This window comes from Vulpes lagopus, chromosome 20 (assembly GCF_018345385.1).
Source record: "Vulpes lagopus strain Blue_001 chromosome 20, ASM1834538v1, whole genome shotgun sequence".
Classification (NCBI taxonomy): Eukaryota; Metazoa; Chordata; class Mammalia; order Carnivora; family Canidae; genus Vulpes; species Vulpes lagopus.
Genome location: NC_054843.1, coordinates 34,371,862 through 34,443,950, shown reverse-complemented (window position 1 = coordinate 34,443,950; position 72,089 = coordinate 34,371,862).

The following is a 72,089-nucleotide window of genomic DNA, read 5'->3' as shown; positions in this document are numbered from 1 at the left end:
ACATATAATTATTAGTCACTAGAGATGTGCATCGGATGCCAGGAGTTAGCAGTTTCTGAAGAGGTATGCTGTGAGGAATTTACCCTTGTGATATATTATTACATTACCAAAGCATTGCAAAGCAAATATAATTTTGATTACAGTACTCATCCAGAAAATAAGGGATAAATGGTAGAAGCTAATGAGTTCAGTTTCCTTTCAGAATTTTAATACATAAAAAGAAACTTCTGGGACTGAGGGATTATTTTAAATGTTTCATGAAGGAAAATTTTGTTTTGGTGTTACGGAGCCATGTGGTTCTTTCACTGGGACTTTTAAAGTAAAAAATATGCTGAAAAACATACTTATAACAATATCACTTGCAACAGTTTCTTTTGTATTAAGTCTTTTAAAGTCCCAGGCTAATAAAAACAATTGCATTATTTTGCCACTCTTCGGCTTTTAAACCAGTGCATCACACAAGTAACTGTGGAACCAGAGGAAACATTTTAAGTTTAGTTAATTGGGTAAGATTTTTAGTGAAAACACAAAACTCATGAAGTTTCCCCAAGAAGGTACAATAGCATACAAATGAGAGTGTCATATAGAAACCATCAAATGATGGATTTTTTAAAACAGAAAAATTGTTAATGTTCTTCTTGATATCATTAGATTTTTTTTTCTTTCAGAATTACTAGTGCTAAATTTGCAAATCATGTTCCAAAGACTTTCCTTGATTATTTCAGCTTTTTCTCCTTTACAGGTGCCCTCTTTCTTCCTTTTTTTTTTTTTTAATTTTATTTATTTATTCATGAGAGACACAGAGAGTGAGAGAGGCAGAGACACAGGCAGAGAGAGAGAAGCAGGCTCCATGCCGGGTGCCGGACATGGGACTCAATCCCCAGACTCCAGGACCAGGACCTGGGAGTAAGGCGGTGCTAAACCACTGAGCCACCCAGGCTGCCCCGCCCTCCTTCTTCTTTAATGAATCTCCTGCACTTCTAAATCCGCTTCAGTTTCAGCTTCACTGGCTTTGTGCAGGACCCAACTAAATCAAGAGGAAAGTATACAGGCTTCATGTTTAGACATTCCACTGATGCATTTATAAACTTGAACAGATAGCTGTGACACTGCAACAGACATCAGAAAATAGAATTAGATTTAAAAGGAAATAAATAGGATGGGGGTAGGGTGGGCAGAATGGCCAAGGAGAGTCTCAAATCATGATATAGAAATGACAGTCTTAGCCAACCCAACAGAAATTCCAGAGCAAAGATATCTAACAGAAAATCCAGCATGGAGCAGACATAGATCAGCCCTAGGATTTCTATCACACAGGCCTATTGGCCAGGAGCTTCCCCCAAAGAGTGCAGCCTCTGCTTAAAAGCTAAAGTAGGTCCTGATGGTACCAACACATAAAGACCAACTGAGCTCCTTGCAGGTGAGCAGCAGGTACAACCTGCAGACACAAGTGGCACAACCCCATGGCTGCCATACCTCCAGCCTTAAGGAGTATGAGATTTTTATCCTTGGTTAAATTCCTTTCAATATCAATTCAGTCACTAATATGGAAGTGTACCAGATATGAAATAAGCAAGGATTTTTTAAATCTTGCTATATATATACTCTTCACTGTCCTAAATAAACATCCAGGGATCCCTGGGTGGCGCAGCGGTTTGGCGCCTGCCTTTGGCCCAGGGCGCGATCCTGGAGACCCGGGATCGAATCCCACGTCAGGCTCCCGGTGCATGGAGCCTGCTTCTCCCTCTGCCTGTGTCTCTGCCTCTCTCTCTCACTGTGTTCCTATCATAACTAAATAAAAATTAAAAAAAAAAAACATCCAAATTCTCTGTACTTGAGGGTTTCAAGATTTACGTTACAATCTGTAATTGAGGAACAAAGGCTAAGAAGGTATGAAAGCTGAAAGCGCCCCGCTGATAATGTTTCCTGAGCTGCGATGGATCCTCCCTCCTTCTTCATTCATATATCTCATGACCAAACACATCTCTGAACAATGAGTGCTTGGGATTCTGAGCTGTATCTGAGAACTGCAAAATTGTGATTGCACTGATGCTGTATATTATGCAATTCTTAACCAGTCTTTTCTTAAAGTTAAATGGACCACTGCTCTCAAATAAGATGGAGTAACTGGGCCAGGTTTACTCTCCAACATCAAACAAAAATCCAATAGGAGACTAGGGTAAACAATTATAGTGAACTCATAGAATGGAATGTTCTTTGAAAACAAAAAAAGAATAGTATGCTGATACACATAATAACATGGATGAATCTCCAAACATTTATTCTGAAGCTACACTCAAAACTGTACTTATTATATGATTGCAAGCATATGATGTTTTGGAAAAAGCAAATTTAACTCAGGATGATAGAACCAGAGGAGTGGTTGTTTCTGATGGAGACAAGAATTGCATGTAACGGGGCAAGAGGAAACATCTACATTTTGATAGGCATATGGGTTACTCAGATGCATGCCTTTGCCAAAATTCATACTGTACATTTCATATTATTAATGCATTTAACTGAACAAAAAGTTTACCACAATTAAAAAATTTTCCCCAAACCATCTATAGAACAGAAGTAGAATGGCATTTAAACATTTTGCTTTTAATAATAGTCATTTTGTGTAGTACCTCAAATGTTGAATTATTGAGATTATCTATAATTTTAATTTTGATGCATGATGATAGCCCTGATTATATCTCTGTATGAATAGCTTATATATTTTGTTTCAAATTAATATTTTATATAATCAACGTGTTCCCTCATTAGGAATAAAAACAATCCAAATAAGAGCACTAATATACATGCAGAATTGTTTCTTTGAGTCATTTATTCGAGGTAAATAACATTTTGATAATATTGTAAAGTTCCCTCATTGCTCTTTTTTTTTTTTAAGATTTAATTTATTCATTCATGAGAGACACACAGAGACAGGCAGAGACATAGCCAGAGGGAGAAGCGGGCTTCCCGCAGGGAGCCTGATGCAGGACCATGCCTTGAGCTTAAGGCAGATACTCAACTATGAGCCACCCAGGCATTCCCCATCATTGCTATTTATACCTTTCTTCTCCATATCATTTATCAGGAAAACATTTCAAAAAAATTCTGAAAATTAAAATAAAATAGATATATCTATAAAATGAAGCATCTCCCCAGAACACACTGATGTGAGGATGTAAAATGGATATAAAAGAGAACATAACTGTTGGCAGGTCTGGGAATGTACATAGCATCCATGAGCAGGTTGAAACTCTTGTGGATCAATGACAAAACTTCCAGAAAAATGGATAGCCCCTTCAAATGAATCATAGATTTCCTTCCTGCTAAACCAAAGGAAGCTCCCCATTTTCTTGATTAAGGTTTCTGAAATTCAATGGAGGTAAATCTTCCAACACTTGTCCAGCACACATTAAAACCTGGTTGGGAAAGGTGTATGATAATTCTATACAATAGGCAGAAAGGAAGGTATCATATTAGGTAGCACAGAAATAACTGGATACTTCCCTTATTTTGGTTTTGTCCAGAATACTTATTCTACTTTATGCAACACCTATCTTATCCAAACTTATAGCAGAGAATATCTTTAGGAGTTTGCAATAACAGATTATGGACAAATTCTACCACTCTTCAAGACCTCATTTAACTAGAAGAAATTATATTTCACCACTGACAGGAGAGAAAAGTGTATTAAGAAGCACATCAGTGGGAATTACCTCTTCTGCCATGGCATAGTAGCAATTTGGTTATTAAGTGGAAAACACCTGTTAACAAAAATGAATGGGTGAAACTTGAAAACAACCAAGATGTCCTTCAAAAGGTGAAATGCCAAACAAACCATGGTGTTTATATATACTAGAATATAATTCCTCAATAAAAATAAATTAGTTATCAAGCCATAAAAGCACATGGAGAAACCTTAAAGGTATATTGATTAGTGAAAGAAGCCATTCTAAAAAGGCTATATGCTGTCCAATTCCGATTATATGATATTCAGGGAAATACAAGACTATATAAAGGCAGTGAAAATATTAGTGGTTGTCTAGGGTTGAGGAGGGGAGATGAATAAGTTAGCACAGGGGATTTTTAGGGCAGTGAAACTATTATGTATGATACTATAATATTAACTACAGACATCATGCAATCATCAAAATTGTAGAATTGTACAATATGAATGGTACATCCTAATATAAACTCTGGAATTTAGTTAACAATAATGTGTCTATATCATCTCATCAATTGTGACAAGTGTATCACACAGACACAAGATATTAATAATAGGAGAAGTAAGAGGAGGGAGGAGATAAGTGAGAACACTGTACTAACTGCTCAATAATCTGAAACCTAAAACTGCTCTAAATATAATCAATTAATTAATAAAAAGATTCTCTGACATTCTTGGAATCAGTTGAACCTCAGCAGCCAAATGCAATATGAAGCAACATTTTACTGATGGGAAAAAGATGTCAGGAGCTTTTCCTCTATGTTCAGAGATATGAATAGTAGGTTCACATATAATTACATGTTTATAGATATGTTGTCATAAAAATGGGTGCCAAATGGTATCAAATAAGAAAAAAATTGGGGGCATATCATGAAGAGCTGAATATCTATGCTTTCTGAATCTGAAAGGATTATTCTTGGAAAGATTTCTGGGGTCTAGAGGTAGAAATGAAAGGATAGGAATGTAACATTACAAAGCCCTTTATCTTTTTAACTCCCAATATTTTTCTTTCATTTTTTTGGATGCACTGGCAGTGGAAATGGACAAACAAGGGAAGTCTTTTAAGTGTATTACAGCTACCTGCCTTCTGAGTGAGACTTTGCAAAAAGAAGCGGATGTGTGTGCATCTGTGTGTGTGTGTGTGTGTGTGTGTGCGTGCGCTCGCACATGCGTGTCTCTGTGTGTTGCAGGCTGAGTGTTCCAAGAGTTAGTTATTTCATAAAAGTGCTAAGGAATTATTATGGCCACAAGTAACATGCTTTTTAAAGAAAGGAAGTCCAAAGCCTCATTGGATGGTTCAACTTTTGGTTATTGTTATTAATGTTTTACTGTACTTGTTTTCATGCATCAAATACTGTAAAATTTGCTATTATAGAAATCATAAATATACATTAAGGATGTTATAAATATGCAAACAGTCATCTAATTAAACAGAGGGAAAGAAAAAATTAAGAGGAGTATTTCATTCCTTCTTTTTGTCTTAGAAACACCTGACAATTTGGCCATTGAATGATAACTGGTTACATCATTGAGTTAAAGAATATATAATATTGTGTGGAGTAAGATAAATGAGTGTCCTATGGAGGTTGTTACACTCTGTGAATTATTCCAACAATGAATCTAAGACACAAAACCTGGTTGTCAGTATTGTTTGTTATATAGTATGTATTTAATGAAATGCAAGTGCACCCCCTCCTCCCAAAAGAAGAAAGCTCATCACACACCCCCGAGGGAACAGAATGATTAAAAAGTTTTAAAAGCTAAAGGGAGAACTGTTATCTCCCTGAGCTGATGCAATGCATGCTCTAGTTAGCCCCATTTCTTAGGAGCTATACAAAGCTGTGTCTGAGAGTAATGAGAATTGAGTTGATTTTAAGGAATCTCCATGAGCTTGAGGGCAGCACGCTGGCAAGGAGATGAAGGTGCTGGTTGCTGGGAGTAGAAACATTTATTGGGGTAAAGTTATTCAAAGTATGTGAGGAGAGTATTGACACCATGGCATCAAATTCAGTGGACCTATAGCCAGGGTCCCAGAGGTTGACATTCCCCATTCCATCAGACTCATAGACAACAAGGTCTATGGATTTTACTTCTTCAGTATCCCCCCAGTCTATCTGCTTTCTCTCCTGCTGCTAACCAAGTTGTATGAGATATAACCTAAATAGACTCCTGCAATATATACATGATTAGTCTACTCATCCTTTTTGTCCTATCTTAATTTCTCAATTTTCAGCCAAAGAGAGATTTTAAAATTTCAAATATGATCATATCATCTCCCCCCTCCCACACTTTACCCCCTTCTCTTTCCTCTGTTTAAAATATTTCACTAGCTTTCTATTAATCATAGACAGGAACGTAACTCTGTGGTTGCCTGCAATGACTTGGCTCTGAACCGAACTACTTCAGCCCCATTCATTATCACAACGTTACCTTCTTTTTCTGAATCAGTCCCACCAGACTTCGTTTAGTCCCTCATACGGATAGTTAGGAATAGTAATCCTGGGCATGGGGACTTGACCTTAGGGAACAATTCTCTCTTAAAGAGAAAATCTGTCGTGTCACTTCTCCTGTTTCAGATGGAAATTCCTCAGCCTGTCATATCCTCAGTGAAACCTTTCCACTTCATTTCAATGTGTGTCTGTGTCTGTGTAAATGCAAGTGTATATGTATATGCATGCGTGTGTGTGTGTTTTAAATATTTTATTTATTTGAGAGAGAGAGAGTGCTAGAGAGCTGCACAAATGAGTCAAAGGGAGAGAGAGGGACAACTAGATTCCACACTCTGTGCAGACCTGACACGGGGCTCAATCTCATGACTGAGATCATGACCTGTGCTGAAACCAAGAGTCAGAAGCTTAACCAACTGAGCCAACCAGGCACCCCAAGTATGTATGTATTTTTTATTATTTTTCTTCACTCTGGACTTTAAGTTACATGATGTAATGTTAGGCAAAACTGAAGTTATTATTGCTCACAATAGAGTCCTCAGTGCCAAATATAGTATCTGTATTATACATTCTACATGTTCACAAATGTCAGTAAATAATTGACTTGAATAGATGAGTAGACATCATTTATTTATGTATTGTATTTCTATTTTTTTATTTTCTATAATTATCATATCCTTGATCACCATAATTATGAGAGTACCTCATGTGCAGATGATCTGCAATGCTGATAGTGTCCAAATTTTACTTTTTTAATGTTTCTGATATATTTCATAAAAGCTATCAAACTTATTTTCATAATTTCATAATCTTTAAATTGTTTTTGGCATAGTAAGTCATTTACCTTTCTTTCTCATTCTGTTATTGTATTATCTCTTCTCTAATGCACAACTCAGAATTTTCATTTTAATTTAGAATACACAATTATTGTCATCTAAAATTATTTCTTGCTTCTATAAGAATATGTTCATATTTTCAAATCATTTCTTGAGTTATATGTTTATGTTATGGAATCTTAATCTTTTTTCATTAATTTACCAGTTTTTCCTAGTTATTGGTTTCTTTTTTGTTTATTTTTTTTAAAGATTTTACTTATTTATTCATGAGAAATACAGAGAGAGAGAGGCAGAGACACAGGCAGATGGAGAAGGCATCCCCCTCCTATTTATTTGTTATTAAACAATGATAATTTTATCCAGATTTGAGTGCATTTCTCTCACTCACATTAGGATTTGTCCCTTCACTTTATCCTACAAGTTTTTTACTTTTTTTTTTCTAAAAATTGTTAACTATTCAGAAATTTAACTGAAATACAGAAAAGGGAAAATTTGTAGACGAGCATTTTAAAAGGAGAATTTCAAATCTTAGCACCTTTACCTTTGGTTTGAGTGAAAATACTATAAAAACTATATGCCAAATATGGTTTTCTTTATCATGTTGCCTTTTGTTAACAGCACACATTTGCTTTGAACTCAGTGGGATTTAGGGTAGCCTGGCCACAAATTATCTTGTAACCAGTCTTGCTGACAATATCCTCAAGTATTTTTTAAAAAGATTTATTTCAGAGAGAGAGAAAAAGAGAGTGACACACAGCACGGGGTAGGGGCAGAGGATGAGGCAGAGGAAGAGAATCCTTAAGCAGACTCCCTGCTGAGTTTGGAGCCTAGTATGCCACTCAATCCCAGGACCCTGAGATCATGATCAGAGCCAAAACCAAAAGCCAGAGCTCAACTGACTGAGCCTCCCAGGTGCCCTGATACCTTCAAATATCTTGACACACCTATCCTATCCCCTTATTTCTTGTTCCTGGTCTTGCTGCCTCTTTTTACCTGCTTTCATGGTAAATGTCAGCTCTTCAAATGCCATTACTACTTAAATGATGTTTCGGGTGATGTGTTAACAAAACATGCTATAACAAAACTCCACAGGCTGACTTGCTTAATTGACACAAATTTATTTTCTTACTGTTCTGGAGGCTAAAACTTCAAGATCAAAGTGCTGGTCAGTTTGGTTGCTCCTGAGGCCTCTCTCCTGGACTTGCAAACAACTGCCTTCTAGTTATGTCCTCATATGGCCTTTTTTTTTTTCGCACACACACTCCTAGTATCTCTTCTTCTTCTAAGAAGGACACTAATACCTTGGATTAGAGTCTTACCATTTAACCTTAATTACCTCCTTTAAGGCACTATTGCCAAATGCAGTCATGGTCAGGGTTAGGACATCAATCTACGAATTTTCAGTGGACACTGTTCAGTCATAACAAGTAAACTGCCCATATCTTATGTTTACTAGAACAGTGGTCAAACAGTGAGGACCTTTCTCCAGGTACATCAGTTCTTGAAATAGAGAACTTTATAGACTACTTTCCTAAATCATCAAAAACCTCTGGTTTGATATAGCTGTTTATGACTCTGAAATGACGTGCACAGTTCTCTTTATTATCACACTAAAGAAAAGCCATGTGGGGCATTCAAATTTTTATGACATACTGTCATCACCATCCTTCAATCTTCTAAAAAAGGCAATGCATGTTTAAGCCATTAGCTCCTCTATTTCCTTTAAAAGTTTTCATCTCATGTTCAGGAGGATAGATTCTAAGTTGAGTTTATAAACTTTTCTTTCTTTTTTATTAATAATAAATTTATTTTTTATTGGTGTTCAATTTGCCAACATACAGAATAACACCCAGTGCTCATCCCGTCAAGTGCCCCCCTCAGAGCTTGTCACCCATTCACCCCCAACCCCCGCCCTCCTCCCTTCCACCACCCCTAGTTCGTTTCCCAGGGTTAGGAGTCTTCATGTTCTGTCTCCCTTTCTGATATTTCCTACCCATTCTTCTCCCTTCCCTTCTATTCCCTTTCACTATTATTTATATTCCCCAAATGAATGAGATCATATAATGTTTGTCCTTCTCCGATTGACTTACTTCACTCAGCATAATACCCTCCAGCTCCATCCACATTGAAGCAAATGGTGGGTATTTGTCATTTCTAATGGCTGAGGAATATTCCATTGTATACATAAACCACATCTTCTTTATCCATTCATCTTTCGATGGACACCGAGGCTCCTTCCACAGTTTGGCTATTGTGGACATTGCTGCTAGAAACATCGGGGTGCAGATGTCCCGAAGTTTCATTGCATCTGTATCTTTGGGGTAAATACCTAACAGTGCAATTGCTGGGTCGTGGGGCAGGTCTATCTTTAACTGTTTGAGGAACCTCCACACAGTTTTCCAGAGTGGCTGCACCCGTTCACATTCCCACCAACAGTGTAAGAGGGTCCCCTTTTCTCCGCATCCTCTCCAACATTTGTGGTTTCCTGCCTTGTTAATTTTCCCCATTCTCACTGGTGTGAGGTGGTATCGCATTGTGGTTTTGATTTGTATTTCTCTGATGGCAAGTGATGCAGAGCATTTTCTCATGTGTGTGTTGGCCATGTCTATGTCTTCCTCGGTGAGATTTCTGTTCATGTCTTTTGCCCATTTCATGATTGGATTGTTTGTTTGTTTGATGTTGAGTTTAATAAGTTCTTTATAGATTTTGGAAACTAGCCCTTTATCTGATATGTCATTTGCAAATATCTTCTCCCATTCTGTAGGTTGTCTTTTACTTTGTTGACTGTATCCTTGCTGTGCAAAAGCTTCTTATCTGGATGAAGTCCCAATAGTTCAGTTTTGCTTTTGTTTCTTTTGCCTTCTTGGATGTATCTTGCAAGAAGTTACTGTGGCCAAGTTCAAAAAGGGTGTTGCCTGTGTTCTCCTCTAGGATTTTGATGGAATCTTGTCTCACATTTAGATCTTTCATCCATTTTGAGTTTATCTTTGTGTATGGTGCAAGAGAGTGGTCCAGTTTCATTCTTCTGCATGTGGCTGTCCAATTTTCCCAGCACCATTTATTGAAGAGACTGTCTTTCTTCCAGTGGATAGTCTTTCCTCCTTTATCAAATATTAGTTGACCATAAAGTTGAGGGTCCACTTCTGGATTCTCCATTCTGTTCCATTGATCCATGTGTCTGTTTTTGTGCCAGTACCACACTGTCTTGATGACCACAGCTTTGTAGTACAACCGGAATCTGGCATTGTGATGCCATTCATGTTCAGAGTTACTATTGGAAGATATGAGTTTAGTGTCATCATGATATCTATTCAGTCCCTGTTTTTGCGGATTGTTCCATTGGACTTCTTCTTAAAGGGGAATTTTGAGAGTCCCCCTTAAAATTTCTTGCAGGGCTGGTTTCACATATTCTTTCAATTCCTGCCTGTCTTGGAATCTCTTTATCTCTCCTTCCATTTTGAATGAGAGCCTTGCTGGATAAAGTATTCTTGGTTGCATGTTCTTCTCATTTAGGACCCTGAATATATCCTGCCAGCCCTTTCTGGCCTGCCAGGTCTCTGTGGAGAGGTCTGCTGTTATCCTAATGCTTCTCCCCATAAAAGTCAGGGATTTCTTGTCTCTTGCTGCTTTAAGGATCTTCTCTTTATCTTTGGAATTTGGAAGCTTAACTATTAAATGTTGAGGTATTGAACGTTTTTTATTGATTATATGGGGGGGGGGGTCTCTCTATTTCCTGGATCTGAATGCCTGTTTCCTTCCCTTCCCAGATTAGGAAAGTTTTCAGCTATGATTTGTTCAAATACATATTCTGGCCCTCTGACCTTTTCGGCGCCCTCGGGAACCCCAATTAAACATCGGTTTTTCTTCCTCAGGCTGTCGTTAATTTCCCTTAATCTATCCTCATGGTCTTTTAATTGTCTCTTTTTTCCTCAGTTTCCCTCTTTGCCATCAATTTGTCTTCTTTGTCACTCACCTGTTCTTCCACCTCATTAACCCTTGTCATTAGGACTTCTAGTTTGGATTGCATCTCATTCAATTGATTTTTAATTTCTGTCTGATTGGATCTAAATTCTGCAGTCATAAAGTCTCTAGAGTCCTTTATGCTTTTTTCGAGAGCCACCAGTAGCTGTATAATAGTGCTTCTGAATTGGCTTTCTGACATTGAATTGTAATCCAGATTTTGTAACTCTGTGGGAGAGAGGACTGTTTCTGATTCTTTCTCTTGAGGTGAGGTTTTCCTTCTAGTCATTTTGCTCAGTGCAGAGTGGCCAAAAACAAGTTGTATTGGGAAAAGGAGAAAAAGAGAGAGAGAGAAGGAAAGAAAAGAGAAAAAGAAAAAAGAAAAAAGGAAGAAAAAAGGGAAAAAGAGAAGAAAAGGAGAAAGAGAAAGGTGAAAAAAGGGGGTGGGGGAAGCAATCAGAAATCAAAAAGAGAAAAAAAAAGAAAAAAGAAAAAACAAAAAACAAAAAACAAAAAACAAAACAAAACAAAAAAAAACAAAAACCACAGGGGAGTACCCTCTGATTCTGTATACTTTAAGTCCCTTGGCTTCGCCTGGAACTTGTCCGTGTCGCTGGTCTTCTGGGGGAGGGGCCTGCTGTGCTGATTCTCAGGTGTTAGCACTTGGGGGAGCTGCTCAGCCCCTGCCTGGTGCAGGGCTCAGTGGGGGTTGTTCACCCCGTGAGGCCCCGGGAGGAAGCCCCAGTGGCGGGGGCAGCTCTGCAGCCCTGGAGTCAGCTCCCGCAGTAGCTCCGGGGCTCTCCGTCTGCAGGGCCTGGGGGCTCCGTTCGGGGCCGCTCATCTGCTCAGTTCCAGGCAGGAGCGTCCTCGCTGTCCTGGGCCCTCCCGGCCTCTGCCTGTCCCGGGGGAGGCCGGATCCTGGGCTGTGTCCCGGCGCCCTGTGCTCCGGGGCCTGCGCTGTTGGATTCGCTCCTGTCCCGCAGCCCCCTCCGCGGAGCCGCCGCCCGAGCCCCTCCGAGCTGCTCCGGGTCCCGCCGAGCGCTGCAGCCCTTAGGGAGCTCAGGGCAGCTCCCAGGGCGCAGGTACCTGTTAGTGTCCCCGGAGCTGAGGGCATCCCCGCCCTCCTGGGTCCTGCTCCACCTCCCTGCGGGCCCCTTTCCGCCCGGGAAGGTTGGTGCAGCTCCTGCTCCTCCGGGAAGGGGCTCTCCTGTCCTGGGGACACTCGCCCCGGCCTCAGCCCGGCTCCTCGCTGGCCCCTCCCCCCCGGAGGCCTTTTGTGTCTTTATTTCTTTTTCCCCGTCTTCCTACCTTGATAGAAGCGCGAACTCTTCTCACTGTAGCATTCCAGCTGGTCTCTCTTTAAACCTCAGGCCGAATTCGTAGATTTTCAGGATGATTTGAAGGTTCTCTAGGTAATTTGATGGGGACAGGTGACTTGGGGACCCTGCTCTTCGGGCATCTTGCCCCTCCTTATAAACTTTTCTTAATCATTTATTATATGTACAATGACAATCTGAAATTCCTCAAAATTTATGGAATTTGGATATACCAACCCTGAGATTCCAGCTCTGATTTTTTTTTTTTTGTATTTAAAATCTCTTTGTTGTTAGGATTTTAAAAATTATTTATTTGGTTGAGAAAATTCTGGATAGATAAATGACTGTTCTCACACTCTTCCTGAATTATCTAACCCACTTTTATTTCATTTTCACTTTTTTACAGAATAAATTTAAACTTTTTTTCCAGAAAAATCCATACCTTCTTTGATATTCCCAAACAGCACTTGGCAAAATTTTATGAAATGATACTAAAGACATTAGCAGAAATGTTTGTACAGAATTAGAGTCCTTGACTGTATTAAGTTTAATATTCCAACTATCCCATTTACAAATATAGTTGAATTGGATGCAAGAATTGAAGATTTCTTACATAATATTTCAAAGAAATGTTTTAGAACTTGGTTTGATAGAAAAAAAAAACCAAAAGCATAAATCTCTAGTGTTTATAAAGCAATTTCAAAGTTTTTTTCATCCTCTTGATACTGTGATGTGGCTTGAACAGGATTATTATTTCCAGTTTACAGAAGATGTAACTAAGGCTCTTGGGATGGTAAACAGACTCCCAATATAATACTGGAAGCAAGGGATAAAGCTCAGACTCAAACACAAGTTTTTCTGGCTCTAAATCTCCTACATTTGTCACCAGAATTTTAAACCCCAATGTTGCATAGAAGAAAAACAAAGGTTTCTTTAAACCTGGAGAAAGAGGAGAAATGAGTATTTTTAGTTGATTCATTAAATGACACTACAAATACAAATTCATAGAGTGATATTTGACTTAGAAAGTTAACATTTGAATGTATTTGGGGGAAGAGAAGTACTTAGATGGTAAATATAGTAACACAACTTTATAAACATATAAAACAAGATTTAAAATGTAAAACTAGGGATCCCTGGGTGGCGCAGTGGTTTGGCGCCTGCCTTTGGCCCAGGGCACGATCCAGGAGACCCAGGATCGAATCCCACGTTGGGCTCCCAGTGCATGGAGCCTGCTTCTCCCTCTGCCTGTGTCTCTGCCTCTCTCTCTCTCTCTCTGTGTGTGTGACTATCATAAATAAATAAAAATTTAAAAAAATTAAAAAATAAATAAATAAAATAAAATGTAAAACTAGAAGAAACACATTGGTATGAACTGTATGAAAATAACATTCTTCTTGAGCACCTAAACGTCTGAGCCCTATGGTTTTGTGCCTAGGAAGCATTTATTTGACATACAAAAGTATTAAATTTCTACTATGTCAGGTACTATGGTAGTTGTTGGGGCTAAAAAAGTGAACAACAAAAATCCCTGTTGTGTGTAAATTTACATTCCAGTAGAGCTGGCATAAATAATGATTTTTAGGTAATGGTAGGAAGTAAGGAAAATAAAATGGGAGGGGCAAAGAATGGAGGAGGCACGCTCATGGAAATTCTTGTTTTATTATTTGTTAACTACTTTAATAATTCCACTCTATTAAATAGATTACTAGTTCTACCAGCCTACAAGAAATTCTCAAAAACAGTCCCAATTTTGACATGAAACATTGAAGAGTCTTCTTAAAATGGAAACAAGCCCACTGGAAAAGGTAATTTAGAAACCTTACTTATGTTAGCCAGTCATCTTGCAAAGCCCAGTGACAATAATATAGAAAACTAGTAATTTTTGATGAGGAGGAAATGAATCAGTTAGTAATAGTCGATAAAACAGTACAAATGGAATTCAAAAGCAAAGGGTACTGTCCTTCATTCCAGCATTTCTGAACCTCCCAACTTGAGTAAATGCTTATGAAATCTAACCTGCATGATGACAATGTAGTTCTGCTATGATATCCTCAGATGTTCCTTTAATCTTGAGTTGCTGTTGTTTTTTTTTTTAAAGATTTTATTTATTTATTCATGAGAGACACAAAGAGAGGCAGAGACACAGGCAGAGGGAGAAGCAGGCTCCATCCAAGGAGCCTGACATGAAATTCGATCCCCCATCTCAAGGATCACACCCTGGGCTGAAGGTGGCGCTAAACTGCTGAGCCACCTGGGCTGCCCAGATGTTCTTTTAATCTAATTGTGACACAATTTATACCAAATGACATGCCTATTGATGCTTGTGTCTAAGCCTATCTTGTCATTGTCTGCAACATTCTATAATTTAGAAGAAAAAAATTCATAGTAATTTGTTAGGCCACTGCATATTTCATTATCAGGGAACTGTTCCTCTGAAGTTGTGCATAGCATATAGTGAAATATATAAGGGAAAAGTAAATTCTCTCTACGGATTATTATAAATCAGAATTATTTGTATTTTGCTCAGAAATCTCTAGTTTGAGGAAAATGTTTAAAGTCCTGAAGGAAATGGTGCATAAAATATTTTATGAATCTGGTCCTTACTGTGTAATTTAACTCATGGGGAATAATTAAGGCATTAAACAGCCTCCAAGTATTTGTTTGTCATTTTTATTGAAACAAAAGCAATTAAGACAATTTTAATGAAAGACTTAATTATATACACCTAATTATGAGTATTTTAGAGAAACAAAAGCTAAAAAAATGGATCCTTATAAAGCTAGTAATGATCCTTTTAAACCATAAGCAAAGAGTTTTAGAAGATTCAGAAAGGAACTTTTAAAAGGGATAGCTCTAATTTCTAATTTGGCAAGAAAGGAAAAAAAAAAAACAACTTACTCCTACAGACAGGTTCAGTGAATAAATAATTCAATAGAATGTAAATATAAATATATTTGAATAAACAACTAAATTTTCTCTAAGAAAAAAGGAAGCAAACAGGCAAACAAATTAATTTACCCACTTTAAAAATGGAAGATCATCTGAAATTGTCTGAAAAGTTTGTAATCAACTTTACATTTTTCAACATCATCAGATGTAATAATATAAAATTTAGGCAAAGTAGTTTTGTGATACAAATGTACTTAAAAGTCAAAGAACTTGCTAGACATTAGAAATTATGTATATATCATCAAATCTCATGGGACCAATATTTGTGAACAGTGGGAAAAGTATGCTAAATAAATCTGAGATGTAAAGTCTAAAAGTCAAAATAACATGACTGTGATAGCCTATAGTGTAACTGAACAAAAGATCACAAATGAAGACATACTTAATGTCGAAATCTTATCTTTTTATTTCCTAGTAATAATAGGAAAACATTGAAAAAAAAGAACTAAAGAACAATTACAATGTTGGCTATGAACCTAAGAAAAAAAATCAAATAAATGTATTTCTCTGTATTAAGTTTCTTATTTTCATTTCAGTGAAAACAAATCACTTTGGTGGGTAGCAACACAGTTCAAATAAATACTGAATGTAATTTGGATGAAAAATAATTTAGAAATTTAGAGATTTTGCATCCTCTCAATTTTGTAAGTGGAAGAATCACAGTACAATATATCTGGCTCTGGTCTTAAGAGAATTTGTTTTAGCCATGCTAGAAATAAATGCATCTTGTTTCCTATGAATGTTTGCAATGTCTTTGAGTTTTATAGGTATAAATATATTGTTAGGATATGGGTCGGGGAAATTATTGTAACAGGATTTACATTTTTAAGATATCGGTTTCAATATAATCTTATTTCAGGGCAGAACACACTAAGAATTTTAAAATTTGCATTTTTATATGTAATTTAAACAATATTTCTGAATATATATAACGGGAAAAAGAGTACAAACAAACCAATAAAAACGTTCAGAAACAGACTGGAAGTAAAAGCATGCTTTGAATATGTGGGGTTATACAATGTGTCTAGTTTGAGAAAATAACCAGTGATAGAAGAGTAAATAACTGAAGGTGGGGGTATCACTTAGAGAATTATCTGTTGGTCTTCAGAAAATTATGTTTATAGCTGATAAATGTGACAGAGAAAATAATAAGTAAGACAAAGTAGGCATGAAGTAAAAATTTTTGAAGAGATTGACACTTAAAAATGTAGACTAGAGAGAGACTCTATCTTTTTTTTTAATTTTTTACTTATTTATGATAGTCACACAGAGAGAGAGAGAGAGAGAGGCAGAGACACAGGCAGAGGGAGAAGCAGGCTCCATGCACCCGGAGCCTGACGTGGGATTCGATCCCGGGTCTCCAGGACCATGCCCTGGGCCAAAGGCAGGCGCTAAACCGCTGCGCCACCCAGGGATCCCGAGAGAGACTCTATTAATAGGACAAGACAAAGTGTTGGAAATATAGAGGTGTTAAAATTGTGGTCAAAAAGATAGATGATAGATAGATAGATAGATAGATAGATAGATAGATAGATAGATCTCCTTATTTATCATCATCATTCACCATCTTCATCATCTACCTCCTTCCACCTCAGCTTAACTTGTAGTTATACCCTTTATAGTGGGAAAAAAAAAAAAAAAAGATCACTCAAGATCACTCATTCATTCATATTAAGAATATAGGGAATAGCTTTATTCAGGTTATTTTGTAGTATGAAAAATTGTTATTTCCCATTTATAATTATAAAATCATATTATGGATATGTAAATATTGAATATATATTTTCAAATACCATATCCTCTTCTTGTGAATATTTTTGTAATTACCATTGTTGTACAGTAACTTTTTAGACGAGTGAACACAAATTTTTCTTATAAATAAAATGAACACCATTAAAAATGATAGCCTTACATACTTCGAACAATTTCCCATTTGAAGTGAAGTGATTAAGCAGCAGAAACACACGTAAAGTTTGAAATTGATGGATACAAGATAAGTTTCACTGTCCCATCTACTTGATTGAACAAAAGATAGCACATTAAAGAAAAGAGTAAGTGTATTACAAAGCAAATATCCCACTAGAAAAAAAAATGTGTGGAAGGAATAGAGCTCTCTGTTTAATCTCATGGTGGTAGTTGTATGGGTTTAGACAGGGATGAGATGTCATTGGCTGTGGTGTATGAACATTTGGCGTCATGAGCATCTGTTTGAAGATTCAGCATCACCTTCTCTAGTTTACCACTCAACTTCCTAGGCCTGTCTCAAAAGTCTATGTTTAGAAGAGATTATTCCCAATTCTCTGTATAGTTGAGACAGCTCTATAAGGAAATAATATTCTTTTAAAAAATTAATTTTTTTATTTATTCATGAGAGACATAAAGGCAGAGACATAGGCAAAGGGAGAAGCAGGCTCCATGCAGGGAGCCCAGTGCAGGACTCCATCCTAGGACCCTAGTATCATGACCTGAGCAGAAGGCAGATGCTCAATCACTGAGCCACCCAGGCACCCAACAGACCATATTCTAAGCCAGGTTGCTTGACCAGATCCTCCTTACGATTCTCTGAGCCACAAAGAAGAGAAACTAGGAAATGTAGGAAATATATTTTTCAGGGTTCAAAGAAAAACAAAATAACCTCCAGGCTTATGATACATGATATAACCTAAAGCTAAGTACCTGAAACTACTTAAGATATCCCTTTTTTGCTTGTTTTTATTTTATTTTATTTTTTATTTATTTATTTATGATAGTCACAGAGAGAGAGAGAGAGAGAGGCAGAGACACAGGCAGAGGGAGAAGCAGGCTCCATGCACCAGGAGCCTGACGTGGGATTCGATCCCGGGTCTCCAGGATCGCGCCCTGGGCCAAAGGCAGGCGCCAAACCGCTGCGCCACCCAGGGATCCCTGCTTGTTTTGATGATAGTCATGGTTATATATTCTATGAACATTTTACTATATAAATGGACTTGAAAATACAGCAGTAATTTAAATAAATCAAAAGAAAGAAAAAATAAACATTAAAACTTAATTAAAAGTAAGCATTAAAACATTAAAAGTTTACATGTTCGCTCAGAAGAGTGACATGAGGTGATAGAGAAATCAACAAAGTAAATAATTTCAGTGTATTGCAGTGATTCCACTAACATTGACAAAGAGATTCAGTGCACCTAAGGACTCCCTCTGAGTCTTGCTCTAATTTACTTTGTGACCTTGACCTTGACTAGCTTACTTGGGGTTTTTTGTTTCTCAGTTTTCTCAATAAATTAAAAAGAAAAGAATAAATGGAAAAAGGATTACTAAGCCTTATCACTATATAACATTATGGAGGGCATTAAGAAATAGTTAGAACTCATCATGCCTCCTACAAAAAACTTGTAAAGACTTAGTGGGTTTTTGTTTTGTTTTGTTTTGTTTTTAATCTGTGACATTTTCCCTGGTTGTTTTGGAATGCTTCTGAGTGTAGATCTCCATGATTGGTAATTTGTGTGTATATGGGTGATTTCTGGAACCACTATACTTCCCATTTGTAAGTCAATATAAGTAAATGTGACCTTCAGATCTTCAGAATGAAAAGAGACAGCCTTAACATTAATTCATTGTGTCACCTAACCTCTCTCCTCTTCAGGTAGAAAAATATATTGAGTCTTCTATTTTAGCGAATTTAAATAGGTTAGAAATAAAGGGCATTTTGCGTAACATATTAAATATATTTCCAGTTGAACTTTAATGGTGGTAAATTCTGTTTAACATCATATGCTTCAAAAACAAAGAAGCTTCTTCTGATAATATATTGAAGATACAAAATTGTTTATATATACACACAAACTTGAATAAATATATGTCATTATATACATGGTCTTTGGAATTAAAATCTTATCACATCAAGCCATAAGCAGGCATGACACCTAATCCTTATCTATTTAAAAGTGCCTCAAAGATGGAACAGTGGTGTTAACTTTGACAAAATCATATATAAGGGAAAAGGCAATGCTGAGTATAAGGGTTATTTATTTTCAGGTTCTTTCTCTCTTTTTCAATGTTTGTCATTGAAATTGCTATAGAATATGATCTTCATTAGATATGTCAGCATTAGCAATTTGGAAAAATACAATATGAAAGAATTAGTTAGGTACCATAGAAAATGTGGTGATAATGCAATAAGCACGTAGGGGAATACTATCAGACACTATCCTTATGCCAATATGTGTAGGTGATAACTGAAATAAAAATAAAAATAAAAAAAACCATAGAGGGATGCCTGGGTGACTTAGCGGTTGAGCGTCTGCCTTTGGCTCAGGTCATAATCCCGGAGCCCAGGCATCCAGTCCCACATCGGGCTCCCTGCAGGGAGCGTGCTTCTCCCTCTGCCTGTGTCTCTGCCTCTTCTGTGCGTCTCTTATGGATAAATAAATTATATCTTAAAAAAAAAAAAAAGAAAGAAAAAGCCTAGAATGATCATTGCCTAAATAATTACACATCAGTATTTTTAAGATAGACTTCCTAACTTGAATAATATACTACAAAGAAATAATATATATTTGAAGTATATAAGTAATATATACTGAAAAAGTTTATATTAGAGAAAAATATTTTAAAGGTATAATAATGAAAATGATTGTATACTGAGCACGATTGTCCTAAGGTCATTAAAATACATTATCTCCCTTCATAATTAACATAAATCAGTTGGCTAATTTTTACTTTCTCTTTTATCTGTATAAAAGCTGAGGTCAAAGAAGTGTTATTTTCCCAAGATCATACAGCAAATTAAAATTACGCCAGAATTTAAAATTATATCTACTTATTATAGACAGTCCCTTTCCAATAACTCACAATGTCTATAAACATATTTTTAATTTATATGAAATCTTTTCATTAAATTGGAAATACATATGGGTAATTATAAGCTTCAGTGGTTATCTTAAAAATAAAGTGCAGCCTGGTTGAAATTTTATAACTGCCTCAGTATGTTATTGGACATGTGTTCTGATTCCTGTTCAGATATGTACCTACCTGGTAGGTACAGATAGCCCAACTTCATGAGATGGTAGAAGCATTGTTTATGGGAGTCACAGCAGGGGGAATTGCCTATCTCTACACATAGTAATCATCTATCAAGTAATCATCTATCAAGTAATCATCTATTTTTTTTTTTTTATGAAGAGAGATCTTTTGCAAACTTTTATTTGTGCACATTCAATTGAAAAAGATAACTTTTACAGGTTCTTTGGTGCCCATATTCAGCATACAAAAATGTAAAAGACTATTCACAAATAAAACACATTAGCTCAAACTGGGAAAAAATAATGACACTAACGAAACAGTTTAAGGTAGTGCACACTGTGACAGCTCTGCTTACGGGGACATGAGAATTACTGCGAAAATAAATAGAATGTCCTTTTGTAAAAGCAGCAATGTCATGTCTTGTAAACTTCCTTTTTATATTACAGCAAGGTCTGAAATTCTCACTTTCCTGAGAATCCCAAAATCTGAAATATACATATTTTTCTCTTCTTGTGGTTCACTTAAAAATCCATAGATCTATGAATATATTCAAGCTATATTAAACACATTTGAATATATGCAGTATATAACTGCTCATAGAATAACTTAGAAATCAACATTTTCAAAATACAAAACAGTGCATCCAAAGTTTATTCATATATGAAAGTCAGTAATATAGATCTTTTCATTGAAAAAAAGCAAAAACAGGTTTAAAAGGCTTATTCATAGATGATCTATGGAAATGGGTCTTGCAGAATAGCTGACTTTTAAATATTTTTCCTGCATATTGCTTCTTTTTTTTTTTCAAATGAAATTTCCTTTAATCAAACCCTTTGACTTCTTTAAGACTTTTTTTTAGAGCAGTTTTAAGTCCATAGGAAAATGAAAGAAGGTATAGAGATTTCCATATGTCCCCTACCCCATAAATGCATATCTTCCTCCATTATTGACACCCCTCACCAGAGATGATGGTGATGAAGCTATATTGACACATTATAATCGCCCAAAGTCCATAGTTTATACTCATTACAGTTCACTTTTGATGTTGTATGTTTTATAGTTTTGTACAAATGTATAATGACATGTATCCATGATTATAATAGTACCTGGAGTATTTTTACTGCTTAAAAATCCTCTCTGTTCCATCTATGTATCCCTCCCCAAACGAAACTCTGGCAACCATTAATATTTTTACCATCTCCATAGTTTGCCTTTTCAGAATGTCATATGGTTGGAATCACAGAGTAAATAATGTTTTCAATTGATTGCTTTCACTTAATATTCATTAAAGTTTCTCCCATTCTTTTTTGATGGTTTATTCTTTTTAATGCTGACTAATATTCTGTTGTCTTGATATACCCAGTCTATTTATCCACTCACCTACTGAAGGACATATTCGCAGCTTTGGTGTTTTGTAATTATGAGTAAACCTGCTATAAACATCCATGTGCATTTTTTTGCATGCACATAACTTTTCAGATCTTTTGGGTAAAACCAGGGAGCACAATCACTGGAGCTTATATAGCAAGAGTATCATTATTTTTGTAAGAAATTGGCAAACTGTCTTCCATAGTGGCTGTGCCATTTTGCATTCCCACCAGCGATGAATAGGAATTTCTGTTGTACCATTCTCATCAGCATTTGGTATTGTTACTATTCCTAATTACGGACATTCCTATAGATGTTAATGGTATCCTATTTAAATTTACATTTTCCTAATGATATATGGTGTGGAGCATCCTTTTCTATGCTTGCTTGTCATCTATATATCTTCTTTGGTAAGGTCCCTGTTCACATCTTTGGCTCATTATTTTTTTAAAAGATTGTATTTATTTATTTATGAGAGATGCAGAGAGAGAGGCAGAGAGAGATACAGGCAGAGGGAGAAGCAGGCTCCCCTCAGGGAGCCTGATGCAGGACTTGATTCTGGACCCTGGGATCATGTCCTGAGTTGCAGGCAGACCCTCAACCGCTGAGCCACCCAGCATCCCTTTTGCTCATCATTTAAATTAAGTTGTTTTCTTATTGATGAATATTAAGAGTTCTTTGTGTATTTTGCAAAATATTCTTTTATCAGAAATGTCTTTTTCAAATATTTTTTCCCAGTGTGGCTTATCTTCTCATTCTCTTAAGTGCCTGTCACAGAGCAGAAATTTTTAATTTTAATGAAGTCCAGCTTATCGATTATTTCTGTTATGGATCGTGCCTTATGTATTGTATCTAAAAAGTTATTGCCATACCCAAGGCCATCTAGTTTTTTTCCTATGTTGCTATCTAGGAGGTTCACAATTTTGTATTTAGATTTGTGGCCCATTTATAAGTTTCCGTTTTTGTGAAAGGTATAAGGTCTGTGTCTAGACTCTTTATTGCATGTGATGTCCACATTTACCAGTACCGTTTGTTAAGGAGACTTTGCTTCATTATTGCCTTTGCTTCTTTGTCAAAGGTCAGTTGACTGTTTTATTCCATTAGTTATTTGCCCTTTTTTGTGGAATTACTAAACTATCCTTATTATTATAACTTTATAGAAGTCTTGAAGTTGAATCATGTCAGTCCTTCAACTTTGTTCTCTTTCAGTGTTGTTTGGCTATTCTGGGTCTATTTTCACTTCACATAAATTTGAGAATCAGTTTATGATATCCACAACCTTTTGCTTTTTTATATCCAAACCCAATAAACTGATGGGTCCATCAGTTAAATAAACTGTCCATATATCTCAATATAACACTTTCAGTTATTTAATAGGCTTATACAAAACAATGTGCTAGCAGACTCTTGTGCTATACTCCAGATATAATCGGTAAATCATCAAAATAGCATGTAAAACACCAGATGTCAACAAAGGGGAATGTTATTGGCTCTAAGAGAGGCTATATGACACACTATTACATTCAAATCAATGTTTGTTAATGGCCATCCTAATCAGTGATCAGGAAGAGATTAAATATGTTACTTCCTTACATCATGAGATTTTCCTGCCTCATGAGATCATTATCTTAAGTTCCTAAATCTAACGGTTTTCTATTATCCAATTAAATGGTCTCTTTGGAGCAAAACCAAAATCCAAAATTAGAATTTTGCTATACTTTTCATCAGATAGGAAAAAAAAAAAAACACAATTGGGAAACCTAGGGCAAAACACATTACCTTGAGTAGTACCTGCATTAGCACTAGATATGCCAAGGATATTTGGCAAATCCTGTTAAAAGAGACTTAAGGGACCTTTGGCTATTTACCATGTGGCAATATTTTATTTAGCTCTGAACATATGGAGCTTGCTGACTCTTATGAGGAAAATATGGTCTAGGCTATTCAGTCACCATGATATATAAAAGTTATAGAGGAAGGGAATATAAATCTTCTGTATATTTTAGCTGTGTTATGAAAATGTTTACAAGCTTGCTATTTTGTAATAATTCAATCAGAGAATAGGCTTACCTTTTTGTATTCAAATGATAAAAGAAACATTGTTATTAAATCTCTTAGGTATAAATAAGAGAAGAGAGTAGTCCTAAACATAGGGAAACACTGAAGAGTTACTGTTTACAGACCTTGACCACAGATGAACATATTTTATCTACACATTATTTTAAAGGGGTATGGAATGAGGAGGAGGGTCTGCAGTATTTCTCAGACTTATGAAGCAGTTCATGAAGACAAAGATTCCTAGCAAAGAGTTAAATTTGTTATCCTCATGAGTAGAAAATAAGATAGCATTGAAGAAAAGACCTTCTAAATAATGTCTGTCACTTAAGACATGATAATTTGTTTATTGCCTTACAAAGTGAATCTACTAATTACTTTATGAATTGAAAAATAAAAATAATTCTCCCTTGACATTTGGCCCAAATTCCCTAATTATTTGGGTAAGTACATTCAATGGCTCCTTTTAATACATTTAAACAAATCTAGAGGCTTCAGGAAATAGGAAAATAGTCAGCATATCAATTAATTTATTCTGAAGACATGTTGAATGCCTCTAGTATAAATGGTAAAATGAGCATAAGTGCTGTGAAAGTCAAATTCCTGCCTTTCATAGAGCTTACATTCTGGTGGAGTATATTCTGCTATGGAAGGTACCACATTTTCCCTCAATGGAAGCTTTACCATGTACTTGCTATATCTTCTGCTTAAAAAAAATAAAATAAAAGGTACAATATTTTCCACTAAGGCAAAATAGGAAGCTAACCAAGCAAGCAGGAAATCAAGAAGATGGTCATATGAGTTAATTTGTAGGGGAAATTGTGTGTTGGGGTGTGTGTGAGTGGGTGTGTGGGTGTGTGTGAATTTGGATACATATATATATTTATCATGGAAATAGTTGGGTGCAAAAACAAGTATTTTAAGGAAAGATAAGGTAATAGAAAATTGGAAAATAAATAATAGAAGAAAATAGAAGAGAAATGTTACTGTTGCTTCAGTATTTCTGCTAAAAAGCCCCCAAGAATTCTGTAGCACATTTTTTTTAGTTTATACTACTTTAGAATATTTAGTTCAGAAATTTCAATTCTCAAAAAGAAATGAAATTTAATAAGCTTTGTGTCTTTTGCAAGTGCTTTGATAAATTCTTCCATATGATGTCCCAGTGTTTCTATATTTAGAATTTTAAAGAATATTTTTTGAGAAGGGCAAAAAAACATATTGAAATTGCATAAAAGCTTCCCAAAATGATAGTCCAGGGTTAAATTAAAGATTGACTCATTCTGATTCAAGGAAACCATCTATATTGCTAGACTACAATAAAATTCACCTGCAGATCAGAAATATATACAACAAGCTTCTGTATTGGTTTAAAATTGTGTCTTAATAAAATTGTGTTATGTTGCCAAAATGCTAACCACTGAATCCTCTCATATTTCTATTAATTTTATCTGCTATTATCTATTCTATTTACTTACGTAGTTCTACAATGCAGTGTCATTTAAAACTTAACGTGACTAAAATAAATTATATTCTAAAATTCAACAAAGACTTCTATTGGAAGATGTTGTTTCATTAATTATACTAGACAGAGTGTAAATTAGAAGCTAAAATATTATTTTCCTTATAGTTACAGATTGTGAATGTATTTCAAAAAAGTTATAGACCTTTCCGAGCTTGAATCTATATTTGTCTCATTAAGTGGATTGATTCAATTTCTGGTTAGGAAAGATTTCAGCAGGTTAAATATGACATGAGTATTGTTGAAAAGATGGAACTATTGAAAAGTGCCTACCCCAGCTAAAGTCTATCAGTTTTCAATAATTTATGTCAGTAATGCAATAGACATATTAAGATTATGTTTCAGATTGAGAAAGAGACAGAGACAACAAAGAATATTTTTTTATTTGCACTTTTGCCCCAAAAGCAACCCTTGTAGTGTATCATGTACAGAAGAGTTATGTGAAAATTTGGATTTTTCACATGTAGGTAGAATGATTCAAATTACACACATGCAGCTGGCTAGCTGAGAAGTTCTACCAAATTCAAAATTTTGTTCAAGTATATTACTTTCTAAATTCAATGAACCACAAAGTGAAGACTTGAAATGGAATACCTGAAATCTTTTATTTTTGTGAGGAACTGTTGTCATTGAAATAGGGAAAGATGAAGTAGCTAATTAACCTTTAAAAGGCTTTTCAATCCATGCCTAGTGAAAAATGTTTACAGTATTCTGATTTATTATGTTCTCTTATTCTTTGAAAAATGATACAGAAAGTTTAACTGTGATATTGAGTTTGAGTTTGTCTGACTTTGATATTGAGCCTGTGTATTTCTTTGTGACATTTCATCATACATTGGACGATAGCTTTTTATCAGCAGTTCTTCTCAAGTCAACTCAACCCATCACTTCACTTCATTTTTATTTGAAACTCTATCTCAGCTAAATAGAATGAAAACACTGTCATGCTAGCTCCTCTCTGTTTTCTTCTTTCTATGTTTAAAGAAGTAGACTTGTTTTGTTTTGCTTTAATTTATTTTGACAATCTTCTTGTAATTGTTGAAATTCGAAAACTCCTATAACTAAATGATGTCATACAAAGTTGTGTGGATTTCTTATGATTTGTAGAACTTTCTTTGTTTCTCTTTTTATTTGATGTCATGCCACAGGATTTTTTAAAGCAAAAATTAACACCAGTAGATGCCTTGGAGATCTTCTGTTTAAATGTCTTCTTTATTTCCCACAAAGGAATTGAAAGCTTTGGGATGTGCATGCACAAGAGCACCAAGAGTTTAATGACTGAAACTTGACCTCAGTATTCCAAGTATAATGCTCCCTTCACCTTCAGTCAATCATAGTACTGGACACTAATAAAGTGGCAAGGACATCTCTCTTTCCTAAAACATTCCTTTTAACTGAATAGTCTCAACATCAAAATATATGTGGGTGCCTAAAATATGCTGACACATTCTACTAAATAAGTATATAAAATTCCCCCTTAACACAACAGTAAATTGCATTTTTACCTCCTTCCCATTTTAAAACTTTGTTGTGATTATTGCTATCTCACCATTCTATAACACTGACTATTTCACTTGGCTGACTCCTTTGTTGTATTAACTGCATTTATTTTTAATATTTTTAAACCCATAGGGGAAAATATTATTGTCCTCAATCAGTTCATCAGAATGACTACAAATAAAGAAATCTTTAAAGAGAATTTATTTCCACAGATTTCTCTTAGCTTTAATGTCGAATATAGTAAATGAAGATTTTTCTTTTCAGTGAAACATATTTTCCTTGTGTATTTTTGAAAACTACTTTAGCTCACCTTTAAGAAGAAAAAAAGTTTTCATGTTTCAATAGAATTCTCTTGTCTTCATTTATTCATCATTAGGCCAAGTGCTGGAAGGAAATCCTTTGTGATTTATTCATTTTGAAATCATCTTTTATTAATTAAGGTGGAAGTACATTTACAACAATCACTGGTAAATGATGTGAAAAAATATTTAGCCTACTCTCTTGATTGTAATATATTTGTTGAAGACTTTTCATGGTTTTCAAATTGGCATTTAGAAACTCACTTGGTTTAAGTGCTGAATATTTTGCTTGATATAATAATACAAAAGGTAACCTTGTGTCTTCCTTCATCTCTTTTTTTCAATATAAGTTTTCTAAGTGCTGCTTGCATACTCCTTGAGTATGACAAAGGAGAGAACATGCATTTCCCTGATACAAGACAGAACATTAGGAAACCTTGAGCTTCAATTTAGGTAATTAGTAACCCAAGTAAACAACCTTTCTAAATACCCAGTGTATTTTTGTATTGTTTTGTTGATATGAGTCCAGTCTAATCTCATTTATTTTGCTACCCCTAAATTCATATTTGCTAGCATTCAAGGGTAGCAAGCAACCTACTTGATTTAAGCCTTTTATCATCCTAATGTGTCATGTCAATGGAAAGAGAATAGACCATGAGCAGAGATCCAACAGAATGCTTACTTGAAATGTCAAGCAGAATTTGCTTGGTTGTTAGACTTCTGCCTAATAAACAAGTAACTTATTTTTATAACTATTCAGTTAGAGTGGCTAGAGGTTTAAAAGCAGTGTATTTACCTATATAGTAAGATCATTATCTTTAAACATCCATATAGAGTAACTGGGAGATTGCTGTTACTATTGCAAAAATTGCTGCTCATATATGTATTGTCTTAAAATCTTAAAATCTTCCTGCTATCCATAATACTGAGATTTCTTCACCTTACTGAAAGGTTACACATACTGTGAAACTGACCAATACAGTTCCTATAGAAATTATGTGGAACTAAAATCCTGTGTGAATTTTTGAAAATGGTAAATTTTAGGGGCACCTGGGTGGCTCAGCGGTTGAGCATCTGCCTTTGGCTCAGGTCATGATCTTGGGGTTCCAGGATCAAGTCCCACAACAGGCTTCCTGCATGGAGCCTGCTTCTCCCTCTGCCTATGTCTCTGCCTCTATGTGCCTCTCACAAATAAATAAATAAAATCTGAAAGAAAGAAGAAAGAAAGAAGAAGGAAAGAAGAAAGAAAGAAAGAAAGAAAGAAAGAAAGAAAGAAGAAAGAAAGAAAGAAAGAAGAAAGAAAGAGACAAAGAAAAGAAAAGAAAAGAAAAGAAAAGAAAAGAAAGAAAAAGAAATTCTCTTCTTGAAGGTTGGAGAAGTTGGAGGCAATATTTGAAACCCAAAATGTGAGACCAAAAAAAGGTAGAAGTTGCCTACCTGTCATTCTTTATCATCAAAATGAGACATGAAAGACTTAAAGGAATAATTATCGCACACTGCTTTTAAACTAATCATTTTAATAATATTTATAATTATTCCATAGGATCCAAATAATTCTTTGTAAATATGCATTTCAAAAAAGGAATGGCACGACCTGTATATTGTAAAATCGTAATTGATTCTATCATTTTATCCCACTTGCTAACTCTCTGCTAAAATTATTTAATCATTATTTAAACCTCTCATAATATTCATGAAAGTATTTATTTTTCCTTTCTTTTTCTTCTCTTACTAGTCATGAAACTATTCAAGAATTAAAGATGATTTTTTAAAAATATATCTTTCTTCAGAAAATATTTAATATATGGAAGATGCATAATTTTTTCTTTAAATCAAATAAATATTTATTATTGTTATTAATGAATCATTGGAGCTTTTGTGACAGTATAGTTATGTTTCTGTGTTTTGTAAGAAAGTAAAAAGATACTACAAACCCATTTTCTTGGCTCTGCTATATATTACTCAGTTGCATTCAGGTAACTTCCCAATAGTTTACATTAGCAACCTGGGCCAAGCTGTTGTGTATACAAGTGATTTTTTTTTTTCTTATCACATCATTTTGTTTCATGTAGAGATAAGTACAGAGCCTTTTTCACTTTGAAATAAAAATAAATTGCTTACTGAGTTCAGGAAATCATTTTGCAACTTCCTCTGTTTTTTTATTCTCCTCTGTTTTTATTTATTTTTTTAAAATTCAGATTCTATACTCTGAAGCTTTTATAACAAAATGTGCCTTAGACAGGATTATGAGAAATAAAAATATACTGGGTAATTAAATGATTTTATTTAGGCGTTTGCAGTAGAGAGACTATTTATTAATGAGAAACATTTCCATAAAGAAGAATAGGGTCTAGGCTTTAATAGAGGCAAATAAAATAAAGAAGTATGGACAGAGGTCTTATGAGAGCCATAAGGAAGAGTGAAGACAAGGTTCAGGTAGTATGTTCTTAGAGTATGTGGGAAGTCCTTTGCAAAAAGCAGTTTGTCACAACAAAAGTCTAAGATACTTCTCAGCCATTCCTGAAATCAAGGTGACAACAAAGGACATGCTGTCTCTGAAGTCTTCTAGAGAGGAGTCCTTTTGTCTTTTCATAGCTTCTGATGGCTCCTCACAGTTCATGGCCTTCCTTAGCTTGTAGAAAATCACTCCAATCTCTGCTTCATTCTTCACATGGCCTTCTTCTCTGTGTCCTCTCATCTTTTCTAAGGACACTGGTAATTGTATTTAAGACACACTCCAATACATTATTACCTCTAACTAATTACATTTGTGAAGACCTTATTTCCAAAAAAAGTCACATTCTAAAGTTTCATTTAGACATGAACTTTTGGGAGTCACTTATTTAACCCACTACAGATAGGATTATAGGTTATGTATGAAGAAATAGCACTTGGCTACGCATTTATTCACAATGCCAACAAAAGATTTTAAAAGTAATCATAGGAGGTTACAAGATTGTAAATAACCTTATCCTTTTCAAAAATGAGAACTTTGTTTTCATAAATAATAGAAGACACCATAAAATTAGCATACAGCTCAGATAACCATTCTGATAAGACACAGGATCTCTCTCCCATCCTATTGTTCAAATTGTGTAAGTAACCTATTCTTGTTAAATAATACTCTTTCAAACTTTCCTGGTTCAAACAGTTTTCCTTCTATTTTAATTTTAACTATTCAGTTGAACAGTTCTGGTACCCTATTAAATGATGTCTTTCCATGACTGCTCAGCTTCATGATTAGTCACTACTCTGTGTCCTCTCCATGATTCCTGCCATTTCCACTGGTCTCAATCCTCTGTCTCTTCTTTCTAACCCCACATCTATGGTAGTTCATTATAGTCTGATCATCCCCATGTTCTTTTACTGGGAAAATCCAGGACTTCTGGGTCCCCCATACTCTGTGCATGTTATGGAAAGGAGTGTTGACTCAGGCCCATCTATCAGTTTCTTACTGCTATCTTCAAACATGATGGATAAATATCTATATCCCAATCTATAAATATAGATTGAATGAGATAAAGCCTTTTTCAAAGACAGATCCATCTATTTATCACTCAGGTTCCTCTAAAGTAAAGCAAAGACAATCATTCTAGAATACAAGAAAGGATAAAATATCTTTCTCTTCTCTCTTTTATTCTGAACTTCTCTAGTTACACCCTCAGAATGACAGGTGCTTTTCACAAGTTTGCCATTTTACTTGTAATTTTTCTCCCCAGAAAAGGGTTAGGCATCTTTTTCTGCTTCTCTGTAACAACTCTTATCTCCTTTCTTTCTATCTAAAAGTCATCTATTATATTTTTTTCACGTTAAACATATCACTTCTCCTTTTTATCTCACTTTCTCCAATTTCTTCATATACTCTCCTTCGCGAAATAACTGTCTTTTCTATTCTGGGTCTTCAATGTCCTCCCACTCTGTTTTTTGTCTTTCTCAATAACATGTATGTTATTCAGATTTCCCAAGGATAAGGAAAGATATCTACCTCATACCCTATAACATACACTTTGTGTAAGGTACTTATCTTTTAATTGAACTGGGAAAATACTATGCTTCTCTCTGGGGACATTTGGAAGCCTACTACTGACTGTGGCCAGTATAAAAATCATAGAGTTAGGTAATAATCTATAATCTGCTGTTTAGCTTAGCTACCTAATCAGTGGGACGTAAAAGACACTAATGGAAACTTTTGCACAGCATCTGCTTAAACCAAGATGCCCTGTATATATCTTGGTGGTACATAATTTAGAGATGGAATACTTTCTGTCCAACAAAAAAGGGTCCTAGTTAGTTACCCAGAAATCTTCAGACCCATGATTCTTATCTGTGCTTTCTTTCCTCTAACATACCATACCCTTGTCTTGATTAAAACTTGATCTAAATATGCCTTGTAGTCTTGTGAGTCCTTTTAGTTATCTGGAAAGGTATAATCATTTCATTCTTTAACAAAAACGTCATCTTCTAACTGTAGACATAATATCCCATAAAAAACAGCAGAGATAAGCCAGTCCAGTCAAGATTTTTCTTTTTTTCAGTCAGATTTTTAAGCACATGCTAAGAGAGAGAAAAGCTCCTTCTTTCTCTGGGATTATAAATCAAAATGATGTATTTCCAGAATTTTTGCAACAATGTTGTCACCTTTACCATCCTGATGGAATTCATTTGCATCGAGGCAAAGGGTGACTAGGACAATACACAAAGAAATTATAAATTTAACAGAAACAGAGAAAGGTATGTAAAAGAACCCTGAAGTCCTAAGTAAGCTCTACTACTTGACTCCAGTTATTTAAGCAATAAATTCTCATTTATGTTTAAGCAGTATGAGTGGTGTTTCTCTCACACTTAACCAAAACAACTTTGACTAATATATTATTTAAGGACAAAAGCCATGTTTTATTCATATATTTGTTTCCAGTTTTAGTATAATGCCTGGCATTTTTTAGGTAAGTTACTTAATAAATTTTGAATCAAAGAATTATACTAACAAATATCCTTAAGTCGACCTTAGGAAAACACTTTTAGATGTCCCCAAATTCATGAAATGGCAGGCTGAATTCAGCCTACAAGTCTCCACTGAAGCATATAAACAAATTGTGTTAAATTTATAGCAATTTGAAATATGTGTAGTAGAAATATCTTAATTTTGTAAAAAAATATATAAGCACCACCCTTGAAATATAATATGTAAGGACTATTTCTCTCCTTTTCCATTTATATTAATTAGTGGAGCTAATTTTTTCATACTTCTAGAAGAAATTTTGGTGAAGACTCTTGAGTTTCTAGTCACTCCCTTGTGATACATCTTCTGATCAGTAATAAATATGTCTCCAAAATCATTGACAATACCAAAGGCTGACAAGGACATGAAGCAGTAGGAGCTCTCAGTCATTGCTAGTGAGAATGTAAAATGGCATAGCCATTCTGAAAATGTTTGACAGGTTCTTACAAAATTAAATATGCTCTTACCATATAATCCAGCAATTGTGCTCCTTGGTATTTACCCAGATGAACTGAAGTTTATATCCTTATATTCATATAGAAACCAGTACTTCAGTATGTATAGCAGATTTAATATAAATTTCCAAAATTTGAAAGTAACCAAGATGTCTTAAGTAGATGAATAGATAAACTGTGGTACCTGCAAACAATGGAATGTTATTCAGCACTAAAATGAAAGGAGGTATCAAGCCATGAAAGACATAAAAGAAACTTCAATGCATATTACTAAGGGAAAGAAGCCTATCAAAAAGTTATATTCTATATGATTCTAACTATGTGGCATTCTGGAGAAGGAAAAGCTATACAATAAAAGGATCAGTGATTGCCCAGAGTTGGGAGGATTAAGGGATAAATAGGCAGGGCATAGAACATTTTCGAGGGCAACAAAACTACCCGGTACGATACTATAATCGTGGCCACATGTCATTTTACATTTGTCAAAACTTACACAATGTACAAAACTGAGAACACTAATGTAAATTATGGACTTTTGGTGATAATGAAGTATTAAACAGGTCCAGTGATGTGATAGATGTACCACTCTAGTGTGGGATGATGATATTGGGGGAGGTTGTGTGTTTGTGGAAGTGGGGCATTTATGGGAACTGTCCATGCCCCCCCCTTTTTTGCTGTAAACCTAGAATTGTTGTAACAACAAAAAATCTATTAAAATTATTTTAAAATAATGATTCTACCAATTCCTATAAAATTCTGAACAACTTAAAACTTCATTTCAAGCCAAAGTTTTCCCATTCTCCTAGACCAGACTTGTTAAGTCTTACTGTGTAAGTGGGGTGGTATTGGGTGGGGGTTGAGTTTTTTTCTTTCCACTTTTCCTATCTATGCTCATTTTTCAATTTGTCAAACTCTGTTTCATATCCCTCCAGGATAAAAAGGATCTCAACAGAATAAAAGTTTCATGAGAAGTGGGGACAGAGAAACAGAAAAAAAAAGCTCCAACTCATTTAAAATTGTAGTGGTACAATGCCTTAATTGCTGGATGTGAGTGTTTTTGAAAGCTAGCTGAATTATGAAACTTGTTTGTGATTTTTTTCTATCACTGGGAGATATCTCATTTAGAGTTCCATTGTCTATTGTGACTGGTCAATTATTCATGCATTAAGCTTCTCAAGTCCAATGAAGCCTCTTTTTTGCTGAGGTCCATTTGCCTATGAAGCTGAACTCTTGGAAAAGAACTAACAGACCCCTACACGCTCTCTGTATTATGTGCAATCCACAACTTCTCCTCAAGAGAGGGTCATGCATTTTGGGCCCAAAAACTCTGAGCATGAAGATTTCTCTGCACTGCTATGTTGTCAGGCATGAATCCAACACCAGTCTTAATTGCAGAAGGCAATTTTGAAACATCCTGATTTTTCCATATGGCTTCTTGCTCTTGATTTGAATATAAGAAAAGCAAACTCATGACTACAGCAAAATTTAGCTCTTGCTAAAACGCCACTTAAAAAATAAAATAAAACAAAGCAACTCTTCCCAAGGTCCCCACAATTTATATACTTGGTGTTGGCAAGTTGTCATAACTTTAGGGTTTTATCATTTCTTTTTTTTTTTTTTTTTTTTTGCATGTGCTGCTAGCACCATCAAAATTTACTTTGTCCTTGGTTTTAGTGGAAAATTCTACCTGAGTATGATGTTACGTGTGCTAGAAAAAATAAGTACATAAAAACCTATTTCATGAAGTGTTTAGAAGCCTAGGTTTTAGGGAAAAGATGGCATGGATTTAAATCCCAGCTCTGCCACTTTTATCAGTTTTATGACCTTCACAAATAGTTTTAAAATTCTAGTTTTCAGTTTTTTGTCCCTAAAGATGAAGATAGAACAGTACATAACCTCACAGGATATTGGTAAAATGAGTAATTCAATACACTTAAAGAACCAGGGTATCTTTAACATGGTAAATTCTCAATATTAACTAAATAATCACCATATTTTTGTCACTAAAACTCTCCTTCTGTTTCAGCATATAATGTCATCAAATGTCATCAATTTGAATATTATATTACTGAAAGAAAACATGATGAAGGAAAAACTAAAAGAACCTGCTCAAACCAATATTTTGATGCAATAATATATTTCCCATTTTCTGCTATTTTTTTCTATCCTATTATTTCTTAACTATCTTTTTTCATCCATTTTCCTTATTTTCATCTTTCCTCTTTCCCTCCTCTTCTTTAAATATAAACTTTATGTTGATGTAAAAATCAATAAATATCCAGCTATTAAAACTTATCAACAGTACTTATATTTTAAATATTTTGTGAAAATTTCAAAGAATTGAAAATGTTAATGAACTTTGTATTTTGCCTGAGAACCCAACAATTTACAATGCAGATTAATCAAGCTACAGATAAAAAGGAAAAACTATCAAAATTTAATCTCTATTAGAAGATCCATAAATGTAGATCCTTATATAACAAAGATTTTCCATTTATTTCATTAAGAATCTAACATCCAATGTTTATCTCTGAAAGCCCTCTGAATTGATCACAATAAACAGAAAAGAGCTTAGCAGACTGTCTTTCATAATCAGGTATCACATGGGTGTTGGAAGAGGGTGATAACTTCCTGTTCTATTCTATTTTATAAGAAAAGGAGAAATTACATGGATGAAAGAAGATAAGGCAGCTTATTCCCTTTAGTTCTCCTAAATTTCTTATATTTAAGTATGGAATAAGACAAGGAGATGAAGAAAAATCAAGTTAGACACAACATTGAAAGCATGCCATACTAAAGAGTTCTTTATAATCAAAGCTGAGAAAAATTTTGCAGATAAGAAATTATGGAAATAAATGACCAAGTCATTTAACAAAGCTTCAAAATTTATATTGCCCAGACATAAGTGAGGAAAAGGCTGTAGAACTCTTTTCCTTCAAGCAAGGAAGAGAATAAAAAACTATTTTTTCCTTAATCTCTGGCTCACTTTTTAAATCACAAAAGTTTTCCTTTAGCTACTTCCATTCAACTTGTCCCCAATATTTTTCCTCGTTAGTAAAATATTTAGCAGTTCAGACAAATGGATATAGGTTCAGGGGATAGCAATGCAAAGGGGCTCTGATGTCATCAATAATTTGTGAGAATTAATTTACAAATAAAGATGAGTTTATATACACATTTTCCTCCTCTCCTTCTGAAGGAGGATGAAAAACAATCTCCCTGATAGAGAACAAATTCTCTTTCAGAAAAGATGGGTAAGGATCTCGGCTTTTTATTCTCTAGAATGTAAATAAATGTTTCTAGGGAAAGATAAGACAAGTGTTGGAATATTTCAATCCTTGGAATGTTTCCATGGTCTGGATTTTATCTCTTAGTGATGTTTAAAAACATACCTCCACTGGCTCTCTTCCTCTTCGGAGGCGGAGAGCCCGTTTGCGCAAACGTCCAATAAACCCTCTTGCTAATTGCATCTGCCTGTCTGGGGTCTGAGTCTCTGGGGCGTCCGCCGGGACACGTTGGCACCCGTGAGCCAGGGTCCAACATTTGGGGGCTCGTCCGGGATCCGAGACGCCCCAGGCTTAATCCTAAGACCGGTAGGAGGTAAGACCGAGCTCGCTAAATGTCATATCTGTGTCGTCCGTTTGTCTGACTGGCCGGGTCTGTGCCGGGTCTGTATTGTGCCTGCAGGACGCTGTACTCTGTATTTGGACCAGCGGGGGAGGCAGACGTGCCCTGAGACCCCTGGTCCCCCTCCGGAGTCGGACTCCGGAGTGGCCTGGAAGAGGGAGGGAGCCCGGCACTCCCTCCTCTTCTGGGAGGGTCGTTGTTGGCGACCCCTCCCGTCTGAATCCGCCGAGCCGGTCCTGTCATCTGTGTGCATCTGTCTGTTCTGTGTCTTTCTCTCTGTCCTCCTCCTCCCCGCTCACCTCTTCTCTACACCCGCGGGGCAGACTGTAACCACCCCTTTAAGCCTCGCTCTAGATCACTGGAAAGAAGTCGCCGGCCTGGCACACAACCTTTCGGTCGAAGTCAGAAGACGAAGATGGGTCACCTTCTGCTCCTCAGAGTGGCCGACTCTCAACGTCGGGTGGCCCAGGAATGGAACTTTTAATATTGATGTTATCTTGCAGGTGAAGGCCCCGGTCTCTCAGCCAGGACCCCATGGGCACCCTGATCAGCTCCTGCAGACTCTCCTCACCACGGAGGAGAGACCGCGCGTCTACAGAAAAACGTCCCCGGGGCGGATGGGAGGCCGACCCAGCTGCCTAATGAAATTGAGGACGTTTTCCCCTTGGTTGGCCCGACCTGGGACTACGACACTGCTGCTGGGAGGGAGCGGCTCCGTCTCTATTGCCAGGTACTCCTAGCGGGTCTCAGAGGGGCAGGGCGTCGCCCCACCAATTTGGCAAAGGTACGTGCTATAGTGCAGGGAAAAGATGAGACGCCGGCAGGTTTTCTAGAAAGATTAATGGAGGGCTACCGTATGTATACTTAGAGAGAGAGAGAGAGAGAGAGAGAGAGAGAGAGAGAGACAAAATAAAAGAGATAAAGGAAACGCAATAAAGAACTGACTGGGATACTGGCCACCATAGTACAGGGCTCAGGGCAGAGTAAGTCAGGACAGAGTAAGGACCTGGGAGACAAGAAGACCACGGGTTGAACGAGACCAGCGTGCCTACTGCAAGGAAAAAGGAATTGGGTTAAAGATTGTCCAAAGAAGGGCCAAACGCAGGGACCTAAGAAGCCCATTCCCGTACTGTCCCTAGAGGATGAAGATTAGGGATGTCAGGGCCAGGAGCCCCCCCCCCCAGCCTCGGATAACCCTTAAAGTGGGGGGGTCAACCAGTGACCTTCCTGGTTGCTACGGGAGCTCAACATTCAGTTTTAACTGAGGCAGAAGGACCCTTGAGCTCTATCTAGAAGATGCATTCTTTTGCCTAAAGTTAAGCTCTCAAAGCCAGCCTATTTTTGCCTTTAAATGGAAAGATCCTGAGACGGGATTCTCAGGACAACTCACTTGGACAAAGCTACCACAGGGATTCAAAAACTCCCCCACCTTGTTCAACGAAGCCTTGCATCAGGACTTGGCAGAATTCGGAGTTGGCCATCCGGACCTCGTTCTCCTGCAGTACGTGGATGATTTGCTCATAGCGGCTAAGACAGAACAGGATTGTGTAAAAGGTACGGGGGCCCTGCTCGAGAGACTGGGAGGACTGGGGTATAGGGCCTCCGCCAAAAAGGCCCAAATAGGCCAAAGACAAGTGACCTATCTGGGATATCTCCTGGAAGGAGGCCAGAGGTGGCTGACGGAGGGCCGCAAAAAGGCTGTAGCCCTGATCCCAGCACCCACTAGTGCCAAAGGACTACGAGAGTTCCTCGGCAGTGCCGGGTTCTGCCGCCTCTGGGTACCCGGGTTTGCAGAGCTGGCAGCTCCCCTATATCCTCTCACGAAATCCAACACCCCCTACCACTGGGGAAAGGAGCAACAATTGGCTTTTGACAAAATAAAAAGGGCCTTATTGACCGCCCCTGCCCTGAGCCTCCCAGATGTAACCAAGCCATTTGCGCTATATGCTGATGAACACCAAGGAATACCCAAAGGGGTCCTAACTCAGAAACTGGGACCCTGGAAAAGGCCCGTGGCATACTTTTCAAAAGAAAATTAGACAGAGTGGCTGCAGGATGGCCCCCATGTCTCCGAAAAATAGTGGCTGTGGCAGTCCTGGTAAAAGACTCAGATAAGTTGGCCTTCAGCCAACCCCTCACTGTGGTGGCCCCCCCCACGCCGTAGAGACAGTCATCCGCCAGCCCCCTGATCGATGGCTCTCAAACGCCCGGGTCACCCATTATCAGGCCATGTTACTGAATTCCGAGCGGATACGGTTCGGAACGGCTACATCTCTAAACCCGGCCACCTTGCTTCCAGAAGCCGAGTCCCCCTCCCTAGTAATGCATGATTGCCACCAGATCCTAGCTGAGGTCCATGGCACCAGAGGGGACTTGACGGACCAGCCTTTGCCAGATGCTGAAGCAACCTGGTACACCGAGGGGAGTAGCTTTCTACGAAATGGTGAACGTAAAGCCGGGGCGGCCGTGGTAGATAATTCACTGTCCGGGGCATCAGCGAGGCAACGACCCAGTAGCAGAGGGGAACAGGATGGCCGATGAAGCAGCACGAGCCGCTGCACTAGGCCCACAGGAGGATGGACAGAAGCATCCCCCACCAAACGAGAAACTGCCCAGGTGGTTGTCAAGAAAATCCTAGAAGAAATTATCCCCTGGTTTGGACTGCCCAAGGTAATAGGGTCGGACAACGGCCCCGCCTTCGTCTCCCAGGTAAATCAGTTGGTGGCCAGATTACTGGGGATAAATTAAAAATTACATTGTGCATACAGACCCCAGAGCTCAGGGCAGGTAGAAAGAATGAATAGAACAATTAAAGAGACCCTAACCAAATTGACATTGGAGACTGGCACTAGAGACTGGGTCCAACTCCTCCCTATGGTTCTGTTCCGAGTCGGGAACACTCCTGCTCGCTATGGGCTAACTCCTTACGAGATTCTCTATGGAGGTCCCCCACCAGTAACGGGCTTACTAGATTCTGCTATTGACCCTCTTGCTAACACTCCCGGTTTACAGGACAGGCTAAAGGCGCTCCAGATTATCCAGCGCCAGATCTGGAAACCCCTTGCGGCTGCTTACGGCCCCGGAGACACAACCGGCCCACACCTGTTCCAGATCGGTGACTCCGTGTACATCAGGAAACATCAGTCCAGGACGCTTGAGCCCCGCTGGAAGGGCCCATACACTGTACTACTGACCACCCCAACCGCCTTAAAGGTAGACGGCATTGCTGCTTGGGTCCACGCCTCACACGTGAAGCGCGCCCCATCACCGAGCACCGCTGACGCCAGCCAGGACGAGCACCGCTGACGCCAGCCAGGACGGACCTGACGAGCCACTCCAATGGAAGCTCCACTGCACCCAAAACCCGCTCAAGATAAGACTTTCAAAAAATTGTTCAATGACAGTTATATTCCTACCTCTCCTAGCGCTCTTTACCTCTGCCAAAGGTGACCCTCATGCCCTCAAAAGGTTAACCTGGCAGGTACTAACGTCTGGGGGTGACGAGGTCTGGTCTATAACTAAGACCGCCCCTGTGGGAACCTGGTGGCCTAACCTATATCCTGACCTATGCAAGCTAACCATAGGGGCCCCTAGCCCATGGGACCTAGAGGGATACTTGGACACCTAGAGCCCCTAACCGAGAAAGCCCTCCAGGGCGACTGGGATTAGACCCATGGGGAGGATGTGGCACGCCTGACAGAAGGGCCATGCTCAGCACTCTTCCCTTTTATGTCTGTCCCGGGTGCCACAGAGATCGCAGGCTAAATCCCACCCGTGGAGGAGGGGAATACTTCTATTGTAAAAATTGGGGGTGCGAGACTAGGGAGACACAGGATGGGAGGCCCTCCTCCTCCTGGGATTACATCACTGTCAAGGCTAACTATACTCACCCAGGGCTACCAGGACCTCTGCAATACTACCGCCCCGATTTTAGGGACTGACTCTTACCTGGAGCCCCAGCCGGGAACTTGGTGGGCATGCAACAAAGGCCTCACCCCCTGTGTGTCAGCTAAGGTTCTAAATAGCTCAAACGACTTCTGTGTCATGGTGCAGATCATACCCAGGGTGTTCTATCACCCTGCTGAAACTCTAGAAAATCAGTATAATGAACATCCCACCCGTTTTTGGCGCGAACCTGTCTCCCTAACCCTAGCCGTTATGTTGGGACTAGGGGTCGCCACTGGAGTGGGTACTGGCGCAGCTGCTCTGATCCAGGGCTCACGACGTTATATAGAACTCCAGGCAGCTGTAGAGGAGGATCTACGGGCACTAGAGCAGTCCGTTTCTAAGTTAGAACAGTCCCTCACCTCACTTTCAGAAGTAGGACTTCAAAACAGGAGAGGCTTGGATTTACTACTCCTGAAAGAGGGAGGCCTGTGTGCGGCCCTGGGAGAGGAATGCTGTTTCTATGCAGGCCATTCTGGAGTCATCAGGGACTCCGTGGCCAAACTCAGGGAAAGGTTAAATAAAAGACAAAGGGACCGGGAGGCCCAGCAGGGCTGGTTTGAAAGCTGGTTTAATCAGTCTCCCTGGTTAACCACCCTAATCTCTACCATTATGGGCCCTCTAGTTATCCTGCTCCTGCTGCTAACTTTCGGCCCCTGAGTCCTCAACTGGCCGCTCCAGTTAATCCGAGAAAGATTGTTTATTACCCAAGCTCTGGTATTAACTCAGCAATGTCGGGCCCTCCTAACTGAAGAAATAAATGTTCCCTAAGATTTTAAGGTTAAAATCAGCCCAAACAAGAGGAGGGAATGAAGAAACCTCCCCCCTTGTAAGTAGGGCCAGCCCTAATCCAGAGGCAGCCCATCCAGGCGTCTTCCTGAAATTTTAGCAACTAAAAGCATTCTGTTTACAATAAGAAAACCATTTCCCCCCACACCCTGATTGGAATGTCCCTGAATAGGTTCATGTTGACCCTCTGTGAAATCAATAACCTGAATGCTATGCGACTCCCGAGGTTCTTTTGTCTTTAAGTGGTTTTTTTTTCCCTTTTGCCTTTAAAAGATGCCTGTAATTGCTAATCGGGGCTCTCTTCCTCTTCGGAGGCGGAGAGCCCGTTTGCGCAAACGTCCAATAAACCCTCTTGCTAATTGCAAAAAAAAAAAAAACAAAAAAAAAACAAAAAACAAACAAAAAAAAAAAAAAAAAAAAAAAAAAAAAAACATACCTCCACTAATGTAAACCCCTTGCTATTTATTCAGTCATCTCTCAGTTCTTTAATTTAAATCTAATTCTTTCTTTAATTCAGTTCCACATTTCTTTTTTAGTTTTATTCAGAAAGCACTAACTGCAGAAACATGAAAATATTTTCTCTACAGTCTCACAAATATTGTACTTCATATTCCACTTTTTTTTTTATACATTTGTGTTACAAAGCTTTTTAAAAAAAATCTGACTTTTCCCCCCTCTCATAGCAACATTCACTTTTTGTTCATCAAAAAGTTAACTTTTCATTGTAGATGTCTCTCGTCTTAGCAAAAGCTCTTATTTAGCCACATGTATAAAGCTCTAGGGCTTAGGGTGTTTTTTTCATTCTAATAATATCAGAGAGGAAAGGGATTGAAGATATCAAGTTACACAGAAAATGATGGAAGTAAAAGTGGACCACAGGCCACACAATGGAGATGACAATGATCTCAACACTTCATCTGGAAAAAAGATAACAGTGGAGGTGCAGGGATGAAGTACTTTGCCCAATGTTGTTGTTTGGGGGGCAAAGCTAATATCAATTTGTATTGTGAGGTTTTGGTGTCATCCTTACTCTCAAGGTCTTTAATCTTACAGGTTCAGAATGAGAAAAACCTTGTTACTTCAGTAGAATACCATTAAGTTCAAAACAGTACAACTGGGATCCCTGGGTGGCACAGCGGTTTGGCGCCTGCCTTTGGCCCAGGGCGCGATCCTGGAGACCCGGGATCGAATCCCACGTCGGGCTCCCGGTGAATGGAGCCTGCTTCTCCCTCTGCCTGTGTCTCTGCCTCTCTCTCTCTCTCTCTCTGTGACTATCATAAATTAAAAAAAAAAAAAAAAAAAAAAAAAACAAACAAAAACTAACAAAACAGTACAACTTTCAGTTCTAAAACTCAGAAGTTATGCCAATTTAAAAAATTACCCCAAAGTATTGAAAGATGACTAAGAAACTATGTCATCAGCTAATGGAACGGCATGGGCACTACTTTTAAAAGTGACCTAAAAGACTGATACACTCTTCCACTGCATAGAAAAAGAAAACAGCACCATGAGCTCTAATAGGCACTATGATGTCAATGTCTCTGGTAGTCTCTCTTAGACACTTTTCTCCTAGTAGTTGTCTCCTGGACATCAGACATTGTATTATTGTAATATCTCCCTCCACACACTAATTCTCTTCACACCAATATTCTCCATATAGTTTCTTAATATACTAATAAATTATAGTGTTGGTGAGTATTTCTCAAGTGCTGAGCATGGTTCTGGACTCTGTGCATTATTTTATTTTAATATTCACAACTTCATTATTATTATCCCTATTTACAGATGAGGCTCAGAGAGACTAAATAAGTTGCTGGCAGTCAGCTAGCTGAGAATTGGCTTGAGTAAGGGACATGGGTTGAGCCTCTGCCTTTGGCTCAGGGCATGATCCCAGAGTTCCAGGATCAAGTCTCACATGGGATTCCCCTCAGGGAGCCTGCTTCTCCCTCTGTCTATGTGTCTGCCTCTCTCTCTGTGTCTCTCAGGAGTAAATAAATCTTAAAACAACAACAACAACAACAACAACAACAACCCATGACCCTCAAGTAATGTTATTAAATATACTAATTCAGACCCAGTGGTATAAAACAGCTATTTCAGATGAGTTCTGATGTCAGAGATCTTTATAAGAAAATAATTTCAAAATTTAATATGTCTATAGCCCCCAAACTGGCCATTGCCTTTATTTTTAGCTGTGAAATCATTTAGGGAAAAGAGTCATGAATTTCAATCCATGAGGGTCACATTTAATAACCTTTAAAACAAAAAATGTTTTTGTACTTTCCTTGCTCCCTCTACCACTATCTATGCTCCATTAATATTTTACTTAAATGTGTATATATCATTCCATAATGTTAATATCCCTTGCATCATTTAATTCTATAAGCATATTTTTAAAAATGTCCAACATTCTAAGTTGTACTGTATAAAATGTTTATAAAAGAAGATAACCCTTGCATGATAACTAAATAACTCTAACTTTCACAATAAACCTAAAGATTTTTTTTTGTTCCTACAGATGTTTTTTGATAAATTTTAATGCAAAATTAGCAGTTATTTGCAAAAAGTCCATCCATCCATCCATCCATCCATCCACCCATTTACTTTATTAAAAATATTTAATATCATTGGTCCTAGGAATACTATGCTAAACATAGTAGACAAAAATCTGTGCATCTTGGTGCCCACATAGTGAGCGAATGTGTGAAGAAGTGAAAAGTAGTTGCTTAAGGAAAATAAAAATTGAAAAAGTATAATGAAAATCGGAGTATAGTATTACATTTAGAGCGAACTACATAAATTTTGCTACCATAGTAACGAAGTAAAAATATAAATGACAAATATTCTCTATAGGAGGACAAATTTGACTGCTTATAATGCCAGAACAGGTACACCATCATATATATTGTCTAACATACACTTTTATCCTTAAGGACTGGTTATTCTTTTTTATTTTTTTATTTTTTTTTTAATTTTTAGGACTGATTATTGTTAAATATTTATGAATTGGCTCCAGCATGCATGGCTCTGGCTACATATTATTACCATATTATAGGCCTCAATTTATGAACTCATTTAGCTAAGATATTAAGAAATAATTTATTGCTATGGAGGTAAAAACACAAAGGAAAATGTTACAAAATTATCTGAACCAAGAACTACTATTAAACCAAAATGAAGCCCAGTATCTCTTGTGCTGGCCGCTATCTCTCTCCACTTACTTCAAGCTAGAAAGAGGGTCCCTTGAAAAGATAAAGGGTTCCAAAGTGCCAGACTAAACCTATTCTTTTATGTTTCACATTTGTATAAATTTTTTTAAAAAATATTTTATTTATTTATTCATGAGAGACACAGAGAGAGAGAGAGAAAGAGAGAGAGAGAGAGAAAGAGAGAGAGAGAGAGGCAGAGACATAGGCGAAGGGAGAAGCAGGCTCCATGCAGGAGTACAATCTGGGAATAGATCCTGGCACCCAAGGATCACGCCCTGGGCCAAAGGCATGTGCCAAACCACTGAACAACCCCGGCATCCCCCATTTGTGTAAAATTTTCAGAGGCAAAGCAATTTGTATACAGGAGAAGAGGACTAAGAAAGAAGGGTGGGGGAGGCAATGTATGAATGGAAATTTTTTCTTTCCTTGTCTTCCAAGCTTGAGAAAAACTTGTGTGGCTGCCCTAAACCTAAATTAAATATTCCCTATTGCAGCTGATCCTAGGGGTGTCTGGGCAACTGAGGAACTTCAGTGTATCTTTTTGCCTCTCTTCTTTCTATCTAATGTTGATGTATTTTTCTCTACTCTTATCCAAATTAGGGTTCTCTATGGGCTCTCTTCCCCAGAAACATGCCCTTTATGTGCAACTGGCTTTTTTGTATAGGAAGTGACCCTTTACTTTTGATGGCAGAGTCTATGGGGGTATTGTTTTCCATATGACTTGCATTTGTGAGCAAAATTATTGAGGGACAAACCTGATTTTCTGGTTTAGTATCCCAGGGAAAACTAAAAGGGCCCTGTAATGATACAAGAAATTTTTTACTACAGAGGAAAAGAAGAGAGAGAAGAGGAGGGGAGAGGAGAGGAGTGGGATGGAAAGAGAAGAAGGTAAAAAAAGAAAGGGATGGGAAGGGAAGAACTTACTTTATTGGACTTGAAAAAAAAAAGAGGAATGGTAGGCACATACTGTCTTTATAGAAAAAAAGCCACACTTTCTCAATATTTTCTGGGCGCCACTGATATTTTTTCAAGAAATTTAAGTAAAAATAAATTCATAATAAGTAAAACTTTCTTAGAAATAACCATTTTTATAGCAAATTTTAATTAGAGTGGATATGCACCAAGCATACCCACAATTCAATATCAAGTTTTTGGTGTCATTATAAATGTGTTCACAGTTTGTTCTGTTTCATTATGATATTTTATGAACCCTTTTATGGATTACAATCCATTAGGTGATCTAGATCTACCTAATAATTATTACACTAGAATTATTTCAGTAGAAATGTATTAATTTTCAGATCCTATTTATGAAAATATCCTAATAGTAAATTATAATAGGCGAGAAGAGATGGAATCGTATTTGTGGTTACTTATGTTTAAGATTAAACATAGAAATAGTTATAATATACATTAGGAATATATCCATATTTCTAAGAACTCGATTTATACTCATAGGGGGGAAATGGCTTTCAGATTAAAATATTAACGGATGAAATAACGTAATATATATCTTTGTAAATTTATATAACTGTTAAATACCAAATATGGCAAAGTTAAGGAAGGACTATGTTAGACAAAGTGCTATTAATAACTCTTCTTTCTAATCATAAACTCCTAAACAAGTTAGAATCTCATTCTCTGGCTCCAAAAGAGGAACATGTCCTGTGTGTGCTTATATAAATAAAGCACAATAATGAACTGCTATTTATTTCAATCCCTCCTACAGCTTTCTAAAAAGTCAGAACATTGGATATGTTCCCCCACTTCTAGGGCAAGCCACAAGTTGAGCGCTTCCTTCAGTCATGCTGGACTGTGCCAACCTCCACTGCAGACCCTCTGGTGCTACAAACTGCCCATGGTCTCCTCTGCTTTCAGCAGCTGCCAAGTGAGCAGACTGTGCATTAGCACTTCAAGTCAGGTGAGGCACCAATGGTTCCCTTGGAAAGCCTTCCAAAGAGCTGAAATAAAGGCCTATAAGCATTTCAGTATTGCCATCCACAGCTTGTATTTCCCAGTGGTATTGTAACTTCTGGTTGCTGGAGTCCCCATAAGAGTCTCATCATGTCTTCACCCAAACCCTCTCTTGAGCTGACTCACAATCCTACCAAACCAATGTTCCGTAACTCCTGCATGGTCCAGATCTCCTTCCTCCCTAACTTCTATCCTGATTTTTTTCCTCTTCCTGTTCCTTGATCATACCAGCACCCATTAATGCTCAGATCTTTCATGTTCTATCTGCTGACATGTTATCCTTCCTCCATATAACCCCTTGGTTAACTCTCTTATCTCTTCCAAAACTGCACAGATATTATCTTCTCAAGAAGGCTAACACATAATTTCCAACTCAGGATCCCAATCTGGTTTAGCCAGATCTATATTTTCTTTATTTCATAGTCAAAAAATAACTTCTATTATTAGCACTAATGGAAGTAGAGAGTGGCACAATTTACATGTAATCCTACCATGAATTTTTAATTATTTTAAAATCAATTGTAACTGTTATTACTATTTTATTTTGATTGACAATAAATCTTTATCATTGTGTATGCCACATCTGATAATAAGCAAACATGTGTTCATGGCTGCTGCTGTAGAGTACACATGAATCAATCGGAAAACATAGTGTCTGTAAACAATCATTAAAGATATACCAGTCTACAGGCAAAACAGCCTCTTGTGATAGGAAAATACCAGTAGACAGTTTATTCTGTTATTATACCATCCATACAGGAATATTTAAGCTTTTAAGTATTGGATACAATGTTTTAACCAATTCCCCATCCTGAATACCTATACTTTTCAGATACTTCTATTCTGATTCCTGTGACAGTAAATCAATGTGTTTCAATTACTAAAGGAAAGAAAAGAGGCATGCAGCAAACATCCACAACATCTATTATTTTAATAATTCATTCAACAAACCCATTGAGCATCTTGCATGTGATAGCTTTTGGGATTAGAACTTGAACTATTGAAAAAAATAGGACATTGGCTCAATTAGGGAGCTCATGAAATAGCAGGGAGACAGTCTTATACAAAACTGGTTCTAAAGTACCAAAAGGTTCTGCACTAACAATGTGAAAAAAGTGGTAAGAAATCACAAAGCAGACAAATGCTAGAATAATGTTATAGATTCATAAACATTTCAAATTTCCCTACAAGATCCCTGAATCAATATTGATAATCAACATCAATGTTTGTCCTTTATCATAATTACCTTTTCCCCTCTTAGGTTAGTGTTTGATTATATACTACTTTATTTTTACTATCTCGTAACTATTAAAGAGAATGCACATCAAAGGAAGTATTGTTCCCAGGAGAAGAAAGTACTAAATCCTACCGAGGAAGAAAATGCAGGCATTCCAGTAGTGTTCTAACTAAAAAATCAATAGATCTCTCATCTCCTGGTATTGTGGACCTTGGCTATGTATATAACCGCATGGGTTTCTATAGCCTGAATACTCTGCTGTATCCTGAGTGCACACATATTTAGGACGACAGTCCTGTATTTACCCTGTCAAAAATTTTAGGTCCAATATCTGGTTCACTTAGTAACTTCATATTATTGCTACTGTGATATGATAAAACAATTCAAAATGGCATATAGAACAATCATGCTTCTTGGGGTACCTGGAAAATAGGATTTATAAAAGTATATTCTTTCTAGAAAGTATGGAAAGGAGATGTTGTTTAATATATTATTTTATTTTACTAAATGTATTTTTTAAAGATTTTATTTATTTATTCATGAGAGACACACAGAGAGGCAGAGACACAGGCAGAGGGAGAAGCAGGCCCCATGCAGGGTGTCTGATGTGGGACTCAATCCCAGGACTCCAGGATCATGCCTTGGGCCAAAGGTTGCTCAACCACTGAGCCACCCAGGCGTCCCTAATATATTATTTTAAATGAGTTACTTGAATTAATTTCCTGAACACTATCTTTTGTTGATACATTCTCATAACTGAGTTTAACAACAAAAGCAAAATATATTACTGACTAGTAAAGAAAAATAAATGAAACAAATAATTTAAAAAAACAGGTTTCCAGTAGCTTCAAACATGTATTCTTATAAAACAATAGAGACAATAAAACTCTCTCTGTCCTCCAATTTTTGGAGCTAAACAGTGTAATATCTACTTTAAATTTTATTCTTAGTGTTTTCTAATTGCACATGAACGTTTTATAGACAAAAAAAGCATGTCACCATTTCTTTCTTATATCACCCTTAGACTAAGAATAAGAGTAAAATTTTACAGGCAACCCTTTGCTTATAATCAGAATATGGATTCTAATTCCACTGAAAATTTACCCATAATCTAAATCATTAAAAAAAAAAGAATTATCGAAGTACTAATTATTTAAAAAGGGCTGCATAAATCATTTATTACAAAACAAACAGATCCTCCCATGTCATGTTTCCCATGGTTTCTGATTATGGTAAAAAATCAATGTATTAAATGGTGCCTAGGTGGCTCAGTCAATTAAGCCTATGACTCTTGATTTAGGCTCAGGCCATGATCCAGCCCCACAGGGACCTCTGCACTGAGTTGGCTCCTGTCTCTCCCTCTGTTCCTCCCCCATTTGCACATGCATGTACTCTCTGTCTCCAAATAAATAAATAAATAAAATCTTAAAAAAAAATCCTCCTCAATTAGATCATCAACATTTAGTCCACCTGTACAGTCAGAACATTTTCCATCCTAGATGTGACAAGGGGCTATAGTAAAAGAAACTTCAAATCAAAAGGGTCAGAAGAGCTTAAATGGAGGCTACTTATAGCATATTAAGTCTTCTCCTTAACAAAGGCATGTTCTGCATTCAAAGGTGATTTCTTCTAGCTTGAGTCTGACATTAAAATATCTATAGAGTTCTCTACAAAAAAAAATAGTGCCTTTTAATTACTGAAAACACTTTTTTAGGCAAAAAGTCTAGGATTTTAGATAAAAAAATATTTTTCTTAGTTTATCTTCCTTTTTTAAAAAAGATTTTATTTATTTATTCATGAGAGACACAGAGAGAGGCAGAGACATATGCAGAGGGAGAAATAGGCTCCATGCAGGGAGCAAGATGTGGGACTTGATCCCGGGACTCCAGGGTCACACCCTGGGCTAAAGGCAGATGCTCAACTGCTGAGCGACCCAGACATCCCTCCTGTTCTTCTTTTTTCCCCTATGAAAATTGTATCAATTTTGATTAGATTATAACCTTGTATTACTATAACCACACTACATACCTAAAAGCAATTAATTTGTTTCACAATAGTTATATCCATAATAGTTCCTAACAAAATTTCTTACTAATGTATATGTGCATATATGTAATATATAATAACATATATTAAAATAATTGAAAGTGAATGTTTTACTCCATACTAATATGTATAGTTAAAAGTAAACACTTTACTTCTTAAACTTACATTTGCTACTTACTCCATGCAAGGAGCCCGATGTGGGACTTGATCCTGGGATCACGCCCTGAGCCAAAGGCAGACGCTCAACTGCTGAGCCACCCAGGCATTCCAGAAACTGAATTCTAATTACACTATTATTGGTGCAAAATGAGAGAAATGACATAAAACATCCTTACTCAGGAATGTTTGTTTTATTTGTAGTCCTTGTTCTCTATAACTTTTTTAAATGATTGGAGGCAGCTTAGAAATAAAATATTGGACAACAGATTTTAAAAACAGAATGGACTATGAGAAGATGCACAAAAGAAAGTTTTCTTACATACGGCTTTTGAACATGTTGCTTTTTGTTGCACACTAAAGCAGCTTTCCATTTCCTGTATCTAAGGAAGCATACTGGGTAGTGTGATTTTATGGCTTTTTACCTGTTTTTTTGGTTTGTTTCTTAATAAAAGTATGGAATTCTCTTTCACACACACACACAAAAAGGGAAGTCTTAAAAAGTATAAGAGATTTTAATATTTCTTTAATGATTTCATCTATACATGTATGTATCTGTATTCATTCATTTTTTATCAAATCCATCATTTTATTTAATTTTATCTGAAAATATATTTCTTTTTTTTTTAAGATTTTGTTTATTTTTTCATGAGAGACACAGAGAGAGACAGAAACACAGGCAGAGAGAAGCAGGCTCCTTGAAGGGAGCCTGACGTGGGACTCGATCCCGGGATTCCAGGATCATGCCCTGGGCTGAAGGCAGATGCTCAACCGCTGAGCCACCCAGGTGTCCCTGAAAATATATTTCAATTAGGTTCTGCAACACAAGTAAATTATCACAGCTTAAAGTAAAAAATATCATGCTCTCTGCTCCAGTTTCTTCAAAGAACCAGTCAGCATAAAATCACTTGCTAAAATCCAATAAAAATTGGTATAATAGAAAGTTTGTTTGTAAAATTTAGCAAAATCAATAAAGAAAAAGGTAATTTCTGAGACTAATTTGGAGGATATTTTGTTTGAATTCCTGAGATAACTATTTTCTTACCGGTGACATGGGGGCTAGCACTGGGAGGGGACTCTGGGGACAAGAGGGACAGGAGGGCGCTGAGCACACCCCTAACAATGAAAGATGATGTGCAATGGGGCAGACATGCCATCAAAGGAGACAGTCCAAGCAACATCAGATGTCAGGATGCTACAATTAAGATTTTTTTTCTTACCGAAGACATTTTAGCTAGTTATGATAGTTTTACCTGAACAACAGAAAAAAAAAAGGGGGGGGGGTCATAAATATGATAACCTAAATACAGGCATTTGTATAGGTACCTTTTATAATTGCTAATTGTCAAGTAAGATAATCCTCTTCATTAAATAAGTAAATAGTAATATACTTTAGAAAGCTTCATACTTGAATATTTCTTCAATAGTTAGTAAATATGAAAGAATTTTTAGTTCATGGAATTTTAACATACATGTAAATATTCTCTAGAGCACTACTCCAAATCAGCAACTACTATGGGAAGGGTGTCATGCCACATCCTATCAAATATCTAAATAATTCTACTACAACTTTAGATGTTGTTAGTCTAGCTTTACCTCCTTTAATTTTGAAATAGCTTCCTTTTAAAATTTATTAATTTACTTTCCATGTATATTTTGATCATGAAAACAATACAGCACTAAGATTTCCTTAAAAAAATTTACTTATTTATTCATGAAAGAGAGAGAGAGAGAGGAAGAGACACAGGCAGAGGGAGAAGCTGACTCCATGCAGGAAGCCCAACGTGGGACTCGATCCAGGGTCTCCAGGACCACAACCTGGGGAAGGTGGCGTTAAACTGCTGAGCCACCCGGACTGCCCTAAGATTTCCAATCTGCTATTTTAGTCATATATTCAGCAGTTACATAATATATGATTAATAAATGAGCTAGACACACTCCTAGGCACCGAAGATAGGACTCTATTTTCTAAGACCTTAAATTTGAGTGAGAGACAAATAGACAAGTAAACAAATAAAGGATACTGTTTTGGTTAAGATATACTGACAAGAAGGGTAACAAATTAGGAAAAGTGGAGAACGTGATGGGAGTGGGAAGATTTGAACTATTTTAAAAGATCAGGGAAGATTTATTTTAGGAAGTAGCAGTAGACAATTGAATGAAATGAACAGAGCACTGAAAAAAATTGGAAAGAAAAAGAATTTTGAGCAAAAGTAAGGACAGAAGTTTTGAACTTACTGTGTTTGAGAAGCAAAAAAGGAGATTAGATTGGTGAGAGATGAGGGAGCAAGAGAAGCAGGAAATGATGACTCTGAGAGGTACACAAGGTTGGAATCAAACAGGGAAGTGGGAGCAGATGTATTCAGGTGTTAACATTTTCGTGTATTTGAGGTAATGGAATTTGAACAGGGGAGTGACATGATTTTTTTTTTTTTAAGTTCTAATCAGGTGAAAGTTTAATTGCCTATACATTATCCAAATGAAATATTGGGTAGCTAATCTGAAAATCTGAATCTTGGGGTAGTTTCATAAAACCTCATCTAAATAGTTTGAATAAAATTAAACTTCAGTTTCAAAAGAAAGAGAATGAAAGAAAGAGAGAGAGAGAGAAAAGAAAAGAGCACCATATTGGATTAGAACTATGTGTTTTACAAATTTGAAACCGGTTTTAGTTTGCTCTACTCCTGAATGTTCCTAAAGGTCCTAGAAATTCTGACTCTTTTCATTTAGATTACAATCATGAGTGGGCTTTCAACATTGTGATTGCATTATTGCATTTTGCAGCCTTTTAAAGTAATTAATTGTATGTTATTTTCTGAAATAACTCTCTTCTTTCTGTCCAACAAGGTAGAATTAATTCTATTTATCTGAAAGTGATCTACTTAGAATTATTTTATTTTTCTGCTAAGTGAATGTGAAGGACATATGCTTTCAGAGTCCACATTTTTCATTTAGGAATATGATAATGTGTTATTTATTTTCCACAAAAAGAGAAAAACAAAGAAGAAACAATTTTTCTTAATTATAATGAAGAAAAATCTGTGATTTATATTACATCTTATTGGGCATTTTCATCCTTTTTCTTTTCAAAATTAATAGCAAGTAAAATTTTGTTAAAATTAAATAAATACATGATGAAATTCTTTATTATAGATCATATCTTAATGTGCTAAATTAGTGCATGGGCATTGTGCTGATGAAGAAAACTTTGTGATCCAGAAATAAGAGTGTGACCTTTATGTAGTAAATCTTTATTTATACGGTCAACACACACACACACATACACACACACTTTTCCTAAGGAAGAATATTTAGTGAGGAAAACACTGAAAATCAAGTCCAGATTGATTCTTTGGGTTCTTACAAGATAAATGCCTTTGGCATGTCATATAACCTCTGTAACCTCTGTGAGGTTTCTTTCCATAATGAAGGGATGAGATACAATGAATGCCTGTTCTATTGTAACACACTTAAGAATTAAATGACTGGAAAGTCTAAAATATTGCTAAGATTAGGTATGAAGACTATAAGAGGTAATTCATTAAGTTATTCAAAGTTATTCATTAAGTTATTCAATTACCTACAAATAGTCTAGTACATATTTTAGGCATATAATTCTAGAAATTAATAAATGAGACAAAATTTCTGTCCTCATGGTCTTTGTGTTTAGTGGGAGGAAACAAACAAAAAAAGAAATAAGAAATATGTCAGATGGTAATTATGTATGAGAAGAGGGAGAGGCACTATAGGGCAGTTGGCTGATACTTCAAATTTAATAGGGTACTCTGGGAAGCCCTCATAGATATGAAAATATTTGAACAGAGAACTATTGTTAAGTGAAGAACCACATGGAGAGCCCTGAGGCAGGAACATGCTTCCAATTCAAAGGACACAGCAGAAACCAGAGAGTAGTTATAGTAAACTGAGAGGATAGAGTGGCAGATGATGAACCCAGAGTGAAAGTGAGCCTCCAGAGAACAAAGGCTGTTAGGGCATTCTGAAAACTTATAGTTCTGGATTAATCAATAATTAGTAAGAGGATTAGAAAGGGAGTGAACTGGTCACTTTCATTTTATTTATCTATTTGTTTATTTATTAAAGATTTTATTTATTTATTCATGAGAGACACAGAGATAGAGGCAGAGACACAGTCAGAGGGAGAAGTAGGCTCCTTGCAGGGAGGGGAGCCCGATGTAGGACTAGATCCCAGGAACCCAGGATCACACTCTGAGCCAAAGGCAGATGCTCAACCACTGAGCCACCCTGGTGTCCCAAGGTCACTTTCATTTTAAATGGCTCAATCTAGCATTTATATGGAAAATAAAATACAGGGAGATAAGCAGGTAGGAGAATAGATGATTCAAGTAATAGATAGCAGAATCCTATTTTTTTTTTCTGTAGAGGTTTATTTTATTTTATTTTTATTTAAATTCAATTTGCCAATATATAGTATAACACCCAGCGCTCATCATATTACATGTTCTCTTTAGTGCCTACCCATCATCCAGTTACCCCATCACCCCCAGCCAGCTGCCCTTCAGCAACCTTCCAGTGAAAGTCAATTCTGTTTGCCAAAACTACTGAATTAAAACAATATCTTTTTCTACAGTTAACTAAAGTCATGTAAGGATAGATAAATCCAGAATAGAGAGGATAGAAATAGGCCCGAATATATATATTTGGTTAAATTTAGAATAAGGTATCAAATCAATCCAATGAGGAGAAAAAAGTATTTGTTTATACACTTTTCTGAAACAAATATCTATGTTAAAAAACAAAAACATGATACTTTTCTCACTCCATACACAAAATTAATTTGAGATGAGTCATAAACCTAAACTCAGAACCCACAAAACCCACAATCTTAAAGCTTTTAGAAAGAAATGTAATAGAACTATAACACAATTCCCTGTCAGGACTACCCTTTGTCTTGAACTGCCTTTCAAAGGATATTTATATAGTCATCAGTCTTAGAATATAAAGGTAGTGTCTCCCTCCAGAACAAAAGGCAAGCTTGCTGATAATCTTGGAAGATAAAGATAAAGTCTCTTCCAGAAAAAAGTTATGCTTACTGATGAGTATAATTAAGATAATGTCTCCTTCTAGAGCAAGGAGCTCACAAACTTACTGCCTATTATAAAAGACTCAGATTTACTAAGCTCAGAGTTTCCCTTCTGTAACTCTACCCTCTGAACAAGGACACACCAAGTTTGGTCCACTCATATCACTTCATGGAATTTGGGAGTCAAAGGAATTTGATAAAAATATTTGAATATTAATGCTATGTATATTGTTTCCTGACTAATAAGATCCTTTGTGTTGGAGACCTGAGCATTAGATATTCTAATAACATCCATCGTCCTGTAGTTATTTAATTTATTAGCTTGGAAGTATAAGACATCAGACCCTCCACAGTTCTTGAAAAGAATGTCATTGTAGCTTCAGATTAGGCAAAAAATTATTTTTTCCCTGTCAAACACACACACACACACACACACACACACACACACACACACATAAAAGGAATCATAAAAGGAATTGATAAATTGGACATGCTCATAATTAAATATTTCTCATCAAAATATATGTTTAAGAAAATTATTAGACAAAGACAGACTGAGAGGAAAAAAAAGACCTCACAGATAATATATATCTCACAAGGGACCAGTATTCAGAGTATTTAAGGAAATATTAAGAATCATCAATTAAAAAAATAACCTAGTTTTTTAAGGCAAACAATTGAATAGCCATTTTACAAAATTAAATAAAGATACAAAATATCAGTAAGTACATGAAAAGCAGCTAATTATCATTAACTATTCAAGAAAAGTTAATTAAACTGCAATGAGACTGCATTTTATAATCACCATAATGGAAAAAAAAAAAAACGATAATACCAAGTGTTGGAGAGGATATGTAGTAACCACAAGTCTCATACTTTGCTGATAACAGCGTAAAACAGTGCAACCAACTTGAATAAATATTTTGGAACTCCTTATATATAATCATTCCAATCCCATTTATTCCAGATAAACATGAGAATATAGCCACAAAAAGATATGTTTACAGCATCTATATTCAAAATAGCCCAAAAATGGAAAAACAAGATCATCAATAGAAAAATGAATAAAACATTTTAATATATACACGCAATAGAATACTACTTAATGATAAAAAGAATAAACTATTGATACATTATCTTATCAAGTTGAATAGTTACAATCTGTGTATTTTGTGTTCATTGTATTTCAATTAAATACCCATTTATGAAAAAATGAGATTACAAAAGAATATTTCTATAGGACAAATGTGAACACATTGCATAACCTTACTGATGCTTGGTTTTTTCAATTGTAAAAAAAAAAAAAAACCACAGCTGAGCCTTGAACAATATAGGTTTGAAAGTCCACTTATACAGTGTTTCCAATAAATAAAGCACAGTATGTAGATGTTATTTTTTCTTCCTTTTGATTTCCTTAACATTTTCTTTTCTCTTGCTCACTCTATTCTAAGAATACAGTGTATAAGACATGTAACAGACAAAATGTGTGATAACTGGTTGTTATCAGTTAGGCTTCCAGTCAATAGTAGGCTATTAGCACTTAAGTTTTAGAATCAAAAGTTATATATGCATTTTCTATTTTGAAGGGAGTTGGGGCCCCAAACTGCTGCATTGTTTGATAATCAACTGGAATATTAAAATAATGCAGGGCTTCTTTTATTTGTGTAATTTGCCAGGGATTATTTATTTTTCAGAAGCAGGAACATGTTCAAACTAAATTTGGGATGAAAATAATTAGGAAATGTATAAGGCAGGGAATAGTGTAAACATTCACAAGGAACTAAATAAGTAAAATTCAACTGGTATAAAGATTATTTTTCTATCTCTCACTCTGTCTCTCTCACTCTTTGTTTCTCTGTCTCAATCTCTCTGTCTCTTGTCTCTCTCCTTCCACTCTCATTTTAGGGTTTCTCTCTCTCTCTCTCTGTTTTTCCCTCTATAATCTGGCCCTCATGATTTACCTTTTAATAGACCATAACAGGGATCCCTGGGTGGCGCAGCGGTTTGGCGCCTGCCTTTGGCCCAGGGCGCGATCCTGGAGACCCGGGATCGAATCCCACATCAGGCTCCCGGTGCATGGAGCCTGCTTCTCCCTCTGCCTGTGTCTCTGCCTCTCTCTCTCTCTGTGTGACTATCATAGATAAATAAAAATTAAAAAAAAAAAATAGACCATAACGGCTGCCCCAAATTGATTGATACCATCAGATACTAAGTTGAAATAATGTTTCAAATTCTATCTTACATTTAAGTAACCCAGTTTCTTCAAGTACTAACACCCAGCAGAGAGAAACTTATTGGACCAGTTTACACTCTAGGATATCATATGCTCACTTCATTTGAATTCAGAGAAAGCAAAGCTAAATGCATTGGTCTGGTAAATAATTATAGCTCTAGAGCAATAAAGGAAGCGGTAGGCTTTTCAGAGACCGCAAATTAATAATAACAGCAACAATAATACAAATAAAGTAATAGTGATAAACTTATTTTAATTACATAAATATTTTTGATTATATGTAAAATTATTATATATATATATAATCCTATTTTTATACTTAGTGATATATACCTCCTTGATGCTTATAGACACACCAAAATAGTAATAATAATAATAATAATAATAATAATAGAAGAAAAAGAAAAAGACATTTTATTTTACATATATGTAATACTATTACTTCCTGAATTTAAGCTTTGGGCTCATATGTTTGTTAGACTGCTTTTACAAATAAAATGAATATAATAAATATATGACTTCTGAGGAGGCCAGATTCAAGGGGACCATTCTTTGTCATGCAAATGTAATTTCAAACACCTAGTTCCTAGTGTTTTGGTTAGAAAATTATTTTAAAAATTAATAAAGCGGGATCCATGGGTGGATCAGCAGTTTAGTGCCTGCCTTTGGCCCAGGGCATGATCTTGGAGTTCTGGAATTGAGTCCCACATCGGGCTCCTGCGTGGAGCCTGCTTCTCCTTCTGCCTGTGTCTCTGTCTCTGTCTCTGTCTCTGTCTCTCTCTCTCTCCATGTCGCTCATGACATGGAGATAAATAAAATCTTTAAAAAAATAAAAAATAAAAATTTAATAAAGCTAGGGACACCTGGGTGGCTCAGCAGTTGAGCATCTGCCTTTGGCTTAGGGCATGATCCCAGGTAGGGATGGAGTCCCACACTGGGCTCCCTGAGAGGAGCCTGCTTCTCCCTCTGCCTATGTCTCTGCCTCTCTCTCTGTGTGTCTCATGAATAAATACATAAAATATTTTCTAAAAATTAATAAAGCTAAACCCAATCTTTTTTTCTATGGCATGCAGCAAAATGGCTAAGTGAGAATAAGAATCAGGACACATCTCTTCTTAAGTCCAAACTTAATCACCCAAGATATAGGGGAAGGGGGATATTAACTTTTAAACTTATATGGGAGATTTCTCTATTGTTTCTGAAGCAAATGATTTCTAAAATAGGATCTAAAAAAAACTGATATTTTTTTGAGCTTATATCTTCTCCCCAAGAATAAAAGAAACCAAACAAATCCACAGCTCTTGTTCCTTTTGAAACTAGATATAGTTAAGTCACTCTAAATGAATTAAAGTCTATTTTTTGTGTGCACGAGAAACAGACGAAAATGGAGAGAAAAATGTATCTCTGTATTCAAATGGTAAATTTGTACCTCCACTTCGCATGATGTACCAATAATCTTTATAAACAGCCTATGAGTTGCCAATCAATACCACAAAGGCTGTGACAAGGTTAATACAGGATAGAAAAAGTGACTTTATAACTTTATAACTTCCAGTTAAATACACAGGTTAACATATATTAACCTAATTTGTCTCTGTTTTACTTCATTGAAAGTTACTATGTTAATAGATTTAATTTATATATAAATGTGAAATAATAGGAAAGAAATTATTATTTAGAACGGACTGCTTGATTTGGAAGAAACTTTGGCAGTCTTCTGGTTCTGTATTTTGAATACTTAAATACTGAATATATTATCTTCAGAGTCTGAATACCTCCAGTATTTGGAAACTCTGGACCTCTTAGGCAGTCCACTGTCATCTCCAGAATGCTCTGCAGTACATGCATAGGGCATCAGCAAAACAGGTCCAAGCAATGTAATCATGTTTTCTGAAATAACTCAGAGTGCCAATGTGTCAAACACATTATGAATAGTAAGAGAAAAAAATAGAATTATTTTAGACTTCCATTCACATCTTTCATGTATCAGGGCTATTATATTTTGAATTACTTATGAGAGATTTGGTTCCATAAAGTGCTTGGGGCCTCATGAAGTTCATAGTGTGGGCCTATTTGCTGCCCCATAATTTTCCATTTTTCATATTAAATATTTTTGTCTCCTCTAATCATTCCTCATATGCCACTGCTACAAATCCATTGAAAGCACTGGCGACTTGCCTCTGAGTGTGCTTCATGTTTTTGTCTTAAACTGTCATAGGACAAAACTGAATACAGAGTCCCATTTGTGGTCTGACAACAGATTGTGGAGTAAGACTACCACTCCCCACCAATTAGTACTAATAATTAAGCCTAAGACAGTATCAATTTGGCAAGGGGATCTCGTGGTTGGCTCACATTTACTTCACAGTCAGAAAGCTTCCAAATATATTTATATGTATATACACTGGTTCTCACATACTGTACTGTACAGATGGATTTTTTGGACACAAGTCCAATACCAAATTTATTTCTATTAAACTTCATTTTGCTACATTTAATCTTTTAGCATTTCTTTGACATTTTTTTGATTGCTGAGTTTGTTACGACTTTTAACCAAAAAACAACAACAACAAAATCCACATTCTGTTACAATATTCTACTATGACTTGATTCTGCTATGAATCACAAAAATCCAACAATCCACATTTTTCTATACTTATAACCAGAAATCCACTTTATATGTAGGCTTTATATAAACTTATCCAATATTTAATCAATGGTCTTTTGGAGAGAAATTTCTATGCTTATAAAATTTAAAGTTCTCTATCAACTGTTTTGTCTTTTTTTAACTAGAATACAAAACTCCCTATCCATAGGATAAATGTTAGGACAAAACATACATCCCCAGTTCTATGCCCTTCTGCTAGGTAATCCAAGATGTCAAATAAGCCTCTTGAACTAGAAAATTAAAACATTGTAAAGAAAAACAAAAGAATGGGATGGAGAACATTATCTTTATAATATAATGAAAACAATTTGGTTGGAATAAAAAATACATAAATTAACTTAATTTCAGCTGTATTTTGGGTCAAATAGGACTTTGTGGATTAACCTACAGATAAAATATCACTTAATGCATTTTGAAGCAAAACAAGTTTTAATTTTTAAATCACTTTTAAGGTAGAACCCTTTTGTTTGAAGATTATATTTAAGTACACAATAATACATATTCTAGCATATTTACAAGTCACTACTAGTTTTTAATTATAGAACTCTTGACAGGTTTTAGAGGTTTTTAGCTTCCTGATAAATTCTTCATATCAAGAGTATTTTCTTGATCTTATGTTCTCTTCTCACACCTGTAGCTTTACAGTTTATTTTTTTCTCCTAAGAATGTACTTTCAAAAACTGTACCTCCTTCTGAAGCAATGCTGGATCATTTTTGCATTAACAATCAGTTGGGTGCTCAAAGTGACCTTCTACCATTAGAATATATATATATATATATATATATATATATATATATATATATATATATTTTTTTTTTTTTTTACCATTAGAATATATTTTATGTTCCACATACATTGTTATGATCTTTTCAGTTTCAGGAATATACTCATGATTTTTATTTTACCACCAGACTTCATTTGTTGGCATTTAAAAAAATATTTATAATGACTCTAATTTCCCTCCCCAGAGAAAGAAATCCTCCCTAGGACACTGGGCTAAGATGCTTCCTCTGGACACTGGGCTAAGATGCTTCCTCCATGTAGAACCCCTTGAATTGACTGATATTGAAGTCAAGCTCTGTTAAATGGAGCATTTCCTTTCTATGAAAATATTTCTCTTTCAGATCTTCTGCTTCCTCTTCTGGGGAAGCTCATTCTCTGATCTGCACTTGAATATGTGTTGACCTCTAGGTCTCATAGGTGGATCTACCTCCATTCGCTGTTAGTTGTCTCCTGGTATGATGTTGCTTTTATCACATTTTCAGAAAAAGATCAGTTTTTCATCTTCCTTTTCTCTACTGATTGTGTTAGATCCTAGAAATATTTCCCTGAAGCAGTGTTACTGAGACCTCTGGTGCCACCATCTCATCCTGAATGGCCATAGAAAGGATTTTTTTTTTTTTTTTTGTCTACAAGAGTTGAATTAAGTTTCTTTAAAAGTAACACCTGAACTTGTTGAAAAATATTATGTCAATTCAAGAACAAGTAAACAGAGAACATTCCATAAATACCTATGGTCAGGGAAAATAACATATGATCCTATAATTTTGAAGAAACAGCCAGAAACAGCATCCTCAGGACATTTAGATATACATCAACAAGAGGGTTTCTATCTAGGGGGCACAGCAATGTCTGAGATTAAATATACTGATGATGCCCAATAAAACCTGTCAATCAAACCACCTCTCCTCTTCAGAGCTATTTTCAGAAATCATTTGGAAGAAGTCATTGTATCAAATGAAAGATGTGGTTTTGATTTTTGATTCTTCAGAAAATAAAATATTTCATTTATGGTAAAACCAGTACAAGTAGGTTGACCAAAATTAGACGAAATAACCAAAAAAGCTCTCTATGTTTCTTTATTTTCTAACTTGGACCTCAGTTTTACTGCTTAAAAGTCTCATTCTAAATTTCCCCTCCTTTACTTTCTTTATCCAATCAGTTACAAGCATTGGCATTTTAATCTCCAAAATTTATCTCTTCTGTTCCCTCTGCCTTTCTTTTAGCAAATTACCAATAAATATGAAAAGGAACAGAAAGAAGACATATTTGTACAAGAACAATATTATCAGAAAATTATGAAAGATATGATATAGCATGCCATTTAAACAAAATTTAAAGTGTTTAAGGGATTAAGAAAAGAATTTACCAAAGCTTGTATTATATTTACTTATGAAAGAAATGATATAAATAAAAAGAGTACCTGAATAAGCCTTCATTATTTTTCTTGTCTTTTCTGTTAAGGAGAATTATATTCAGTTGGAAATATTATTTCAAAAGGGAAGTAAAAGCTAACCTATGTAAGTCATAGAATGAGTGCACATAGCTTTTCTGAAGGAATTTTCCAGGCAAAATATCTCCATTTACAAATTTACTACAAAACAACAAGTGTATATTTCACTCACCCATACTCGCTATAGTAAATATGATGATGATCATGATGGAAACTACAATTTGCTCCTTATTAATATCTCCAAATTCATGTACTGCAAGGATTCTACAAACACACTGTGATTAAAGTTTTCTAGAAATATCATAAGTTGTTTTCAAGTTTTTTATAATCTGCCATATGATTGTCTATCACAATATTGCTTACTAACTCCCAATAGACTCTCTTTGTGTTTCCACAGCTCTCTAGACATATATTAATACAGAATATGTTATGCTATAACATAAATTTTATAAAGTCTCACTCTCAAATTTATTTTTTTTTTTTCACTCTCAAATTTATAAAGTCTTTGAGTGGAGGAATAATATATTCTTCCTGCATGGGAGGATCCTGCATGGTCAATCCCTAAATAAGTATGTAGCATATATTACATAGATGTATAATAAATTTTGGTTTAACTGAAACTTATATAATTAATCACCATTGAAACTCAATTCATGCTGTAGAGTTAAATAACTACTTCAGAGGGGAAAAAAAAGGTATAGGAAACAAAACAAATACAATTTAAAAGTTACCTAATCATCAGAGTTGTTTAATATCAACATAAGTATGTGTGATTTTTCTCAATACATACATACATACAATATAAATAATGAAGGGACTGTGATAAGTAGTTACATCGATAAGATTCCTTAAACACACAAGTTCATGATCACATTTCCAAATTCAGGTTGTTTCTAAAGACTGAGCAAACTAAATCTGCAATAGGAGCATAGTGATAACTGGTATTTTTGGTTCAGTAATATGCATGGGATTTGCCTGAGTTATAGATAATGATGGAGAGAATTAACTTTCACTCATTAAGTTATGAAATGATAGTGTAGAATACAGAAACTAACTCCACTCTGAGAAGGGTGATGCTGCTCCTTTTTGGAGGCATATTAATTCATACAATCCACAAGGGGCCCATGTAACCACTGTGAAATATAATCGGTACAGTTAAAATAGGATAGCTTGATCCATTATAACCTCCTTTCACTCCATTCTAATAATTACCTGAGGTATTTGGGGGTTGGTACTACATATGGAAGTAATTCTCTACCAGTTTCTTGTTCAATGTGATGTGCTACAAAGCCCATTAAGAATAAAATCATAGCATAAGTTTAAATGTAAAAACCATGTAGGGAAAATATTTTTATAGTTATAAATAAAAAGAGATGTGTGTGTGTGTGTGTGTGTGTGTGTGTAACTTGATAAAATGATGGACAAATACAGATAACTAAAGGTTTATCTTTACCATGGGAGAAGCTAGCAAGCAATATTATGTGTTAAAATACCTATAATTGATGTTTCCAGTCCCTCGTTTAATTTTATGTTCTCAGATCAGTAAAATAGTTCTGATTAGTAAAGAAACATGTTGGGAGAAAGATGAGGATATACAAAGCTTAAAGTTTCAGAGTCAAGCTTTAGACTCTAAAGGTTGAAATGTATTACATTTATAATATAAAACACAAAGAATAGAATTCTCTAGTCATGATAATAGTATTCATGGCTACAGTTAAACATTAGGTATTCCTCCTGCCATTTTCTGCCTCCTGGCTTTGTATCTACTCTTTTATATGTAAAATCTGCTCATTGCATTTCATTATACAGTTAAGAAAATGCTTACAATTAAAATCAATTTTTTATGTTAGGAGTTTTGATTTCAAGGTACTGAAACTGACTTTGTTCAAACATCTCTGTAAAGGAAATTTATAATGTTTTCTCTATATTTTGAAGTCCACAGAAACCTGAACAAATGACACAATTGATAACTTTATAAAATTTAGTATGAACTTAGAATTAACAATATTCAATAAAACAAAGATTCAATATAACATTCATTCAAGATTCAATATATCAAAGGTAGTAAGTAAAATTAATTGGTGGTAAAAGTGACCCATAGATCTTACATACTGAGTCATATGGTCAAGTTATGCATGTGTATGTCCTTTTCTTAGACCATTATTTAATAATTATATTCCCTTAAAGACAGTCTTGATATTTTCCAAAAACATCTGGTTTTTATATCAATATTTAGCGTAATAATTTCATTTCTCACAAAGAGAGAGTGAGAAAGAGAATATACAAAAATTGAATTCCAGCTTGCATCCCATATTTATCTTTATTATGTGATTGTCTATTAAAGACTATGTAAAAAGTGAAAAGAATAAAGACAAGGAAAAATTGGAAGATGCAAATTATAAATGTCCCAGGACCTTGAGAAAGCCTTTTTCAAAGTGAAAAAAAGTTTAATTTTCATTTAGAAAGTGAAAAAATCAAGGTAAATGTAATTAAGAGCTTATATTGCAAATATAAGTAACTAGAGAAAGCATGGAAACAGGAGGATGGGAAACATTCTCTCTGACAGCATAACTTTAGTACTATATATTTTTTTTTCATCAAAGTAAGGTAACAGTAGCATGATATTTACGAGATTTGTACTGGAATGACAAAATTCTATGAAAACACTAGATTTTAAATAATATGCCCTCTTTTTACTTTCTTACCACTTTTTCTCCCTATGTTGAACATCTTTTTCCTATTATTTTTCCTTTGAATTTCTCCAATTTTGTCCTGATGGTTTACTTCACTTGCATAATCTCCACTGAACCTTTGATACGGCACATTCCAAATGAAATCAACATCACTCAATTTGTCCAAGAGAACAAAGGGAAGATGGAGCAGAAAACTTGCTGAGGAAATGTGTGTTAAGAATATAATTGAACAGATGTTAAATTACATCAGAAAAGATCAAAATGTATTAATAAATTAACCAAACAGAAATCATCCAGACAAAGTTAAAGGGTGTTGTTTCTACTGGGTAAGCACTCTTTTTTCCCCTCATTTTTCATTCCTTCTCTTAAACATATGCAGCTCCTTAAAATGTTGTATCAATTTCCTAAGTGATATATATACAAAACTACAATCTGTGTCCCTGCTAATATCTAAAGTCATAAATGCTAGGAGACAACCAAAAAATTAAAGAAAAAAAAACATTATTGCCTAACCCTATATAATCATGTGATTATGATCAATAAAGTTTGCACCAATTTTTACAATATTCAATATTTCCATACTGATTGATTTGCATAGAGTTGGCCACAGTGGCCGTTGGTGGGGTCTGACAGAATGCTACCAGTGGTCACAAAGTGGCACAGGAGAATGAATGCATGTGGTGTGTTCTCCAAGGGAACTCAACTTCATGGGGGCAGTGAAACAGGTGACAAAACAGGCAGCAATTTTGTACGCATTATCAACAGTCACAAAGGTCTTTCTGAGACCAGCCATTTTAAGAAGTACTGCCTTAAAGTATGTACAATCTAGGACAGGTGGCAGAGCACCTGGGTGCCCTCTGGCTGCACAAAGTGCCAGAAGCTGGGAGAATCAGAGAATAAGTACTTATTATGCAATTCATAATTCCTTTTGTCAGATTTGAGGTGAGATAAGGGCATCCTTTACCTACTGGTGTTACTTGATACAATTTTGAAAAATCAAAAAATGATTTAGAAATTATTAGAAGGATTTGGTAAGTAATTTCTTCTGTAATGCATACCACTGAAAACCAGATTTCCAAATATATGTGGTTGAGTTTTTAAAGGTGTTTGTCTAACGTGGACAGTACCAATAACATATGGTGATTTGAATGCCAACTTAAATTGATTAGAGTTAAAAGTAAAATTCATTTCTTCAGACACACTTGCTACATTTCAAGTGTTCAATAGCCACATGTGGTTAGTGGCTACCACATTGTATGATGCAGAAACATTTCTATCCTTGCAAACAGTTCTCTTAGCAATGATTTGAAGATTAAAATGGAATATATTTGTAGGTAGTAATCTATATCATTGTGCCATTTGTTAAAAATGTAATATATCCTTGGGGTATATTACCCCAATTTATTGATTTATATAATCAATAAATTATTGCTAGGTAATGGTATATTATTTCACAGTAAAGAATCATCTGATATATTTTTTTAATTTTTTTTTAATTTTATTTATTTATGATAGGCACACAGTGAGAGAGAGAGAAGCAGAGACATAGGCAGAGGGAGAAGCAGGCTCCATGCACCGGGAGCCCGACGTGGGATTCGATCCCGGGTCTCCAGGATCGCGCCCCTGGCCAAAGGCAGGCGCCAAACCGCTGCACCACCCAGGGATCCCCTGATATATTTTTAAAACAATAATAAGGAAGCATTTTCAAAAGTTCTGTTATGTTGTATAAATGTATCTATAAAATATCTGTATTCATTAGCAGAACTCAAAATCTATCACATCAGACTTTGGAAATATTAGTGACTCTCTCTCTCTCTAAAAAACATATGTCCTCACAAGAGCAAAAGCTTTCTTTTTCACCATTCAAATTATGGTCTCTGCATTTAAAAGCTTTTGGTCTTCATGGCGGTTTGAATACCAAAAAAAAAAAAAAAAAGTTTTTTACTTATTTACATATGATAAGAGCCAGTTGAAATATAGTGTTTTAACCCTCGCTCAAATGCTTCATACCTTTATTAGAGAGAAATGCAGCATCTGAGATCTTTTTCCTACTTCACTGCTATTGATTTGTTTTTGAGCTCCCATTTACAAGTATGACAATATACATGTATCATTATTTGAACATCAATTATTATCTTGCATACAAATCATTATATTTCCTAAAATACTAATAATACTTTTTGATATTATAACAATAATCTATTAAGTCTCACAGTGCTAATAATCATTATCCATATAGCCAGATTTTCACTTCCAAAAAATCAATTTTTTTAAAAAATTGAAGTAATATTGTTTATAAATAATTTTCCTTTATAGAGTTTAAAGTTATATTTGTTTTTGCCATTCCTGTGTTCAGAACAAAGGATAATTAGGTATTTCATAAGTTAATATCCCAACATGATATTTTTAAGTATTTTATTTTATTTTATTTTTTATTTTTTTTTTTTTTTATTTATGATAGTCACACAGAGAGAGAGAGAGAGGCGCAGAGACACAGGCAGAGGGAGAAGCAGGCTCCATGCACCGGGAGCCCGACGTGGGACCCGATCCCGGGTCTCCAGGACCGCGCCCTGGGCCAAAGGCAGGCGCCAAACCGCTGCGCCACCCAGGGATCCCTATTTTTAAGTATTTTAAAAATCTGTTTTATTTTTATCAAATTCTGATTTTGAACACTTTTTTAAAGATTTTATTTATTCATGAGAGATACAGAGAGAGAGAGACAGAGACACAGACAGAGGGAGAAGCAGGCCCCAAGCAGGGAGCCCAACGTGGGACTCAATCTCAGGTCTCCAATACCATGCCCAGGGCCAAAGGCAGGTGCCAAACAGCTGAGCTACCCAGGCATCCCTAACTTTGAACATTTTCATTTTCCCATATACATATTTTTTCTTAATTCAATCTTTACCTCCCCTAGCCCATATATATTATGAACCATTTCATACAGTTTTTCAAAGTCATAATCACCAGGGGTATAGGCAATAATGAAATACTTGTGGAAAAGACAATCTAGAAGGAGAAATATCCATTCCCTTTTTTCTTCTGTCTTTCCCTCTACCTTGATTTTCACCTTTATTAGTTTTACACTGAAAGATTAGCAGTGCAAAAATAGAGAAGGAATTCTAACTACATTTTGCAACCTATATCAGAATTTCAATTTGGTGGGAAACAGTAGCAAAATATGCAATATTTTATATGCTTCCACATGCTAGGCCCTGTCAACTTTACATAAATTGTGTGGAATTATCACAAAGACACTGTAAAATAGTTTCATGGTAGCTATATACATTAGAACACTGAAGCTCAGATTAAAAGATGTTAGGTAATGTGCTCAGGTTGACACAGAAAGTATGGAAGAACAAAAATAATCACTTGAAAACCTGTTTTCTTTTCAATAAGGAGGGAATCCTCAACACATGTCTACAGATTGCATTTTTTAATATAAAATTGTTCAAACACATTTGAAATGATAGTCTTATTAGTTCATAGACAATTGGTAGTTATCATCTGAAAACCCAGTGTAGGACCTGGGTGGCTCAGTTAGTGAAGCCTCTGATTTTGGCTCAGGTCATGATCCCAGCATCCTGAGATCAAGCCCTACATCAGGGTTTCTGTTCAGCGAGGAGTCTGCTCCTTCTTCCTCTCCCTCTGCCCCTCTTCCCCCACTCATGTTCTCCCTCTCTCTTGATCTCTGTCTCCAATACATATATATATATATATATATATATATATATATATATATTTTTTTTTTTTTTAAGGAAACCCAGAGTACTGTGGCATTAAAAGAAATACAAGAGCTAATTACCGTCTTTGAGGAGCCAATAGTATGATAACAAGAAGTTAAATAGGACTCATTCTGGCTTAGTTTAAGCTGAAAGTATGAGGATAGTGCATTCTATATTTTAAAGATTAGCTTTCAAAATGCTCTAATGGCAGTACCTGAGAATCAGGTAGATGAGATGGAATGTTGTAAAACAGACGATCTGTAAGGATTTCCTTGCAGAAATTTCCTGCGACTGCGCTCTACCAAGTGCGAGAGAAGATAAATGTTTTTTCTCTGCCCAGTGTTAAAAGAGAAAGGCCTTAACATTACAGGGTGTAGTATTTTCCCCATTCCGTTTGGGGAAGCAGAGGTGCCTGGTTTCTAACTTTTGCTTGAGACATTTAAGGACAAGATGTACTGTTAGGTCAATGTTGAGAAATGAGTCAAGGAGAAGCAGCCCAATGGGATCTGTCTGTACTCCGAAATTTGGCTGCATCAAAGGTTTCATGAATGTTCATCAATCAAATATGTGCCACACTTAAGAACATCCCAGTATGGGTTCACCTTACAAACTGTGTAACAGCACTAAGACAGTTATACAACTCACAGAAGCTAAAGTCGATTTCAACTTTTCTAGGCATCTTGGAAGGAGTAAAGCAGCCAGTTGAATTAAGAGGACATTTACTATGGATGCAGGTAAGACATCTGCAGTACTGATGTATCTATGAAGAATTCCCCATACTCACACACAGGAAAGTGCCACTTGAGATAAATTCAGCTTTAACTATTTGCAGGACCCAGCAATTGTAAGATTGCCAATAAAGTCAAAATATTTGCTTTCCCTCTTATTTTTCTTTCCCAGCTTCAACTTTGGAGAAATAGATGGTTGAAAAATTTTTTGAGGTGAATAACAAAAAACAAAAGCAGTCCCTTTTCTGGAAATCACATGGCTATGTTCAGACTTTTCTACATGAGATGAGAAGGAATAACTAATTCTGAATATAGACACACTGACTATTTCAGAGGACTGAACATTTCAAGTAGGGGGCTCAAACTGTCATTTATAACTTAAAGCTCATTTTTATTAGTCCTTACTAAACTGAAGATTTTTGCCTAGTGATAGGGGAAGGAAAACTCAACCAACAAACAAACATTGAATTCCTGAGTTTTTAACCAGAGGTAATGGGAAAATAACAGTAAATGTTTTAAAAAGGAATATTGAAAGACAAAGTAAAGTAACTTTGTGATTAAATTCCTTGAGCCATATTTGTTCAAAATGTGTTACAACAGAGTTGGGTGACAACACAGAGTGTGGCCTCTCTAGTATGTTATATTCCATATTTCAATATTATCAACTTCTAAGACAATGTTCAGTTGTAAGAGAGATAATATAAACATAGAAATCATCTCTGTCCTCTAAGAGCTTATTATTTGGTTTCATTTCTTTGTCACCCTGGCATGTGAACCAACCCATTTCAAATCAGGCTGCCAAGCAAATTCTCATTGTTTTGAAACAACTCTACTCTCTGTAAATATTTTCATGTTTCTGCCTGGTCGGGACTGAATGATTAAATTGTAAGCATGGTTTGGAAGCTAGAGATCCATGTTGTTCCGGAGTCATTTGCTAACATTTCAAAGTAGAGACATTTTCTATCCTCCTTAGAGAGGATGTGTCTATATTCCAGAGCAAATCTCTCTTTCAATCTCTCTCTCTCTCTCTCTCTGTCTCTCTCTCTCTCCCCCTCTGGAAGGGAAGAAAAGTTGATGTGCCAGCCACCCTGCATATACTCTGAGTCTCCTTATTTTGTGATTCCTCTCCAGGGATACAATTCCTACTGCACATACAAGTGACATCTGGGTCCCTTCAGAAATTGGATCCTGGGGATCCAGTGCTGGTAAGATTAGTCTGTGAGCAAACCCAAAGTCTGTTCTATGATGAAGATGTCTGGGTTCCTGTACGTGTGTGTATGAGTGTATGTGGGTGGGGAGGAGAGAGAGAAAAATGAGAGAGAGAGAGACGGGGGGAGTGTGTGTGTGTGTGTGTGTGTCTTTGAGAAAGAGAGACAAAGAGAAAGAGGGAGAGGGAGGGAGAGATAAGGTGTTGGCCTAACTGGTTAGCCTGAAAATAGGATAACATCTCAAACCCTTCACTTAATACTCTTACTCTAATATTTATAGCCATCTCTTTCAGTCAGTTTTCCAGACAAACCTAAGTACTTATTTTGATTTTATCTGTTATAAACCTGAAACCATTTAAGTTATATGCACTCCACTAATCTTCAAACTACTTTTCAGTTTCCTATAATTTTCACCCATGCTGTCTCCAGGGGTACTAATCCCAACGTGTTGTATGTGTTCCCTATACCTGCCATCTGCAAAAAAGATGAACACAGTTCAAAGTGGTGGCTGTCATTTTAAGAAATCAACCTACGACCTTGAATGTTGCATGAGAAAAGAAGAGAGTAGATATGATTTTCTTCTAAAGGAGGTGAGGAGGATATGAGCTGACTGCATGCATCCCAATTTAAGCATTATTTTAAATACTGGCTCTTCCCCCATATTTTTGTTCCCCTCTTGGCAGTTACCCTAAAACAGCTTGGATACCAAGTACGCAGACTTCAGAGCACCCAGTTCTAATCCATTCCTGGATTTGTGTACAGTGTTTGATATCCTGAGCACTAGTCAGATTGAGAAACTTCAGCAGTGTCTCTGATATTTTGCTTCTACCTGTGAAAGCTACAACATAAGAATAAAGCCAGTTTCCCCACTTCAGGGCTGGACCGCTTCAGGAAGCAGTCACTGTGACTGCTGTTATGTCATCCATTAATAAGGCTGAATTCTAGCGCCATATACTCTGATGGCAAATGTTCTTCCCAAGAAGTATGTTTTTAAGGCAAAATAGAACACCAATAATATTTCTCAAATCAATTGATATCGACCTTGAAACACCTTATGTCTCTAGGAGTGGTGAATCACACAGGTTGTCATTTGGCTTAATGTTGCTATTTCAAGAATGCCAACTCACAATGGCAATTTCCATCAGCACCTTCCGGGCTCTCTCCGTTTCCTCATTTTTCAGAGGAGGTGTTTGGATATGATGAGGTTGCTCCATAGTTTAACTCAATACAACCATGTTTTTAGCTTTTCTTTGTTTTCTCTTTAAGAAAAAAAAAAAAACATGTATCTATACTTGAAGGTAATATACTTGCAGATGGGGGCGGGGGAGGTTGTGTGTTATTCTTGTGTTTTTTTTTTTCTCTAATAGTACTCCTGAGAATTATATTAATGAATTTGTAAAGAATCATGCTATTTTTCTCTATTTGGGCTACTGATGTTGTGTGATTTTTTTTTTTTAATCATGCCATGGATTGTTAACGAGTTTCTCATTTGTCACTCTTTTAAAGAGAACTCAAATAAGTATCAAACCAGATCTAGAAACACTAAACACAATTCCTTTAGTGAACAAATATATAGCATTCCTCCAACTTGGTCTATATTTTATTTTGAATTCTTAATTCTTTTTTTCTGTATTTTCTGGACTATATCTTTCTCACCATTGCAGAGATGACCAACTGATCAACATTGGTCCGTGTTATATGGAGTAAAAGACTTCTTTCCCTACTTCTCATTTAGACATCAGAAGCCACAAAACAATTCGACATAAAGCAAATGTCTGATGTGTGATCTTTCCTACTCTATTTACATACACCCATCTGTGTCTCTTAAGCCAAGGTCAGTATTCATGTAGATTTTCCAGAAGTGGATGAAAGGTTTTCACTAACTGCAGCAAAGCAGAAGGCACTATAAGCTGATTCCTCCCTAGGCAGCAGCCTCAGGATACTTTTGCGTTGGGACTTTCATGGAGGTAGCAGGGAGGGGAGGAATACCAATAAAGAAAAGGGACTTTGAGAAATAAGAAAAATAACAAATTCTGTCTGTGGTCAACATGATTCTATACATATAGAGCAGTTGTTGTTTTAAGTTTACATTTTTCCTTTTTAAATTAACAAAAAAAGCCCTTCTAT